General features: G+C 41.2%; 2 protein-coding genes across 4 annotated transcripts; one reads left to right on the top strand and one right to left on the bottom strand.

The window, feature by feature from the left end:
- Nucleotides 1-704: 704 nt before the first annotated feature.
- On the bottom strand, nucleotides 705-26,099 carry EEIG2 (EEIG family member 2). 3 transcript variants are annotated; one of them, XM_075287419.1, is made up of 13 exons: nucleotides 26,020-26,099; nucleotides 24,891-25,493; nucleotides 21,000-21,120; nucleotides 19,997-20,026; nucleotides 19,424-19,540; nucleotides 15,252-15,298; nucleotides 14,074-14,177; nucleotides 13,863-13,958; nucleotides 12,414-12,452; nucleotides 6,522-6,708; nucleotides 5,237-5,364; nucleotides 3,796-3,865; nucleotides 705-2,773 (listed from the first exon to the last, which is right to left on the bottom strand). In XM_075287419.1, exons 2-13 carry the CDS (start codon nucleotides 25,037-25,039, stop codon nucleotides 2,731-2,733), a joined length of 1,131 nt encoding a protein of 376 aa, XP_075143520.1. In that variant the 5' UTR covers nucleotides 25,040-25,493; nucleotides 26,020-26,099; the 3' UTR covers nucleotides 705-2,730. The 3 variants fall into 3 exon arrangements, with proteins under 3 accessions (XP_075143520.1, XP_075143521.1, XP_075143522.1); XM_075287420.1 differs by having other exon boundaries at nucleotides 25,983-26,083; XM_075287421.1 differs by lacking the exon at nucleotides 12,414-12,452 and having other exon boundaries at nucleotides 706-2,773.
- A 1,142-nt stretch (nucleotides 26,100-27,241) lies between these two features.
- Nucleotides 27,242-43,644, top strand: SLC25A24 (solute carrier family 25 member 24). The gene is made up of 10 exons (XM_075287412.1): nucleotides 27,242-27,531; nucleotides 34,166-34,292; nucleotides 35,157-35,244; nucleotides 35,800-35,911; nucleotides 36,321-36,479; nucleotides 36,642-36,791; nucleotides 40,742-40,849; nucleotides 41,520-41,687; nucleotides 42,196-42,346; nucleotides 42,679-43,644. The coding sequence occupies exons 1-10, from the start codon at nucleotides 27,349-27,351 to the stop codon at nucleotides 42,852-42,854; spliced, it is 1,422 nt and encodes a 473-aa protein (XP_075143513.1). The 5' UTR covers nucleotides 27,242-27,348; the 3' UTR covers nucleotides 42,855-43,644.
- The last annotated feature ends 17,304 nt before the right edge of the window (nucleotides 43,645-60,948 follow it).

Genomic DNA, 60,948 nt, shown 5'->3' with positions numbered 1-60,948 from the left:
TTCAGGCTGAATTGTGAGGCGACTCGGCCTGAAGAATCAGCATCTCTCTACTTTTTTCCAGAAGCCGGAAGAAACGGCTCCCGGAAAAAAGACCTGAGCGGCTCCCATTGATTTTGGCCTCAAAACCCTGACCAAAAAACCCTGTGTGAACTTACCCTTACCGATCTTGTTCCAATGCAGTCATTTCCTGTGTGTTGAAAAGGACTAGGCTGAGGACATGGGGAGCAAAAGGGGAATACTAATTCTTTTAATTTTTTGTAGCCTATTCTGAGCCTTTTGTCATTTTTTTCCCCTCTGAATGACTCCATTACTGTAATAGTTCTGTGCTAACCTGACTAATATAAAGGTGTTTATATAACAAATATTGCAGTTATTTTGTGACTTAACACAATTTAGATCACCACTGGCATTCCCCCTTTTATTTTACATAAGTCACTGACGTAATAAAAGCAATAATATTCTGTACAGTAACATCAACCCTTCTCTCAGGCAGATGGCATATAGGATATCTCCTCTTCATCTAATACAAAGTGGCAGGTGAAAATAATCTGGATAAGGAGAAATTTCTCACCCATCTTAAAGGGATTCTACCATTAAAATAAAATTTTTTGTCGATCCCGGTTTTTGTCGGTATGCAAATGAGTTCTCTCGCAGCACTGGAGGCGGGCCTCAATGCTGCCAGAGAACTCTCCAGCACCGCCTCCATCTTCTTCAGGAACGGCCTCTTCACGCGTCTGCTTCTGGCGCCGGGGGTCAAACTTGTAGGCCTCAGGCAGAGCCGACTGTGCATGCCCACAGGCCACAATAAAATGGCTGCTTACTTACTGTGTAAGTCGGCGCAGTCGGCTCGGCCCGAGGCCTAGAAGTTTTACCCCCGGCGCCGGAAGAAGACGCGTGAAGAGACTGTTCCTGAAGAAGATGGAGGCGGCGCTGGAGAGTTCTCTCACAGCATTGGGGACGCCCCCAGTGCTGCGAGAGAACTCATTAGCATACTGACGAAAACCAGGATTCCTACCGAACGGTGACGTGGAGAAGACATCTAAAGGTAGTAGAAGAGTAGCCTTTCCTAAGGCTATTCCCACGTGTCAACCAGAAAAAAATTTGATTTTAATGATAGAATCCCTTTAAAGAACATTCATTTTAGGCCATGCAGCCTTATTACAGCATGACAATGCTATGGAGCTGTTCAGAGCTCCCAGAGAGATGCATGGGGCTTCTACTGTACCTCTTTATCCATATGGAAGCATACAGAGCTTTTTGTCCATATGACTCGGAAATAAAAAAAAAAAGAAAAAGACCAAAATAAAAACAGTTAACTCTTTGGTAAGTTCCAGTTTTCTCACAAATCTTGCAAAAAGTGCCTTGAGGGGTTGGCCACTTGAAAACAACTTTAATCTAAATGCCTTTTAATGATAGCGTTACGTTACTTACTAGCCAGTGCTTCTGACACCTCCGCAGCTTTTTCATAAGCCACACATTCTGCTGGTCCCGTTTTGTCACTACAGAGTTCCTCTCCATAACAGGGTGCCATAAACATCACTGTCTGAACAGAGTCAGTACTGAGGAGTCTGAATGATGTGCATTGTTACATATTCTTCCACCAAGCATCATGTTATGGATGGGAACTCTGTGCTGATGAAACGGGGTCAGCTATACTGCGGGTGGGCGGTTTACAAAATCTTAGAACTGCTGCATAGGTGCCAGAAATACCTACTAGTAAGTAATAGAACTGTAACAGAAATGAATGGCCACCCTATGTAAAGGGGACTATCCTACCGTAACAAAAACATTTGCTTTCTTCAAGAAATAACGCCATACTTGTACCTGGTCTGTGTTTGGTACAGCAGCTCAGCCCCATTGACTTTCAATACAGCTGAACCGCAACACCAATGGACAGACATGGCACTTTTTCTGGGAGGAAGCAGATATGTATATCTTATCCTAGGACAACTCCTTTAAAGTAAGATTTTTGCTCAAAAAAAATACTTCAGTTCCATGTCCAATCTGTTGACTTCCAAGCTGTTGTGTGCATACTGAAGACTACAGATCAATGGACCACCTCTGCTGAAGAGGCCACATAGGTATCCCAGGGTTTGTAGGAATATCAATGTGTACCTAATATTACTGAGACCATCTGTGCATCTTATGGGTTATATTACTGTATATCCTGCTGCTAAGCTGATGATTTAGCCTATGAATTGCACTGTATTCTGCTCTATACCCATTAGCTGCTATTAGGATATAATATCTAACACCAATAACCCTGGCTGGTCTGATGTCTACCATAAATCATTCCCCATAGAATACAATGTCACTGAACTGATACTAGCTCTTATAGATAGACTAAGCCTACTTGTGACTTCTGCAGCGATTGTCTGGAAGTAATGCAGCTAGTATATAAAGAGGATGTCAGTCACAGTCAAATATGTTCACATCAACCCAAGTGCAATTGCAATCCATGTTCAGGGGAGATTTTTATGTGATTGACCTGATCACTGGTGATTCAGATGCTACAGGATCTTGTGTAGAATTGAAGCCTGCCAAGATAACAACGAATGTTCATATTCACAGAGGGATGATCGGAAAACCATCCTTGACCCCTGGCAGCACAGCATGCATCTTCATTTGGAAAACTAAAAACCTGTTTATTTTTTTCCATAAAAAGTCTGCAAAGTATTAAACCATATAGGCTGGATAGTAATACTCCACCCAAAGACCAGTCTTGTCTTCTCAGCGTTTGATGACAACCTGTTCATATGCCCCTGCGCCAACCCTAAAAGAAATGCAAAGGAGGTCGTCAGAACAAGGGCAATTTAAGATCTATTTTAAGAGGATCTTCAGTATTAAGAATAGTGCTAAGACTATAGCCATACAAGACTAAAGTTGTCTTAAACAATGCAGTGTTACCCTGCCTGCATTGCATTCAATAAAAGTATGATATCACACTGACTCATGTGGTCACAAAAAAATTCTTCAATGTCATTTACTTTCATAGATGTGATGATGCAGTGACTTTGTAATTAGGGTTGAGCCGATCCTGACTTTTCAGGATCGATTTTAAAATCCGATTTCCGATCATTTTTCATTCGAACCCGATCTCGATCCCAATTCCGATCCCAATGCAAGTCAATGGGATTTTTTTATTAATCGGAGATCAGATTTTAAAAGCAATCCTATTCACTATACAGCATGGAATATAACAATTGTTAGAATCCACGCTGTGTAGTGAATCACTAAGTAGCCAGAGGATTTATTTTAATCCTCTGGCTACTTAGTCCCCCCCTGGTGTCCACTTACCTGCAGAGATGGCTGGTCCGATGCCCGGTGTTCTTCGCCTCGCTGAATGGAAGCAGCCGACACACAGCCTTAACCCCCTGCGCGCCGGCTGCCTCCATTCATTCTAATGGGAGACTAAACTAACATGTCTCGTAGCTACTTACCTCCAGAGATGGCTGCTCTGCTGCTCTTCGCCTCGCTGCCGCTCCAGCTGCAGTCTTCTTCTCCCTTCGCTGCCCCCTCCCTGCCAGGTGGGAAATACTACCGATCCCACCTAAAAAGATCGTGTTCAGAATTCCGATCGCAAAATTTTCTTGATCGCCGATCGGAATCCGATTTTTTCCGAACACGATCGCTCAACCCTATTTGTAATCTTTGGCCAAAGTTGTGTTTTTTTTTAAATCCACCAATAAGAAAAATGTTCTTACAGTATCAGTATACATATACTGGGACACGTGAGTCCACATAAGGAGGGGTGGGGGCTGGAGGTCTTCTGTGAGGTAGTCATGTAGCATTTACCTGTTTGGCAAGTGATGACTCCCAAGAGCAGTGCTCCCTCCAGGTCCTACAAACAGCCTTAGACCTTCCTCTAAAAGAAACAAAGACAACAATATTAATACTTCAAATAGCTGTATTATTTAAGGGAGCAGATAAGTGGCAGCAGATTCAGGGTTAAAAACAAAAAAAAGAACCAATGCCAAAAGTTCTCCATTTCCCACGTAAATCTGCCTTAAAAAGGACCTTTCATGCCCTCCTGCACGCACGGTTTTATATACCGCTAGAAAGCCGACAGTGCACTGGATTCAAGGAGGGGCGTTCCTCACAGCACAGCTGGACTGTAAGGAGAGCCCTTCTGATGGTGGGCAGAGAGCGGTGCCAAAACTAACGGCATCGGTATCTCCAGCCGCTGGGCACAGAATGGGAAAGCCGACCATGTTCTGAATTCAGCGCACGGTCGGTTTTTTAGCGGTATATAAAACCGCATATGTAGGAGGACATGAAAGGTCCTCTTTAAAGGGACACTAATCTCAGAACTGATAAAAGTAAACCGGAAATAAATCATCTGATACTTCTGTTAATCTGCAGGATTTTCTGGATACTCCCAGTTTAAAAAAAATATATAAAAATTCTTCAGAAAACACAGGGGGAATTTGAGGTACACGTTTGGCACAAGGCCCTTTTTTGGCAAAAGGCCTCAAGCTCCGATCCGCGCCTTGTCTGCCACATTCGCCTTGGCCTGGCTGATTTAATAGACCTCATGCCTTGTATAGATTTCCATTCCAGTGCTGGGACCTCCAACAAATTTATGAAGAGGCCATAAATCTCTCCGTCCCTGCACCCATTGGGCTGTTTATTAAGACTGGTGTATGATATGCCAGGGTTAAAAAATGTGTCCTGCAGGGTTTCATTTCCTGCCAATATGTTAAATTTTCAGCTACTGAACAGCTGAGAGGTTAGGCCTTGGCAATACTGGAATCCTTAGGGGGGAGTTTAATGGTGGATCTTCTAAGACAGAGAGAAGATTTTTCCTTGCATATTTAAATGAATTTCCTATTACTTAGAGAAAAAGGTGTAACCCCCTCTTAGGGCTCGTTCACATCAGCGTTGTGAACTCCGTTATGCAGGTTTCCGTTTCCTGCCTAAAACAGAGCAGGAGACGGAAACCTGCAGGAGTCTTTCTCACCCATTCATTTGAATGGGTGAGAGAGATGTCTGGCCGTGAGCGGCGGTGAGCGTTTTATGCTCTCCGCCGCGAAACCGGGTTTTATATTCCAGACACAGAGTCGGACTTGCAGTACTCTGTGTCCGGATAAAAAAATCCGGTTTCGCGGCGGAGAGCATAAAACACTCACCGCCGCTCACGGCCGGACCCGGTCTGTGCTTTCCGTCTTCTGGCATGCAGAACGGAAAGAAGAACGCAGGTGTGAACCTAGCGTCAGTCGGAGTTACTGATTTTTACCTTCTGCACTTGAGTCTAGGGTAAAGTCCTGGCTTTGGAGAATGGTTTCTATAACATCATCTGCATCCACCCGGGTGGCATCCACTCTTTTTAATTGTGACTCAACTGAGTCCTGTTTCACTGGAAGCCTATAGGCAAGAAAGGTAGTGTAATAATAAGCACAGAGGTTTATATTGTATTTATCATATGACAATATGAAATTAGACAGCCCTATAAAACATAAAAGAACAATTCAGTGGAGGCCAGACATCTGGGCCATTCACCAGAATGGAAGAACCTCAGTCCCCCACTTCAATGTTGTGGCTATATCGTGGTCATACATGTGCACAGTACTCAGCTGCTTCAAACAGTACAAGAGACTTTAGACAGAGCGTTAAGAATCAGACTCGACTGTCATTGCTTTCCAACTCATCCTAACCACATTCATGGCGTAGGGCAGAATAGGGGACTGACATACTCCTATTTTGTTGATGGATGAAGTCATAGCAGTTTGACCTCCACTGATCTAAAGTGATAAAAGGGTATTCCAGTATAAAGCATTTAGGCTGAGGCCCCATACTGCAAAACGCAGCTTGTATATTTTGCTGCAGTCTTTTTTAAGCCAAAACCAGGAGTGGCTATAAAAGGAATGGGAAATACATAGGAAACGTTTATATTTCTATCTACTGCTCAATCTATTCCTGGCTCTGTCTCAGGACAGAGCAAAATCAGCACCAAACAAATGGTGCATGTCCGCAACGTGAGGGCCATAGCCTTAAATAGGTTTTTTAGACCCCAATGCTTGTTTAATATTAATGACCTCTCCAAAGGATCTGACACCCGGACCCACACAAACCAGCTATCCCTGTAGTGTACAGAGAGTAATAGGAGCAGAGCAGCAGCTCCATCCACTCTATAGCAGTAGTACCATGGAATGGCAACTCCGCATCTATTACTTGAACAGGAGCAGAGCTCTTTCAGCTACCTGCACGATTTTGTAGTTTCCTGCAAACGCACACATCCAGAATTGCTGATCTGTCGAGGTCTGGGTTTTGGACCCCCATAGATCAGATACTAATGACCTAACCTATGAATAGACCATCACTATTAAGTATGCATTAGGGGTGGGAAACTTCCTTAAAGCAATGGGAGAAGGAAGGGGTGGAGATCATATAAAATAAAATATTCTATATTATTGTAATATATTGAAATATAAAATAGAGAATATGGGGGGGAAAAAACAGATCACAGAAGTGTTTGCAGTACTCATGATATTGATGTCTCTGTATAATGTCTCATGCTGTACCTGCTGAGCTTTTCTGATGAAGACCCCTCTTCTTTAATATCCTGGTTGAATGCCATAGCTTTGTTGCCATCATCTTCCATTGGTTCGGGAATGCTTCCAATACCAGTGGAGGCGCTACCTACCGATGTGTTCCTCCGATGGCTTAACTCCGACAAACTGGAAGACCGTGAGTGGCCTGTGCTGTATCCTGAATTAAGGGAACATTGTATATAAAATTATATACGGTCTGTTAAAATTCCAAAAATGAAAAGCTCAAACAGATATACATGTTACAATTATAGACCTTCTGCTGGAGTTCACAAATTCACTCAAAATGGTTTACTTAACTGGACACTTTCAGCTCATGTCTATTCATGCAGACTGGGACAAATGCAAAATAGCATTATAAATAATACAAATGACTTTCTACATGGATGATTCCAGTTGCATATGATTATACAGTACACTTATTATAGCAGAGCTATTCTATTCTAACAAGTTATTCTCAAATGTTCCTTTACCATACACTTATCATATAGGCTCCCAATACCATATACGTGCATTATTATATTATTATAGGAGTGCATTAAAGGCAGTAACACCACTACAGCCATCTAGTGTCAGGTGTATCATCCAAATTGTATGTTCCAACTTTTACACAATTACACAAGTCAAGCCACACTTTGCCAGGACTGTCTCGGGACTGTGTGTTTTAGTAAATACTTGTATTCCCCATGAAAAAAATTATTCCAGTGCATCTCTAAATACTCTGTTTTGTCCTGTTCCTCTGTTATTCCTCCTGAATATTTAGGAATAAGTTGACAACTGGGGTGCTGGAGATGTGGGCAGGTAGAGGGGGATATGCTCCATGTTTTCTGGTCCTGCCCTGCATTGTCCTCGTTTTGGGACGGTGTTAAATGGATCATTTTGCACTAAGACCTGGTTCTATTGGTTTGAATTTCAATGCTCTGGGGAATATCAGACGCTCCTGGGCTCTGGACCTATCTCCTAGACCTGTGTAGTGTATTCTGTTCGCGGTTGCCACGGGCGGACAAGTCTTTACTCCCACAGTTTTGTTGAATTCCTTCCCTGGTAACGGATGTACGGTTCACTAGACACAGACCTCCTAGTTGGACCTCCTTTCGCTCGCCCCCGTGTTCGCACCCCCTTGATTACCCTCCCTATCCTTCCACTTCTGGTCGTTCCCATCCACCCCTTTTTTTTTCCTCTCTCTTATTCTCTCCCCCCCCCCTCTTCTTCTCCTGCCTCCACCTACTTCTTTCTCCATTCTTCTTCTGCCCTTTAGTATCTTACATGGCTGGACGATTCTGGGGGCCTCCCTGATGGATCTGTCGGATACTCATTATTTTTAACTGAAATCGCTGGCCGAAAAAGTCCGCCTTGCAGAACTTTTTCGTCTGAAGAATTCTGTTGGATCTGCACAGACACCCAGTAAAGATGTGAACCCATTGTAAGAATGTTGATAAACCTTACAATATCTGTACAACAGAAAAACACCCAATCAGATCACTTCTTACATTTTCAAACCTTTGCTGTAAAACTTAAAGCTGCAATGTGATTGGTTACGATGAAGAATAGTTTTTTTTTTTCTTCTAAATATAACATACAGATTCTAGTAGCTACTGGGTTTTTCTGATGTACAAAATAAATCGGTAAAGAGATCGCCAAGATGCAGATTTGTTTTTCAGGCCAGGTAGTCAAAGTCATATGTAAAGCAGGGATCAATTCACTGGTAAACAAGTCTAACTGGCTCACAATCCTCAATTTACATTCAACCAGCTACAGGTCTGCAGTAGTATGGCATAAGTGTTATCTGCCGGGCTCTTACTGCAAGTATGTGACAAACTTTTATCTGACATGTCCTTTACTCAATCACTGGTATTCTGCAAAGTGTTCTCCATGGCTGTCATCAGCCGCAGATACTGGATGTAATAGCAAAGTCCATATATAATCTCACTTACCTAAAAAAGGTTTAAGGCTGAGACCCCACAGGGCATCCCCTGGCAAAAAATGCTGCAGGAAAACCCGTGGCGGCAATGCATCACGGTTCTTCCTGCAGCACTTTAGACAGAAAGTTTGCAGACCCATTGTTAGGATATTTTTCAGCAATTTGTGCTACAGCAGCTCTTTTGTTGGATCGGACCAGACAGGCTAGTTCTTGTAAACCGTGGGCTCCCATTACCCTGATGCCGTTTCACTAGTCTTTTGCAACTACTAACCACTGCATACGGGGAAACACCTTACAATAACTGCATGCATTTTTCAGAAAGGTTGTATGTTTGTTGACTTTTAATGTAATATTGGCTAAAAAGGCAAAAAAAAAAACAAAAAAAAAAAAAAAAAACAGTGTACATTTTTACAGGCATTTTTCTACAATGCATTTTAAAGCATTTAAAAATGCAACTTGTTAACCCAGCCTTATATAGCCTTACCCATATAATGTAGGCTAACATATAGTTAAAACTTTTGCATATTAGGGCATTTCCTACTTTTTCTCCTGCTTCTTTTGAATGAACGCTGAGCAGTGTACAGAGCCATCTGCTTTTGGTTCCATACACTGTATGAAGAACTGCTGATCGGTGTGGGGGCCAGGTGTCATACTTGCACCGATCTCAAATTAGTGACCTCTCTTATGGATAGGTTATTATTTTTTGGCCTTGAATATCTCTTTTAAGGTCATGTGCACATGGTAAAGTCAGGCAATACTGTTTAATTCAAGATATAAAGCTAAACAACCGTTAGGAGATGAGGTATGCTGCAATCCTCATTGGTCACCTATACAGTCAATGATACAGTGATCCCATTTTCTCATGAAGAACAACAACAGCAATCAACAACAACAGCAAACAACAACAACAACAGCAAACAACAACAGACATCAGCAGCACAGCCTTCAGATCATTCAATATATAGGATGGGTGTGTCACAGTCACAGGTCGGCTGGCAAGTCAACACAGACTGAAGGGGATATTTTGTCTATAGCTTTAATGGCTAGGGTGCGGTCTTACCCTCCCCTATAACAAAGCCTAAACCTGCCCTGAAGCAAAGCCTATCTGTTTATTACCCGTCTTGGTGTCTGTTTTTTAGGACATTGACACAGGAATTAAACTATCTTCCTGGCATGTACAAAGTGAAAGGCAAATATTTGCTTTCCGCCCTATACAAATAGTAAAAGAAAAGAGGAACTGTTACAATGAAACAAAGACCTTGGGAAAAATAAAGTGTACACTGAAAAACATTCTTGAAATTCACTGAAACCGGCCCACTACTTAGGATGACAGGATTGTACTCATTCCTGACTGTATCTACACAACAAGTATTCGCTTTTGGAGCGCGGCCATCTACATCTGCAGGGGGGGGGGGGGGGTGTTCTCAGGTGGGAAAAAAGTAACAGGTGAGCTTAGTGTCAGACTAGGGATAAGGTGCCTGGGCGAGCTGGTTTTCAACCCCTTTGCAGAAAGTAAAAGTCTGACTTGCTTCACACTGGAGTCAAGGATTTGTAGACATTGATATTAAAGTCAGACGCACCATTTGACCAGAAAGAAAACATAGGTTGGCATGTACCCCATTGATTTATATCAGGTCTATCACAGGAATAATCCACTTCAGGTTACATTTTGCAGAAGCAGAATACAAAATGGAAGCTGTGCAATGATTGGTTGCTATGGGCAACTAAGATAGTTTTAATAAATAATTAGTTAATAATAAATAAATAAATGCCCCACTCTGTGTTGCCAGTATGAACAGATTTAGCAGTTGTCAAAGGAGATGGGGTTACATCAAATAGCTGACACAAATGGACTTCTCCTGGGGCAACACGGTGGCTCAGTGGTTAGTACTGCAGCCTTGCAGCTCTGAAGTCCTGGGTTCGAATCCCACCAGGAACAAAAAGGAGTTTGTATGTTCTCCCTGTGTTTGTGTGGATTTCCTCCCATTCTACAAGGACATACTAATAGGGGGAAAAAAGTACATTATGATCTCTATATGGGGCTCACAATCTACATAAAAAAACAAAACAAAACAAATGGACTACCTCCTATAAAGCTCACATTGTTAACTTGCGATATTGCTGTATCAAGTCCTTAGTTTTATAGATCTCTGCTTGTTTTCATTCATTCCACTTACTCCCAGTGGATAAAGATCGCTCCATGGTCATGTGATGGGCGCTCCATGGTCATGTGATGGGCGCTCCATGGTCATGTGATGGGCGCTCCATGGTCATGTGATGGGCGCTCCATGGTCATGTGATGGGCGCTCCATGGTCATGTGATGTACACACAGTCACAGCACCATAATCAGACATCAGACAGGCAGAGGTCGGATTATGATGCTATGTACCTGTGTATCCATCACATGACCATGGACTGATCTTTATCCACTGGGAGTAAGCACAATGAATGACAAACAGATCTAGAAAACCATGAAACATGGATACAGAAAGTATATTGGAAAATTGTACAACTTTTTATTACACAAACAATCACATTTGTTATTCAATGTTGGTATGAAAGCGGATAACCCCTTTAAGACTTGCACTCTGTATGTCAGTTTTAATATATTTCCTGCTGGCACTAACTGTGCCTGAATTATTAAGGAGCTCCGGTCTCTCCATAATTCAGGTGCATTCGTGGAATACAATAGACTACAGATCCTGCTGCCACTATTATAAAGTATTAGGGCTAAGGGGACAGTGGTCCGGAGAGGAGTATTTTGCCAAGCTCATTTCATCATCGCTCACCCAATAGTTGAACAAGAGGTCAGGGATGGGGACGTTGGCACTACTGGACCTGACCTGACTTCTGAGTATGAGATATAGGGACATTTTAGCAAGGGCTTTCCTAGCTAAAATGTGTCTTATAGGGCTTTCCTAGCTAAAAAGTGTGTCTTATAGGTCGGATAGGCAGGCTGATGTCCTTGTCCACCTTGATCTCTGTCCCACTAATTTTCATAAAATATGGTGGATGGGGCACAGAAAGTGGGAAGTTGTGCATTTTTGGTACACAAACTCCTGTGTGTCAAAAAAGCGCCTCAACAATTCATATCTACACCAGAGGGAATAATAAATATCCCTCAGCAGTGTGTATGGGATGGACGCTCTCTGGTAACACGCAGTTACAGTATTGCTAGGGAGAACTTGTTTAGTATAAGGAAGTAAAATAGGTTAATAAATTATATTACAAAAAAGCTCACCAAACCCTCCCCTACACAATAGTGAAATAAAACTGTTAAAGTTACACTTTAATAGAGCAAAGAATACAGTATACTGGGCTTTAGTGCACCCTACTGACTTTGAAATGTAAATCATATTTTGTACCCACACTACATCCCTGTAATGCTGTCCTGTATAACACCCCTAAACAAAACCAGCTCTGCAGGCGGGGAGAGATATGAAGTGTGATTCATATAGACTAAAGTTCAGGTTTCAGGTAAAACCAGTGTAATTTGGGTTGGCCTCAGGGTACACGTCTGTGGTATGAGGTCTGTAAAACCTGAAAAACCTATAAACAACTGGCATTCTCCTGTAAGGTTACGTTGCAGAACCGTCACAAAGTCCAGCATATTTGCAGATATTAGAACCAGCTTGTAAAGTATTAATATACAGACGGATTTAAGACCTCGGCAGAAAAATATTGCAAACAGATTGGTCCTTTCATGGGCATTTTAAAAAAGCTACAGGCAATAGGGCACAATGGTAGTTGTCAGTCGCCATCAGCCTTGAACTGTCTAAACGTGTTATATATCATCTGTAATAAGTATAAGCTTCAGGCAATTGTGTTAAAGCACATTACAGAACAAAGGCACCGGTCCTCAAGCAAGTATGGCACCAGAGCAATGCCTTGGAGCACTGACATTTTGGAAGCACAAATACCGTAATACACTAAAAAGGCAAACCTTCTAGGTTGGAGTCTTTGGCTCTCTGCTCAGGTCTGTCTATGGAATATAGATATAGGATTACTGGTCATTAGCAACCTAAGGAAATATTTATTTGAGTAACAGCAATGTTAGGCAGTGAGTCATCCGAATGCCGAATTTTATTGCTTAAGAAATGTGCGGCAATAACCTTTGATACAGTTTACTCTTTATGTCACAAATCAAATTTCTGTAGGATAAGAGATAGTCAGCAAGATCTGGTCAAGAATGGGTCATGGGGTTGGAATGTTGCGAAATTGCTTTTTTCGCCTCCTCCAAGAATAATCAACAGTTTCCACTGCTTTACGGGGCACGTTACAGTGGTAACACCATGTCTCTGTTATGTATGTCTTTTGTGGATTTGGAGGAAAAAAAAAAACTACAATGAAGTCTTATGCAGATGAACTAGTTAGACACTGGGGCAAGGCCTTTAGCCCTGGAATTATTGATTTTGCTGCTCAAGTAGGATAGATGATGTTATAACAGTGGGAGGATCAGCCAGTACTGCACAGGGGGGTGCAGGCAGAAGATGGCAGGGGTCTGAGAGGCAAGGAAGCCGAAGGTCCGCCTCCAGTCTACAAACTGTCTCATTTGCATAACACTTCAAATTAGTTTTTTCTTCAAAAGTGTGACATACATAACAAAGGTTGTTTGCTTCTGTAATGTGCTCAGTTCGTGGTGGTACGCCTGGGTAACAAGATAGACTCCATTCAAAGCCTGTTTGCAATATGGTGCCACCCCCTAAGCCTTCTATATAGCATTCTTAAGATTCCCAGAGCCAAAAAAATAAGAACCTAAACAGTGTGTTATAGCTTAGAGAGGTTGCTGAAAGAAAAACTAATCTCCAAGGATCCCTGCTCCCTCTTTCCTTCCATTATACAACAGCTCTTACATCTGATGAAAGGCTTCTGCCCTGAAACATTACACCATATCAAAAAGCGAAGGCTGATACATAGATATATTGGCAATCTTAAACTCCTGGAATGCTGTCAGACTTCTTCTGGATTACAATGTTATGTAAAGATTCATGTGACGTCCCTGGAGCATTACACAGCTTCTTAACCAGGTTTAGCTTTTGCATAGGGGTCCAGGAACTTTAGACTGGCCATATAGTCATCATATAGAGGACTGTAGTCTTCTCGTCCAGTATTCCTCCTGGCATCCTCATAGACATGTATACACCAGTCAACTCAGTAGGGAGAGTGGAGTAAACTACTGTCAAACACTTCTGGCAGTGGCTCATCCCCAAAAAGTAAAATAATCTGGCATATTGTAATGTTAGATGTCATTCGTATCACATCTACCTGACTGTATAATAATAAGAAGTAGAAGACTCCACCACAGAACCAACAGGTTGAGCAAGATTAAACCTTAAATGTGAAGACAAACCCTCTATTGTCTCTTTTCCTTATGAATATATAGTGGTTGTACCTGATGCTTTGGATTGCTGACTGGCATAACTTGACGTCCTGGAATGTCCACAAGCTCCAAGTTCGTCGGGGACGGAGGCACTCTTTGATGAAAGGTCTCAAAATTAGAGAGAGATATGTTACATTAAAATTGAGAATATACTATGTACATGACAGTTGTGCAACCTGTGAGAATATTAATGAATGTATATTAGGAAAACAAATGTACATACCGGCAACTCCTAAGTGCAGTTTCATAGTCTCTCGTCCTTTCCTATCTTCGTGCAAAGAGTCAGAATCTCCAGGGGTTGCAATTGAGGTGGCGGTGGAAGGTGCCCTGGAGAAAAAAAATAGGGGATGGTAAATATGTATTAAAGTCATTTTTAGATAGGCTATTCCACACCTACCTTTAGTATGTAAATTGCCCCAGTAGATTTTGAATAAGTCCGTTTTTATTCATATGCTAATCAGCTGCCACCGTGCACCGGAAGTATCTGTGTGCACTGTCTGCTCTATGTGTATACACATAGAGCAGACAGTGCACACAGACCCTTCCGCTGCACGGTGCAAGCTCATTAGCATATGAATAAAAACGGACTTATTCAAAATCTACTGGGGCAATTTACATACAAAAGGTAGGTGTGGAATAGCCTTTCTAAAAATGACTTTTCCCAATGATAGAGCCCCTGTAATGGTTTCCTATCTAAAGTAATCTCTATATTAGTGATTACGAATTGCAAACCTATTCCTATATCAGAGGGGGAAAATATATTCCAATCACTTTCAATAAACAATCTAAAAAATAAAGTGATGGTAGTCCAGGAGGGAAAAGAGGATTATTCATAAGTACAAAATGTATCTTTTGCTATGGAGAACCCAACAAATCCTATTACAGGTCCCATGTACTGACTGGTGCTATGGCAGCAGAGGTGGGTGGCTCTCCACTAAAATCATTATAGGATTACACTTCTTATGGCAGTTCACAAAAAGAAAGTTGAGCTTAGAACTCCAACAGATGTAAATGGATGCACCAATGGCCATAACATCAAGTCAGATTTCAGGGATTTGTGGGACCCGGGTTCTGAATGTAGGTGCGGGCCCCAGAGAGGGGAGCAGCATCTATCAGATATTGATGGCATTATATATATATATATATATATATATATATATATATATATATATATATATATGTCTGCAACAGAAAATACCCCTTTTAATGTTTCATTTTCTCCTACGGCATTGTAGGAGAATAGAACATACCATACTCTTCATCATATCACAGGTGATTGTTGCGGGCCACAGAAAAAAAAGACAACCCATAATCAATTTACTGTCAAGCTGCCCCTTTTCATCACAATTTTATTGATTCATCACAATATAATGCATTACGCTTTTTACATACGCAACTCACGTTTTAAAGCAGGGGTCTCCGGACATGAGCTGCATGCTGATTCCAACCTACAGACAAATACATGTACGAGTAAGTGTATGTAAGCAAACCTCACTATTAGGAAAATGGCAAATTCCATCTTTGCATACAATCATGCACTGGGCATCATCTGTGTAAGAATCCCTGCCAAGTAGCATGTCTGGTCTATTGTGTCTCCAGTCAGATTTATGTACTTCCTTATAAAATCAAATAAGTTTTTGTCTCTCTGATTTGATTGTAGTAGACATAAAGAGATAAATGACTTTTGCCATACTTCCCTAGTCGCAGATGATCATCGTCACATGTCACAATTAAGATAATCAAGACATAGCATCTCTGCATTCTGGCTAATAGAGGGGGATACTGAGCAGGAGACCCCCTAGAACTCAAAATGTCCTAACATGACATTTAAAAGAAGTATCCACATTTGCAACCTAATTTTTTTGTTTTAATGCATCTACCATCAAATGAAAAATGAAGTAATTGCAAATAGTCTAACATTTCCAAATGCTTTTGTGCCTACAGCTCCTATGTACAGGACTAAGTATCTCTATAGTAAATATGTTCGTATGAAGGGGCAGGTACGCAGGGCATCACTACAGTGTTGTGACTGAGGATCTTCTATTTAAAACAAGCTATAAAATGAACGGGTTTATGATTTAAAGGGATATTCCCAGCTCGCCTGTTCACCACCTTGCAGGCTGTCGCTCTGCTCACTTCCTGGTTTTCTCAGTGAACTAGTGGGCGGGGTTTCACTTGCTGTCTCACAAACAAAGCCAGCTCTGCTATCTTTCTTCATAGCAGTACATGTTTCCAGTCAGTAATGAGGGATGGTTGTAAATAAATTAGCATACTATCAATGGAAGATGCACAATATGAAGCTGATGTAGCAGAGCTGGATTTTAAGTGATGAGAATCCCAAACTTACATGCTACAGGACTGCAAGTCAGCTTGAAATATACCCACTTTTAGGTCTGTGTTTAATGGACTCCCTGTCTCAGCCCTTATCAACAAAATTCAATTAGCCGACTGATAACTGGAAGAGGCAGAGATAAACAGCTCAGAAATACAAGCTCCAAGCACTCAGCTCCCCCTTCCTTCCTGAGAGCAGGGAGCTATGTCACTTGTCCTGGGCAGAGAGATAAAGTGCTCAGAAATACAAGCTGCTCCAAACAATCAGCTCCCCTCCCTCCTGAGAGCAGTGAATTACGTCACTTGTCCCGGGCAGAGAGATAAGACCATCCCCAGGTTTGTGGTTATGGAAACACAGTGTAAACAATGAAATGGAGAAACTCAGATAGTAGTCAAACAAAGCAGTTTTGGTTAAGCAATGTATTTAGGAAAAGTTTTAAATTCACATAAGCTAGCAGTATAGATAGGATCCTTGAGATGGGACAACCCCTTTAAAATGTGAACTATTAATTCCCTTATATATTTACATAGGATCACTAACCGGACTGTAAGCTCCAGTAAAACTTTGCGCATGCACATTTTGTTCACAGAGTATACACAGCATTTGCTGTGGAGCGCAATGGAGTTTACTGTGATGTTGCCAAAGGCTGTGCTAACTATCAAAGCCAAGGATGAGGTGTTTGGCATTGTTCACCAGTGCAACCCCGGGCAAAAGACAGCATGAAAGCGCCCTCATGGAACACAATTTTCCATATTGCAATAAACTTCTATAATCAAAAGCTATGAACAGAAAAAAAGTTATAGGCCCCGATATTTCACCTTATAGACGCCCCTTAAGGCTCAATTTTCTCTATAAATCACAGTATTATCTGCAAATCTGGAATCTCCTATAAAAAAAAAAAAGCTAAACTAAACTTGCTCCAATTATCACAAAAAGCCTGGGCTCACATCCTGTTATTTTCCTCATAAACCTAATGAAAACAAGCTGATGAAACAATGGAAAACCACGGCAATATCTGCCCAGAGCTTTTAGGAATAATACATTTTGATCCAATCCCTCCGGCAGGGCTTGTATTCTGTACTGGTAATGGGAACAAGACACGAGAAGCGACTGCAAAAGTGTTTATATCCCAGAGCTGTAAGTGCATTAGCCAGGAAGAAGCAGATTTAATAATTCACAATGATCTCCTCCGATAGACTGGGACTACATCCTTGTAATGATGGAATAGCTTCTAGTGGCAGCTCAGCGTAGGCTTTTATAGAAAGTCAGGCTTTGCCAATATCGTATTCATTAGCTAAGACGAAAGGATTGCTGAAGGGCATCGGCCATCATAATGCTACAGGTCTGTTTCTGCACAGATCACTAAAGAATGTAAGATTATATATATATATATATATATATATATATATATATATATATATATATATGTATATATACTGTTATCACCCTGTTCCAATGCATGCACTAAGTGTAGGTATTACAAGTGTCACCCCCATCCCAGCCCTTTAAGAATATATAATTTAGTATCTACCACTACAAGCTCCAAGCTGACCGGCTTTTCAGAATGACCTCACATATACTACTAAAGATCCATGAATGGGATTGGTTAAAGCTTTTCATAAAAGACTCAGCAAACTAAAGCTCATATAAACCAGAAAAAAAATAGATTTTGTTTCATCCGGACAAACCACGTCTATATGCCCTATTACGACATATGGATATCAATGTTTTACACCACACATCCCCTATGAGGGAACAGGTGATAAAAACTTAAAGGGGTACTCCGATGTACATAATCACATCTATATTTGTAGATAATTAAAAGTTAAACATTTTTGCAAATATGAGTAATTAAAAATTCTGCAAAGTTTTAAAGATTTCCTCTAACCATCTTAGTAGTGACAGTCTGTTGTCTTGATCGATTGCCAATGGCTACGACTAGAGATGAGCGAATACTGTTCGGATCAGCCGTTCCGAACAGCACGCTCCCATAGAAAAGAATGGAAGCACCTGGCACGGCGACCGGCCGCCGGCAAAGTGTACGTGCCAGGTGCTTCCATTCATTTCTATTGGAGCGTGCGGTTCGGAACGGCTGATCTGAACAGTGTTCGCTCATCTCTAGTTATAACCACTAATGCTGAAACTTTCTATGGTCTGGGACTTGTCAGGAACCCAGCTATGATTTTCTTATTGTAGCCGGGTTATCCTGCAGGGACACTACATGTATCAGAAGATATCCCGGCCACAATAAAGAAATCATGGCTGATTTTCTGACCTTAGAAAGTTCCTGCATTCATGGTCGCATCCACTGGCAACCGATCAAGACAACAAACTGTGACCACAAGATATTTAGAGAAAATCTTTAAAACTCTGCAAAAATGTTTAACTTTTAATTATCTACAAATTTTAAAATAAATTAGGTACACGGGAATACCCCTTTAAGTGCTGGATGGTATGACACTAACTTTTATCCATCAATTTAAAGGGAATTTCCAGGGAAGGTTCCTATACTTACTTCCCTTGGGTTCCTTTGTGGATGAACCATGTGTTTCCTTGATCAGAATCAGCACTCAGCCCCCCCGAGTCGCCACAACGCCTCCCTCCTCTCCAATGTTTACTTCTAATTAACTGTGCTATGGGGGCTCGGCCGAATACATTATCATAGTAAGACCAGCCCGTAATACAGGTAAGTGCCAGTGAACAGGCAGAGCAACTTGAGGGGCAGTTGTTGGTTCCAGTATTAAGAGCGCTAACAACTCCTTTCTCTTTTCTGTCAGCTGTGTTTTTGGAGTTTTTGGAGGTGTGGGGACACTAGACTCACAAACTGTATGTCCCCTGTACTCTTCAGGCAGATTATTTTTTGTTTGCAGTGGTGGATACTACTATTACTGACCTGTAGCTTTAATATGCTGATGGTACACGGGGCTGCCAGAGCTGCTTTAAAAGGAAAAAGTTAAAAATGCTAAACTGGGGCTCTTATAAAAACCGTATGGAAGGAATAATACTATAATATAATTGAAAAACATGACTGTATCTGTGCTGATCTGTAATCTAACAATCCATATCAGCAAATTTTGTGGATTGTAAAAGATCTCACAGATATCTCATTACAGGGATGAAAGAATTTCCGTAGAAAAGTTAGACGCTACCAGCAAATTTCAGGGTGCAATGGCCGTCTCCTGAAGTTCGTCCAGCTTTTCATTGCGACCACCACAAAACATGATATAGTAAATGTACTAACCTTTAATATAGAGTTATCTTGCCTCGTGTTTTTGGTGTCATATCCTTCTAAGAGGCACCTCCGAATGGTGTTGCCAGATCCTGCAAATTCGGCAAGATTCAAGTCTGCAAAGCCAAGCTGAAATAACCAGAAATGACACTTCAGTATGAAACATATGCAAAGAACATACTTAGTTTAAAATGCAGAAGCCACCAATAATCAGTAGTAGTCACCAATATAGAGAGACATGCCACAAAATGAGGGGTGAGCAGCAAAATTCTTGACACTGGCTATCTTCATTCTATACAGGAACGAAACTTGAAACTTGCCCAAGGCAAATCCTGTTCATGCCTTCCCATCTGTCAGTGATGAATTATGCAATCGGATGTCTCACTGGGCAGAGGGACTTTTTGGACCACATTGAGCTACAGATCCCAGGTATTACCATAGCCTATGCCCCTACCATAGTTACATTACTGCACTGACAGATATATAGGTATACATAGATAGACAGACGTCACTCTATCATTATATATATATACTTTTCTACCCATACAATTACATAAGCACTAATGGTAATAACTAAAAGTTTACCTTTGCGTATGCTTTTCCGCCTTTCAGCTCCTAAAACAGGTAAGAGCTCAACATCAGTCATTTAAGCTTTTTACATGAGAAACTTTAAGATAAGGCAACAGACACTCAAAGGGGGACATATAACTTAGATGGCAGTCAGCCGACAACTTCCAAAAAGATGGTCAGATAGTCCAGTCGATGCTCATCTAGTGTATGGTCACCTTAAAGGGGTTGTCCTTTTTATTATTTAATACTGCTGCTAGTGGGGCCATAAACAAACCACTAGAGATGAGCGAACACTGTTCGGATCAGCCGATCAGAACAGCACGCTCCCATAGAAATGAATGGAAGCACCTGTGACGCTGATTTTGCTGGCGGCCGGCCGGCGTCACAGGTGCTTCCATTCATTTCTATGGGAGCGTGCTGTTCGGATCGGCTGATCCGAACAGTGTTTGCTCATCTCTACAAACCACCATTCACCGCCCCCAGCTCTACATCTCCAGCAGCGGCAGCTCCATTTTATCCATCCCATGCCAACTGACCGTCACAGGCCTCAGAGGGCACTTCTTCACATACGACACGACACAGCAGTCATGTGCTGTTTGTGAGGAGGTCACCGCTGAGGCCTGGAATTGGTACAGCAGTCCTCTCACAAATGGGATATCACAGGTGATGGTGGCCGAGGGACCTGTATACGGACAAACAGAACTGCCGGCACTGGAAACAGAGGCTTGTGGAGAGCTAAACACTTTTGTGTGAAGTTTCTGGCCCCACTCGCAGCAATATTAAATAATAAAAACATGACAAGGACAAACCCTTTAAGACTTTGTAGACGCTGATGCCGGAACATTCTGCCACAGTAGCCGTCACGTTTGAAAGTAGGATAGCATGTAGCAAGTATATATTAGATTGCACAACACCAAGACAGAACCATATATGTCAATATGATCCACGACCAGTCATGTTGCCAGTGTGAACAGAGTCTAACACCTTCCTTCCTGGAGATAAGTGACGGCAGTCTTACCTTACGTACAGACACTCTGCAGACGCACGGATCCAGGATACCAGAGGCCGCACTCGCACTCATCTTACACATGAAAGAAAATCGTTTCTTCCAATGAACACTGTTGGCTTGAACAACCTCTCTAAAAAAATAAAAAATAAAACATGAAGTAAAAACTGACACATAAAACATATAGTAATTACGCGCATTGGGTGAGATTTATGAAGATAGGCGTTTTCAGTGCTAGTTATCATATCTCCTGCGCTGGCGGAGGGTGGGCCCGATTCATAAGGAACTGCCTCCTCATATATCAGTCACTCCCTTTGTTGGGGCCAGACTGAAAATTAAGTAAAAAAAATCTGCAAGGACCTGTGACCCCCGCCCATTCTACACCATGGACTGTTCCCTTTCAGGACATTGTCGAGAGCAACATAAAATAGAAAAAAGTTGCAATTTTTTGTGACTTTATTATCCCTTGTACATCAGAAAACTGGCATACAAGGCATGATAAATCTGCCTCATTGAATGACACTGAGCTGCAATACCAGGCCATGCCATACAAAAAGCATGGCGCTGTTTCTAGGCATAAACAGACTCTTTTTTTCCAATCTCAAGCAATGTGAAGCTCTAGGCCCAAGTAGGTTTCTCTCAATGGCCAAGTTGGGAAGTGACAAGTATAGTAGAACTTTTCTGAAGCTTCCTGCTGACACGTACAATAAATGTATTTTATTCATGACCCGAATGATTCTAGACTGATGAAACCTGCAGGTCACTTCTTTGTCGCTTGCAGATGTGGTTTTGGCCGCTATGGTCGCCCATGGAAACAAAACACAAATGCTCACCACATGGCCGAGGTAGGACATTGCTTCCTGAGAATCTGACTCATCGCTTCCTCAAGTGAGTCACATGTGAGCGTGGATTTCTTCCTTTTTCCACAGATCAATTCGATTACAAGTGCTGGGCTTGGGACACCCAAGCTTACTAAGCACCCTAAAAATACACGCAGGGCTCTCGTATCCGTACAGTCACAATACAGGAAGCAGTCACAGGCATCACATGGCGCTGATCCATTACCAGTCACATGGACAAGGACATTGGGTGACTCTTAGCCTATATGCCAGACCACCATTGCAATGTTACCCTAAATTAGATCTTCTTGTCCCCCCCTTACTAAGGCTAGCGGCATCTAGCTCACCCTTCTCACCATCCTTGGTAGTTTAGTTCCATATAATTCATGATTTTGCCTTTCCAGAAATCTTTGCAGAACCACAAAATGAGACTTGGGATTGTTTTGTTAAGGGTAACAGCTGCAGTTAAAAGCATGGCGGAAAGAAAGGCAGGCCGAGCCACTGATGAGATAGGTAAATCTATGAGAAATGAATGATGATGATGATGATGATGATGGCTGGACACCTTCCAATGCTCCATTCAGAGGGCCACACGTTTTGGGCTCACTACACACTAAAGGCAGAGGAAAACTCTGCAGCAAAAATGTTAAGCATTTCCACTATGTTTTTTTTTTTTTAATGCACTTCACTATGTGGGACCTTAACCTAAAATATAAACATCCTTTGGGCCTGTTAGATGCTCCAAAGTACTCACATGGTAGCAACTCCACAATCCATAGAAACGTGCAAGGCGTTTGTGTACTAATCTAAGGTACCAGCATTATACCCGGATTTCTATTTTTTATATCACGCTTAGGTCAAGGACTTGTTAAAACGGCAGCAGTCAAGCCCAGTTATTTTCTAGTTTTCCTCTCCTCTGGGTTATCCATCGTGTCAATGAGTCTATGGATATACGGACTAACAACAAAGTTATAAATGGGTTGTTAGGCAGAGAGTCCCCAGCGTCCACTACTCCACCATGAAGACTAGGGATACATAGTGACATAAAGAACTTATAACAAGGAATCCAATGATTGTCTATACGATAGCACCTTATGTGAATGCAACAGGATAGTTGCAGAAAATCCCAAACCGTTGCATTTTAGGTCAAAGGTTGCACGTGATTTTGCAATAAACGATCACAAAGGAAGTCGCAGGTCTGCGATTTGGCGGTTTCTTACAGCCAAACTGTAGCTCTAACAAAGCAAGTGTCAAACTTTTTTGGTGCCACGACTTTTCTGAGACTTGTCATGTCTGCCTTGAAGGTAAAGACAAGGAAATTCTAAAAAATGATCTTAATACACGACTCACTGCCATAAACATCATATATAAATTTAGGTTCCCTACTTTCCCCTTTAAACGGAGTCTGTCACCAGTGTTAAGGATATTAAGCCAGCAACACAGTTAGAGAGGTCAGACAATTTCTGCGGCTTTCAGAAATTCAACAGTGCATTCACCCCTTGTGACCTCAGCCTTACGATGAATTTCCACATGTATTTGGTTTTTATGCAGTTTCTGAAGCCAAAACTAGGTGTGGATCCTAACGGAAGAGAAAGTATGATGGACATATGGTATTTCTCTTCTTTCTTTCCAATACTGGTTTTGGCTTCAAAAACTGCAACAGAAACCTGAACATGGATTAGGCCAGGGCCCCATGGGACGGACATGCCCGCGGTGGAAACGCCATGAACAAAATTGCGGCATTTCCAGTACAGGCAAAGTGGATGGGATTCTTGCAAATCTCACGCCCACTTTGCGGTAAGAACCGTCGTGCAGACACACCAGGATTTCCAAAACCGGCGTGGTTTTGGAAATCACAGCATGTCAATTATACCTACAGAAACGCCGGTGGTTTCCCCATAGGTATAATTGTAACAAAGTCTGCGGAGGAAAACTCAGCAAACTTTCTGTTTAAAGCGCTGCGAGAAGAACCGCGATGTGTTGCTGCCGCGTTTTTTTCCGCAGCGCTTTATTGGTGCGGGATGTCCCGTAGGGCCTTAGTCTTAATGGGCAATAATGTTTAAAGCAAGTGCATGTTAAAGTCACACATCTTCTGTCTCACCCAAAAAAGAAAAAAGGGGTTTCCTGAACAACATAGTAACTTGTTAACCCCTAGAGGTCCGCTCCAAAAATACTCAATAACGAACCATAGAACCAACCATGCAGGAATCATCCGATATACAGACAACTACAGGATAGTCATTCCACCAGTAAGAAGATCATAGACACCATAAGGCCGTGTCCACAGGTGATGTATACACTCTGGATTTTCTGATGCAGAATTGCAGGTGTTAGAGGAGCAACGTAAAAGTGGATGAGATTTCAATAAATGTCATCTACACGCTGCAAAAAAACCCAAAAACAAACCTGCAGCAAATATTAACCTGAGATCCATATATTAAAGGAAATCCCCAGAACAATAGCATATCAAATGGTATTTTCCTCTTGTGGAATCACTGGTTTTTGAGATCTTTGGAACAATGAGGGTCTTGCTACTTACAAAATTGCAAAAAATGTGAAGTAAGAGAAAGCTCACCACTTAGCTCCCGACCTGCTTCCCAAGGTGCACGATCCGTGCTTGCTACTTACCTCTTTGAAGCATTGGCAACGGCCTTGTTGCTCCAAAGACTTTATTTGCATATTGACAAAATGATAATATCTTGGAAAAATATTATTTGATTCAGGTGGCTCTAACCTATCTATCTGCAGGGCTAGGTTGATACTTTGGGCTCAGGTGGTCCTAACCTATCTATCTGCAGGGCTGGGTTGATATGATGGGTTCTGGTGACAGACTCCCTTTAAATTCATAGCATGTCAATGTGTGTTGTTTGGACTTTACCCATTGCAATACATAGGGTGACATCTGTAGCAATTTCACACATAAAAAAATGTGTGAATTGGGGCAGGTTTAGCTGCTTCACTTTTTAGGCAGATATGCTGCAGAATTTCCACAGGATGGACACCAGATATTCTACTACCATACATGCTGGTTCTTCTCCCCACTAATCCATATGCTAGGTCTTACCTGGTGGACTCTACACTGAAGCTGCCACCATCCAACAAGCGGATCTTACAGAACAATATCCCATTTACAAAAGGAACTGACGAAAGTTCATCCAACTCAAAGTCTACCCGGAACTTGAATTTCTTCTTTTTCATCATCATGAAAGCCATAAACTGGACTCTGGAGGCCACAGGGTGATGAAATGAGTGCCGAATACAAGATGAGAGAGTTCATAAAAAGAGTCTCAATATTTCTGCTGTTGACTGATCTTCAGTGACTGTAAACCAAGCATACGATATAATAATAATCCGCCCTGTAATGAATATTATGATCCAGAGACTGCAGCACAGTCCATCCGTGTAAAAAGGGAAAAGCAAGTCCAAATAGTTACGGAAATTCCAATTATTTCCCAGGAATATACCAGTATCAGCAGTTCACAAGAGCCATCCTGAGCCCATCCCGCAGTGTGGGGCGATGACTGCTGCCTGCTCTGTCCACTTTCCTTTATCCGCCCTTGTCTCGCCGGAGGATCCAGAAGCTGATGTCATTCTGATCTTCTCTAGATTTTTCCTGATACATTTAAAGGCATAATCCCTCCCGTGTCTCATAGGTCTGTATCCAGTCCTGCAAGAGGTGAACAGAGAAAGTTAGAATTTAGGAACGGTTATGAAACTGCATAGCATCTGACCAGGGGTGCACCTTCTTCCTAAAAAGTGAATGCCACTATGGTTAACCCATTCTGGCCTGGAATAATCAATTCTACCAATACAATGGTTAGGTGACTATGCAAAATGCCCAAATGCAAATGTATAGGATATATATATCCAAATATTTTGCAATGGGTATATATATATATATACACAAAACACATGTATGTATGTATATACAGTATATATAAATATATATATATATACTGTTCTGACGGCTATATTTGCCTGTGTGCACGAGTACCTATATGCATGAGCTATGTCATGTATTTTTAGCTATAGAGCCCAGTGATCGGTACAAGCTCCAGCTGTGGAGGTGTGTTTATATGGTGACTTGTCCTGCAGACATCTATGTAGAGCTGCCTGACCTCAGTAATCTATCCTCTCTGCACGTGTAATCCCATACCTCAATCATCCCCCCGGGATTTTATTCCTTGCCTTACCCCTGTGGTTGCACAAGTCGTTCTCTCCGTGTCCCACCCGGCTCGCCCTCTTCTCTAAACTGACTTTTCTCGGCTTCCGTAGCTGTCTGTGTGTCATCTACAAGGTGTTGTCTCATTAGTGACCTCCAATGGATAAATGTGGGATTGCAAGTTACAAGTCTATTTTTTTTTCTCACTTCGAAGCGGCGCATTCACGTCGCACAGTGACATCTAGCGACACACTTGGGTAATGCAGAATGCTATTACCGAGCCAGATTAGTTCTTGGGCAATGTGAGCACAGCGACATCCAATGGACAACAGTAATTCATATAGGAAATGGTGAAGTGCCACGCTTATAGGATCTAGTAGCTGCAGAACCTCAGTTTAGTATTTTATCACTCTGGGTGTGGCAAGGCATGGAGCATTAGCTCACATAGGTATTCATAGATTGTAAGCTCTTGCGAGCAGGGCCCTCAGTCCCATTGTGTGAAATGACTTTCTTTGTAATGCATCTTTCTGTCTGTATTTGAACCCTACAAATTGTACAGCACTGCGGAATATGTTGGCGCTATATAAATAAAATTTATTATTATTATTACATAGGTACATTTGCTAAGAAGGCCACCAAAAACAGCCCAAATCTTCTATATGGGCTGTAAGATTATAGTCAGCAGCGATGCTCCCTGTTCACATTACAGAATCTGCTTCAAATTGTGGTCAGAAAAGTCTTTCAAGAACAAGGAGAAAACAATGGATACCCCACAGCCCTGGGATCTCTTAGTATCTGTTGTTGATCATAGAGCGGATCCATCTTTATTATTTAATCCATTCTCCTGTCTGTATAATAAAACAGGATTAAACATTGTAGGCAATCTGTGTTTTTTTTTTAGAATTTGCTACTTTTTTCTAAACAGCCAAAGCCTGGAGTGAATTCAGCAGAAATATAACAGATACCTAAATGTTTCCCAAATTTAGATCACCGTAGGGTTCTGATGAAGAAGGGGTTAACTGAGAGACAGTATATAGCCTAATGATAAGGGGTGGAGAGGTATGTAAGGAGGCAGGCAGATCTAGGGAGGAGGCAAGCAGATCTAGGGAGGAGGTAAGCAAAAAGTGGCATCCCCCTCCCCTCCCTCAGTACAGGGAATTCCCTTCATGGCCCTCCCTTTGGCAGCTGGGTCCTCCCTTTGTCTGGGCGTTTTCCTGTCACAGCTCTCTTACTTGCTTTTCTACATTTTTTGTTTTGGCCTCTAGCAGTCGGATCCCTCTGCCCTGTCCCTGTCCATCACTCTACCCTTAACATCTTTACTCTCTTCTCTTCCAAGTCCAGCACGTCTCCAACAGTCACCATGTACGAACACATCAAGAAACTGGTGCTGAGCAGGGCTACCTGCGAGGGGTCAGACACGAAAGCAAAGTATGAAGAGCTCTTCAATAAGCTGGATGTCAATAAGGATGGAAAGGTGGACATCTTGGAGCTACAGCAGGGCCTCAAGGCTATGGGCATGGCTGTGGCGGCAGGCGCTGAAGAGGTAAAATCTAAAAACATTAGGACGTATGTGATCTACGTTATCGTATGTTTTGCAGTTGTGGGAAGTAGTTACGGCTTCATGTGTTTCATATAGGACATGCCAGTTATACATGACGTCATGCATTCATTATTATGATTATAGACCATCCATAACTCTGCACTGCAGTCATGGTATGAGCAATGCCAAGGCTGGGACTAGGCTGTGTAGTCACACACTAGAAGTCCATGTCTGACCTGGGCGAAACCTCAACTTTCTATAACCCTGATACTGTATCTAGATAGTGAGCCCTACTTGGGATAGTAAGTGCTGGCAATGTATCTAAATCACTGCAGAATATTTGGTGCTATATAGTAAAATACTGTCCTGTAGTGATCACAGTATGGGACAGTATTAGCGCAGAGGTAGGGACTCCTAGCAGCATAGATAACTATAATGCTCGGAGTCCATCTCCTGACATTATATACAGGCCAGTAAATCCGACTTACAAGTGAATAAAGTCTTTCATCTGATATTCAGTTGTCATGAAAAGAGTCTAAAGGCAAGGCCCCGCACTGAAATGTAGCAAAAATACATTTTTTCCGCAGCATTGTTCTTCCCCTGTTATATCTATAGAGCTAATACTTGTGATTTCACAGCACTTTCGTCCAAAATATATGAATGAGATGAAACAAAGTCTAATTCACTTTGCTGGTGCTGTAACATGCAGCATTTTTTCCTCCTGCATTTCTGCATCCAAAAATGCTGCATTTCCACATTGTGAGGCCTTAACCTTAGACTTCATGCACACAACGGTGTGCAGTGTATAGGTTAGTGAAAAACCTGGCACATGAATAATGTCCATGTACTGCCTTGATTTTCACTGACCTATACACTGGAGTGAATGGACAGGTCAGAAAGGACTAGGACCTGCTTCATATATTGCAGATATTTTGCAGGCCACCTCCATAAAAACTATAGTTGCTTGTAAAGGACGATAGGAATGAATGAGTCCATATATTGTGGATAATAAATAGTAGCAATCTATGGTCGTGTGCATGGGACCTAAGGCCTTGTTCACATGCTCAAAATCTGCAGACATGTGATGTCCATGATAATCATGGACAGCACCTTACCCTGCCCTGTGGCTGGTGTGCCGGCTGTGGTTGACCTGTTTTCATGTATGTGAGTAACAGATCAACTGTTTTTTTAAATAATTTCTTATATTTATGAATGTCTGTGGGTCCGTGAAAGTGCACCGCACAGATTTTCAGGGACCCTTCAACTTTAATGGGGCTCCGTGGTCTGCAAAAAGGACCAAAACAGAGCATACCCTGTTTCCCCGAAAATAAGTCATCCCCCGAAAGTAAGACATAGCAGAGGTTTTGTTGAATTGTCTAATATAAGGCACCCCCTCGAAAGTATTACCTATTAGTATGTCTTTGGGATGGAAATCCCTGCAAACATGGGGAGAACTTACAAACTCCTTGCAGATGGTTTTTTGCCCTTGGTGGGATTTGAACACCAGGACCCCAGCGCTGCAAGGCTGCAGTGCTAACCACTGAGCCACCGTGTGGCCCCTTGCACAGAGGCTTCTTGACCGCCAAGATGTGCAGGGGAAATGCAGCACAGTGTTGCAGTTCACAGACCAGCAGCAGCTCACTACATAGCCAGGTGTAACACTGAAAAGCAAACCGTGAGAGAACTAGTTGAGAATACTGTCCAAGAAACAATGTTTCATCCAGTGAACCAGACTACGCTGTGTATTATTTAAATGTTTTTACATTTTTTTTTTTTAATTCATGAAGAAACTCTGCATATATGACCTCCACTGGAATGCATGGCAGATGTGTGTGGGATTCAATGCCAAATGTGCCTGTATGTATGATGACTTAAAGGGGTATTCCCATGACGCTTGTTCACTAACCTGCAGGCTGTTGTGCTCTCTTCACTTCCTGCTCTTCTCGGCACATAGGTGGGCGGGGTTTCACTTGCACGGGATTGGTTGTAAATGAATTACCACAGTGTGAAGCTGATGTAGCAGAGCTGGATTTGAGTCAGCTTGCATTACATACAGAAGTAATGGACTCCCTATCTCAGCTCTTATCAGCCAAATTCAATTAAACCAACTGATAAGAGCTCAGAAATCCTGGAGCTCTCACCTCCCCTATCTGTGTCATTTAAGTAGCGGAGCTTCTCAAACAGCTCAGAGCTGCTCCCAGCACCTCCCTCCCCCTGAGAGCAGGCAGCTACATCACTTGACAAATGAGCAGTTAATCCCAAGGGCCATAGAAATGGAGTGTAAACAATGAAGTGAATAAATTAAAATAGCAGCCAAACAAAGCAGTTTTGATAAAGCAATGCATTTAGGAAAAGTCTTAAATCCACATAAACTAGCAGTATAGATGGGATCCTTGTGATGGGACAACCCCTTTAAGTCTATTATCTACTGCAGTATATGTGGAACAGTGATATCCAAATTTTAGAGCAAGCTCATGTACAATAGGGAACAGATCTGCATTACCATCTTTTTGTTGGTCTGTGCACTGAAGACTGCAAAACCTGCACGACATTGCAGAGAGCTGTGACGCTCCCATCTGCAATGTTCATGACAAGTTTGGCTTGTATATAAACAAAGGTAACATTGGTAGTGGTCCCATGCATAAGTCGAGGGTCCTGGGCCGTTATTTTTTATGTGTTATTGGAAATAGTAGTCACTAGTTAAAGGGTGAGAGGAGTCTTTTGGCCTCAGTTGTCTTCGTTGGGACCTTTTTTTTTTTTTTTCTATAGAGGAACTTTTCTTCTGCTCTTTTTCTCATTAGGAGTTTGTCCACAAAGACAACTTAACCCTGTTCACAAAATAGAAGTCCCATGTACCCCATCTGAAGGGAGCAACATCTCTTTATCTTGGGCGCGCACAGCACAGTCTCATACAGGTGAATAGAATGGGACTCCCCAATATCTGTTCTTGCTCTGCAGATCTTAGTCTTTCCTAGCACAAAGCTTCAACCCTGGACAAGTTTGTCAAATATGGTGAGGCCTGGATTCTGTAACTACACAGAAAGTGAGGCTGGATATGCGCAATAGGATCAGTCAGACTGACATCCAGATACAGTAAAATTCCATTAGGGTTTATACACATGGCCATATTATGGATTGTAGTAGGGCTTATGTACCTTCTGCCTAAGGGAGATGCAAACCCCCCCTATTGTATCTGCATATGTCTCCAAATTTATATAGAGGCTTTTTCTCATATTCTATACAATTCTGACAAAAAAAGTAAATGTGCAGCAGTGTATATTTTATGCCCATTGGCATTGTATCGTAGTCTTGCCAGACAAGTAATAAGTACACACAGAATAAGGCACACTTTATCCTTCAGTCACTCAGGACTCGCTCACTTCTGTCCTCACATGCGACACTCTGTTGTACTTACGGATCAGGCCTCCATGGGGGTCATACCATGGTATACGCAATGCAACTCCTGTGACGGATACCAGTAGATTTGTTTTTAAACAAAAAAAACTTAACAGATCTGATAAACAGCGTACTCTAGGTTTACACCTGCGTTGGGGTTTTTTGTTTCTCAGAAACGGAAACCCAATCCGCTTAAAAGGCAGTTACCCGCAAAAACGTGTGAACCCCATAGACTATATTGGGGTCCGCTGGGTTTCTGCTCCAAAAATGCAAAGAGAAAAGTCCTGCTTGCAGGACAGAATCCCTGAACACAGATGCGACCTTACCCTTAGATAAATGGACTTGAAAACCATGATGTGGATGGATCCTAGTTCAGTTTTAGGAGTAGAAAATTCTAATTCTTTCAATTGGAGGAATATTACTAGTAAGTTTTCTCAGCTCGCTCTCCTTCATGTTGTCATCTGGTAATAAATGAATGAAGGTATTGAATGTTATAATTGTACGTATCCATTTTTGTTGTTGTGAGTTTGTGATAAGTAATGTGTCAGGAGAGAAGCCATTTGTACCTGCAAGCAGTGACCTGCCCCACACACCTTTAAATAAACACATTCTCTACATTCATTGTGTCAGTGTGTCAGTAAACTGCAGCTTATCTACGCTCTCATTGACTTGATATAACTTTATACAGTCTTATCTAATACCATGACCATTGACCTAGCCATCCCAACAGAGAGGAAGCAGCACACTACTGGAATATTTAAAGGGACAGAGTGAACCAAGCTTTAAAGAGGTTTTCTATTTCCCAAATGATTTTTCATACCAATGACCTAATTACAGGATAGGTCATCACATCAGTATTTGGTCTGAACCCCAGACCCCACACAGATCAGCTGCTCCAGCAGCCCCCGGGCACTAAAAGTTACAGCAGTGGATGAGAAGTTGTTCAGTTGTTCCTATTAAAATACATGTGCTCATGGGTCCTTGGCTTCATTTAAAGGGCCATACTGTACCATACCTACCAACTCCTAGCACGCCACAGCGAATTTGGCTGTACCCACTTCTACATTCACTCTGCCCAGTCTCATTCATATTTTTTTGTGCCCCCACACAGTATAATGCTCCTACAGTTACCCTAACATTATATGACCCCACATTGTAATGTTCCCCTCCAATTGCACCACAGCATGAAGTCTCTCTCCTTGTGCCGCAGTTGAAACTGGGGGAAAATAGAGGGGGACGTCTGCAGCTTCTGCTTTGTCTGACCACTTGCACATTGAGAACAGATAATCTTTGAAGCCTCACATTTTGCAGTACAGGCTATTCTTGTATTAGGTGTGGCCCTGTAAGCTGTATAGTTGTACTTCAGCCAGTGTCTACCTGCCACACACTAGCCTGTGACGTGTGACAGTCATTCAGCTGCAATTGTGATGACTAAAGTGCAGGAGGCTTCAGTAATATCTGCCTTCATGTTCTGAATGAATTCCTATGGACTAAGACTTGCTGAAAACTGTGATGGCACAGAGGTGTGTGCAGTTCTAGTGTTCGGTCGTGTGCAGTGTCGGTCTTGTGCATTATTACACTTAAAATTCTGGGAACGTTCTTCCCTTCGTGTGGGTATGGTATAGCAGAGCCGTTCCTGCATACCTTCCCAAATGTACCTAACTTCATTCTTGGTAATGGTTTGAGGTGTACAGGTAGTAAAATGCAGTTTTGCACATTTTTCCTTATACTTATTTCATCAACTTTTCATTCACTTGATTTTTTTTTTTCTAGAAGTTTAAAGGGGTTGTGCAGGACTAGAAAATATGACTGAATTCTTTCTCAAGAAGTGGCATTATGTCCGAAGGTCACATGGCCATGCTACAGCACAGTCCCATTCATTTTAATGGGATGGAGATGTGGCATTGCCATGTGACCAATAGACATGATGTCACTTCCTGGGAAGAAAGCGGCTATGTTTTTGAGCCCTGTTTAACGTCTTTAAAGGCGGCAGGGATTCATGAAATCCCCTGCGCCAGAAAAGTAGAGTAAAATAGTAGGCAATCTGCCAATTGTGACTAAAATAGTTACAAGTGGAGATTTTGTGCTGCTCTCACCACCTTTCAAAAAGTAGGCAAGTGGGACATGGGCAGGTCCATATTCATTTGAACATTTGCACCACAAAAGTGGCGTATATGCCAGCAAAATCTACATGAACAGCGGGATTGCCGTAGATTTGTAGATTCCTAGGCGCAAGGACAATGGAAAGAAGTGCTCCGTTATGTCCCCTATTCTGATCAGTGGGGGTCTGAGTATTCGGATAGGAGATAACTTGTGTTTGTGGGAAAATCCCTTTAATTAGCACTTCTTGACATATATGTACGTGATTATTGCACAGACTGAGAAGCAGTGACCGTGCAGTCACTAAAGAAGCCTGGCTGTAACTACCAGCCAAGATACTACTACATCATGCAGGACAAAATCAGTGATCCTGGTTGTTTAAAGGGGCTATCCCCTTTCTAATATTGTGGGTCCGGCACAATATTAGAATCTGTGGATGTCCCAAGTGTCGGCCTCTCACAGATCTAATATTTATAACCTATCCTAGGTGCTAACTAGTTATGCCATAAGAAGTGTCAATGTCTTGCATCTAGCACTCAAAGGCAAGATTGTTTTCACTAATATTCTGATTGTCATGTGGTGGTGTTTCTGTCCTGTGGTCCCGATATGGCCACTGTGACCGACTCTTCCATCAGTGGCCCCATTTAATATTATTTGTGTGACTTCAAGGAAAACTTTCATGTGCCACAAAAGCATAATTCAATGGAGTCTGTTAATGGAAGGGCCATTCAGTCTAAGGAAAAAAAAAAAATAAATCTGTGAACTGTATTAGTCAGGAGATGAGTGAAGAGTCCTCACCATTGATATAGTACACTTTTATGGCTAACTAAATAAAGATGATAACAGTAGTAAGCGTTCAAGACCACTTGGGTCTCTTCATCAGTCATGGTGAATCTTTCGATATTGTCTTATATTATGCGTGACGAAGAGAATGACTGTAAGTAGTCTTGAGTTGTCAGCAAGCTGTTCAAAGGTATTAAGAGCTAAGGACTCTCAATAATAGATCTATTCTGAGAATAAGTATAGAAAGTATGTATCTCACCACTTTAAAGTTTAATTTTTTTTTTTTTTTTTCGGCCTGTTACTGAAGGTGACAAAATGTGTACAGCTTTTCACTGATCGCTCTTGCTTTTCTCCATAGAAAATTGTTGCAGCTGGTGATACCAACAAGGATGGTACCCTGGATTTTGGGGAATTTATGAAGTATTTGGAAGAACATGAGAAAAAAATGAAAATTGCTTTTACCAGCCTAGACAAAAATAAAGATGGTGAGACCTTCATAATAACTTCCAAATCAACAGTATGTGCTAAATTCTATGCTACGGGGCTGTACCAACACATTATACACAGAACTAGAGATGAGCGAATAGTATTCGAATACTCGTATCGGTCGAATACCACACAGGAAAATTCCATTGAATGCAATTCAAAAACCTCCTTGTGCTCCTCGTCCTGCTACTTCCTGAACTTGGAGGATCCAATGTGTCGAACTTTGTTTTCCATGGAAACCAGAACAACATTCCCGTTTTTTCCCATAGACTATAATGGTATTCGGTATTCGATCGAATACTACTCGCTCATCTCTACACAGAATCCATCCATAACCACAAGACCAACCAATAATCTCTTGTCTATGGGAGCCTCCTGGTGTTTCCATGAGAGTTGCTAGAGATGTCTAGTCAGTCTCCCGATATCGACCCACAATAAATATTTTCAGTCATGTACAAACTTCTCAAATTGCAGAAGCAAACATAAGGAAATGGGGAAACTATGAACCCATGTGTCAGTGAGCCTCAGCCATCTTATAGTAATCTGTGCAGTGGATGGGTTACAGAGGTTGCCTGTGGGACGCTCTAGGTCAGGGGTAGGGAACGTACAGCTCTCCAGATGTTGCAAAACTGCAACTCCCAGCATGCATACTTGCTCTTCTGTTCTTGGAACTCCCATGGATGTGAATGGAGCATGTTGGGAGTTGTAGTTTCACAGCAGCTGGAGAGCCGAAGGTTCCCTATCCCTGCTCTAGGTATATAGCAGCTAAAGAATAAAATCTGTAACTTATCGTTTGCTCATAAGCTATTTTTGCTTGTATACTTGATGTAAAACTATTTTTTTTTTTTCTCCTTGCATTATAGGGAAGATCGAGTCATCTGAAATCATGAATTCACTTAAAACTTTGGGCATAAAGATTTCATTGGACCATGCTGAGAAAATCCTGAAAAGGTCAGCAAAACTAGGTTTTAATGTGGACTTGCGCGCCTGCGTTACTTAGCAGTTCATTGCATTAAGTTTGGTTTCTTTTTGTTGGATTTCAGTGTATTTGAGTATATATTATTTAAGCAGTGCTTTGTAGTCCTATATTTTCAGTTATATTTATGTGAGTTTCCATCTCTCCTGTTGCATGTAACTTATGGGATGTACTGCAAGTCGGCCAAAGCTGCTGATCTAGATTCTCGGTTCTTTGTGTTAGTGGCTAGTCTGCCACCTTGACCAAGCATACTCCACTGCCACTCATACACATGGGTGGACATGTTAGTCATCACTGTAATGTGGTCGTTTTAGGTAAATCTGCTTGACTCTCTTTGAGCTTCTATTTTGCAAGTCAAGATGAGTGCTAATCCATGATAAATGCATTTTTATACAGGTTAATGTAAAGTGAATGCAATTATTCCATCAATACTTCTGACAAATCGCTATCATAACTGCCCTTTAATAGATCCCATTCTGTCATATTAATACAAAATGCATATGGGTGATCTTTTGTTCCTCTTCTGACAGCATGGACGCAGATGGAACCCTGACTGTCGACTGGAATGAATGGAGGGACCACTTTCTATTTAACCCAGCTGATAATATTCAAGAAATTATCCGATACTGGAAACATTCAACAGTAAGATTGAATACAGATAAACATTCTCCAACTGTTTAGTTTAGATCTCTTCTCATTTACACGTGTAATCCATAGAGGGGTTATGGGTTGTCTGGGACTATGATCTTGCTTTGGTCTCTTCACTACTTGTTAAACACAGTGCCGTTCATTGTACAGTGGATGTGCTTGGTACTGCAGCTCAATCTCTCTTCATTTGACTGGGATTGAACCGTAGCATAAGCATTTGACCAATGGATGTAATGTCATTTGCCTGAGAAGAGGGAGTAAAGCACAATCATATCATATTATTGGATAACCCCTTTAATGTTGCTGCTTTATATGGTCAGTCCTAGTATTCAGCTGTTCTGCTACAAATTCCTGTAGAATAGATAATGCACAAGATTAACTGTTTCTATTTAACTCATGTCAGGTTCTGGACATCGGCGACAGCCTCACTATCCCCGATGAGTTCACCGAAGAAGAGAAGAAGACTGGCCAATGGTGGAAACATTTGTTGGCGGGTGGGATGGCTGGAGCTGTGTCCCGTACAGGAACTGCTCCCCTTGATCGTCTCAAAGTCATGATGCAGGTACCATATAGTACTTTGTCTCCATCAGTCTGCATTACCTATGCTAGATTTGCTCTTTGCAGATATTTCCTGTTTGCTGTGGTTTTTACACGGTGCATTTAGAGTAAGAGACTAACATTGTATTGGATTTTGCCCTGATGATTAAATCTCTCAATCTTCCAGGTTCATGGGACCAAAGCAAACACAAATATTCTAAGTGGTCTGAAGCAAATGGTGAAGGAAGGAGGGGTCCGGTCCCTGTGGAGAGGAAATGGAGTCAATGTCATCAAAATCGCCCCTGAGACAGCCATGAAATTCTGGGCTTACGAGCAGGTAATGGCTTTTATCTTTACAAAATACTGATGGTCATTTCACTTGCGTATCACTTGAGATACTTACCAAGGTCCCAAGCAGATACATAACTAGTCGTCTCCTCCAACTAGCATGTGCCCTTTTTACAACAGGTATTGTTACATGGCTGTGGGGCTATTGGTTGCAATTGCAACCCCTGCACCTTTTTTTGCTATATATTTGGTCTAAGCCTATGTTCTAAAATTTTACCATCACAGGTAAATGTGTCCAAAGGGTTTCACCCGCTACCTTTTGGTTTAAATAGACAAATCGCAGAGATACTAAAGACTAACCCTGTTTGGGTTAATAGATATTGGAGGAGGGGTCACTGAATCCAGTCATACTTGTCCCACCATTATGACATTCCTTCTACATTTTCTTCAATTTGGTGTGAATCGTTATCTTAAAAAACTGGTTTGTTGTCCCTGGAGACAATTCTAGGGGAAATCTATTTTGATGATATAGCATGTCTGCTGTAGTCTACCTGTCACTGATGTTTACATGGCATATTTATAGAAGCTCTTTGTTTTCTTAGCTTAGCAAATATACTTTCACCTCTGCCTCGTGGCCTTATCCTACCAAAAAGTTTCCAAGTCCATAAACACAAATTTTTTACTCTGTTTTCCAGGACTATAATGATGGGGCAATTGATATGGCTGCTCGTCTTTTTCCGCATCAGCATGGCTGCATGTAATAACTAGAGATGAGCGAACAGTGTTCTATCGAACACATGTTCGATCGGATATCAGGGTGTTCGCTATGTTCGAATCGAACACCGCGTGGTAAAGTGCGCCAAAATTCGATTCCCCTCCCACCTTCCCTGGCGCCTTTTTTGCACCAATAACAGTGCAGGGGAGGTGGGACAGGAACTACGACACCGGGGGCATTGAAAAAAATTGGAAAAAGTCATTGGCTGCCGAAATCAGGTGACCTCCATTTTAGACGAATAGTGGATTTCAAATCCGGGTCATATGAGAATGTGAACTTTGTGACTATGAGACAGGGATAGCTGTACAGGCAGGGATAGCTAGGGATAACCTTTATTTAGGGGGGAATGTTATTAAAAATAACTTTTTGGGGCTCTATCGGGTGTGTAATTGTGATTTTTGTGAGATAAACTTTTTCCCATAGGGATGCATTGGCCAGCGCTGATTGGCCGAATTCCGTACTCTGGCCAATCAGTGCTGGCCAATGCATTCTATTAGCTTGATGAAGCAGAGTGTGCACAAGGGTTCAAGCGCACCCTCGGCTCTGATGTAGCAGAGCTGAGGCTGCACAAGGGTTCAAGCGCACCCTCGGCTCTGATGTAGGAGAGCCGAGGGTGCTCTTGAACCCTTGTGTACACTCTGCTTCATCAAGCTAATAGAATGCATTGGCCAGCGCTGATTGGCCAATGCATTCTATTAGCCCGATGAAGTAGAGCTGAATGTGCGTGCTAAGCACACACATTCAGCTCTACTTCATCGGGCTAATAGAATGCATTGGCCAGCGCTGATTGGCCAGAGTACGGAATTCGGCCAATCAGCGCTGGCTCTGCTGGAGGAGGCGGAGTCTAAGATCGCTCCACACCAGTCTCCATTCAGGTCCGACCTTAGACTCCGCCTCCTCCAGCAGAGCCAGCGCTGATTGGCCGAATTCCGTACTCTGGCCAATCAGCACTGGCTAATGCATTGTATTGGCATGATGAAGCAGTGCTGAATGTGTGTGCTTAGCACACACATTCAACTCTACTTCATCGGGCTAATAGAATGCATTGGCCAGCGCTGATTGGCCAGAGTACGGAATTCGGCCAATCAGCGCTGGCTCTGCTGGAGGAGGCGGAGTCTAAGATCGCTCCACACCAGTCTCCATTCAGGTCCGACCTTAGACTCCGCCTCCTCCAGCAGAGCCAGCGCTGATTGGCCGAATTCCGTACTCTGGCCAATCAGCACTGGCTAATGCATTGTATTGGCGTGATGAAGCAGTGCTGAATGTGTGTGCTTAACACACACAATTCAGCTCTACTTCATCGGGCTAATAGAATGCATTGGCCAATCAGCGCTGGCCAATGCATTCTATTAGCGTGAACTGAGTTTGCACAGGGGTTCTAGTGCACCCTCGGCTCTGCTACATCAGATTGCTACATCTGATGTAGCAGTGCCGAGTGTGCATCAGATGTGTAGTTGAGCAAAACTGACTCAGCACTGCTAAGTCTCTGCATTCGCATAGGAATGCATTGGCCAGCCTTCGGCCAATCAGCGCTGGCTCTGCCGGAGGAGGCGGAGTCTAAGGTCGGACCTGAATGGAGACTGGTGTGGAGCGATCTTAGACTCCGCCTCCTCCAGCAGAGCCAGCGCTGATTGGTCGAGTTCCGTACTCTGGCCAATCAGCACTGGCCAATGCATTTCTATGGGGAAAAGTTAGCTTGCGAAAATCGCAAACTGACAGGGATTTCCATGAAATAAAGTGACTTTTATGCCCCCAGACATGCTTCCCCTGCTGTCCCAGTGTCATTCCAGGGTGTTGGTATCATTTCCTGGGGTGTCATAGTGGACTTGGTGACCCTCCAGACACGAATTTGGGTTTCCCCCTTAACGAGTATATGTTCCCCATAGACTATAATGGGGTTTGAAACCCATTCGAACACTCGAACAGTGAGCGGCTGTTCGAATCGAATTTCGAACCTCGAACATTTTAGTGTTCGCTCATCTCTAGTAATAACCAACACATTGCAAGGGACATACTCTACCATGTCAGTCTATAATAGTCTGACTCTGCATGTAGACAATGTTCTATATTCTTTTTTCCATCTTTAATTGATAACAACCCAGCCCATTTTACTAAAATCCTCCATGTTTTTTACTTAAAAAATAAAATAAATAAAAATTAAACATTAGAATTACAGATGAGCGAACACTATTTGAAACAGCCGTTTCGAATAGCACTCTCCCATAGAAATGAATGGACGTAGCCGGCACGTGGACTTTGCCGGCCGCTTAACCCCCCGCATGCCAGCTACGTCCATTCATTTCTATGGGAGCGTGCTATTTGAAACGGCTGTTTCGAATAGTGTTCGCTCATCTCTAATTAGAATACAACAGAATAAACATCTCGCCAAAACTGTAGAGATGGGCAGAGACCAATTTGCAGTCAGATATATTTTGGATCACTGTATCAAAGATCTGTTATTGATTATTTTCCAGTGTTATACAAAACTGCAGGCGTTCCACAATAAATGGCGAACCAAAGGTAAAAGACCCCTGTGCTATAGGTTGGATTGGCCTGATATGTAGATGACCAACTTGACAGCCCCCCATACAAATAAGAGAAAAGGTGGTTTCAACCTGTGGGAGTTGCCAACTATTCTATAGGGTTGTCCAAACTCTACCCTGATCTTTTGTTTTTGTGAGAGATAAGCCACTGTCAGAAATGTCTAAAAATGGTTTGCTCTCCTTTTCTCATTGAAAATACCTGCATGCCTGGTGAACTGAGCATGCATCTGCTTGGGGAGTCATCAAGCTTAGCTGTTGGCTAGTTAAGCGCGCTCTCCTTAATATTTTGCCTTTATCACAAACTTTAAGAAGGTGATCACGTTCACAATGACTTGCTGTATACTGTCCTTTTGCATGCATATAAAAGCAGAGGAGAATATTGGCTTTTGTTATGAATCTGGCTATCTGCAGCTTTCAATTGTTTCCTTACTGTCTGTATGTTTGTGTCGCTGTCTGAAATATTTGACAACCCTGCACCTATCTGGTCTTTAGGATGTTGGATGAAGGAAATTGTAGGCCGTGTATATTTGCAGTTTTTCATTCTGGGGTATGCTGCAGCTAGATTAACAGCTGGTAATCCATGTACTTGCTGTCTCTGGGTCCTATCATTTCTGTTTATAATGACTTTTCTACCATGTACCTGTACAGAGAACTGTAATGTCAATTTTCTTTTTCCTTCAGTACAAGAAGATGTTCACCTCAGAGAGTGGCAAATTGGGCACAGCAGAACGATTTATTGCTGGATCTCTGGCTGGAGCCACAGCACAGACTTCAATATATCCTATGGAGGTACTAGAATCTCTTGTTATACTGATGTATGGTAGATTTACTGTGTTGGAACTCCACTTCATAGTGGATAGCAGTCTCGAATTTGCTGGCTTTGTCCAATTTTTCAGTAATGGTCCAGGCAATTTCTGTCTGTTACAACATGTTTGACAGGGCACAACTTGAGAAAAATAGAAGATTTACAGTGGGTGACCGGTAATAAGATAAGAAAGTAGTCATTTAAAGAGGACTATATAACTATACATACATTTTCCCCTCCTAGCTCATAGGTCTAGCTAGTGACTAGGAATTATTCTTTTTATTTTTTGTAAATTTTCGGAAGAAAAAGCATCGCTATAGGCATAAAAATAAATTATTTTGTGACCGATTCTTCTATATTTCGTTGTGACCCGCTGTAAGCAGTGGGTTTCTAGGACCACAAACAAGGAAGGTCACTGGCTTTTCCCAAAACTGTGTTACCGCATTTACTAACATTGATTTTCTCTAATTTCTGTTGACTACAATTGTTACTGAAGATAATTTTTAAAGCATGTCAATACAGTAAAGTATTATATTAAAATGTAACCTAGACTTATTAGCTATTGTTATTACCACCAGTGATTTGCAGCATAGTGTTATTTGTCTTTATATACATATGTTTTTTCATCCTGTACCTTCTTGTGGTGTTCTCTAGGTTATGAAGACACGTTTGGCTGTCGGAAAGACTGGACAATATACTGGGATGTTTGACTGTGCAAAACAGATTCTGAAAAAAGAAGGTGTGCGGGCATTTTATAAAGGATATGTACCCAACATACTGGGTATCATTCCTTACGCTGGCATTGACCTCGCCATCTATGAGGTATTGTGTTATTGATTTATTCTGCTGCATTATATTACTGTATGTATAGATGTTCCCATGTCTTGGTTTCTTCTTATAACCAAGCAGCAACTAATTCCACGCACTGCAGAAGTCTGGAGAACATGCAGCATATCCTTAGTATGGCGTTCTATCCCATAGGATAATTATTTATGACATTTTCCCATAGGTTCTTTTTATAGGGTTTGAAAAAAGTTGCAAGTGATATGAAATATAAAAAAAGCCACCAAAAGTACTTGCAAAGAAACAGTATGAAAAATACTTGAAATTCAATGCAGTTTCTATAAGCATAAGGTGATCCAGTTCTGTCCTTGGAAATAAATATACGGCTTCTGCACTGAGCTGTAATACCGCCATGAGCACAAAGTGTAAAAATGAGCATTATGGGTTTTCATTATTTGGATGACAGTGATGTCCATGATACTTTTTGGGTTTTGCTATACAGTAATAATTTAGATTTTTTTTTTTTTTTCCCCCTCTTCTCCACTAGACACTTAAGAATGCCTGGCTCCAGAAATATGCAACAGATTCTGCCAACCCAGGGGTGTTAGTCCTTCTAGGCTGTGGCACCGTGTCCAGTACCTGTGGCCAGCTGGCTAGTTACCCATTAGCCCTTATCAGGACTAGAATGCAAGCTCAAGGTAAGTAACATCTGAACAGATTCTTATTCTAATTCATTGTGCAGAAAACGGTACTAGTAGATGCAGTCTCAAGTCATAGGGTCACTTCTGCTCTTGTATGTGATGGAATTATATATACTTCACGTAGATGACATTAAATTTCACAATGCTGCGCTGCCCCTGCTCATAAAGATCAATAGGATCCCTGTGCTTGGTTGGCAAACACAAACTGGTGGTCTATAAAAATCTGCCATTACATAAGCAAACTGCAAACTTCTGTAAATGTTATGTTCATTTTACTGAAAATAATTCATACTGGTTCTTAACTTTGTCATATTTTCATTCTCTTTCAGCATCTATAGAGGGCGCTCCTCAACTAAGCATGGGCGGCCTTTTCCGCAAGATTATAGCTAAGGAAGGTTTCCTAGGTCTGTACAGAGGAATTGCTCCTAATTTCTTGAAAGTGCTTCCTGCTGTCAGTATCAGCTATGTAGTGTATGAGAAGATGAAGGAACAGCTTGGGATCTAGAAATATCGAACTGCCAAGATTTCCACTCAGGAACTCCAGTGTGTGTGTATGCGTATGTCTGTGTTATTTCCTTGGTGAAGACCAAAATATGACTTTGGGCGCTGCCACATTTCTACATAAGAGCATCTGGAACTACTGAGCCATTAACAGTCTATACTATGATTATGGCAGCTTGTGTGTTGTTTTTTTTTTTTTTTGACCATTGTTTTTGTGTCAGCCAATTTTTTTCAAGAATATGCAAACTTTTGAACCCAGAGGTTTCTTTTTTTGCTTTAAAGTTTTTATATAACTCTTTTTTTTGTATCTTTTTCGTTGTAACTCATATCTGCATTGTATGACTTTTGGGGAAAATTGCAATATTCATTAGCTTATCCCAAAAAAGACACTTTGTTCTAGCCAAGGTAACTATTTTTTCAAGATATGTGAAATCAAAAACATCTGCTATCAAAATTGTGGTTTGTCCACATTCTACACTCCATGTATCTCTTTATACACGCACATGGTAATGTCACATTTGTGTAGTCTGTGTCGCTTATCTCACAAAGGCCTAATGAGAAATTTTTCTCAATGCACAAAACTCACAAGTGAATTATAATGTCACAATTACTCTTTACATGTGAATCTGTCACATTGAACGTGCTGCTCTGTATGTGGAGATCATGTAATAGAGCAAGAAAAACAGATCACAGTGAAATGTAGTTTGGAAGGAAAAAATATTCAGTAAAGCTTGCAATTTATAGATTTGGATCCTTGCTTATTCTTGATTCTCTTTTGGCATCTTCTGTCCTCCTGGGTGACAGAGTGAGCGCTTCAAAACTAAATCCCATTGACTTCAATGGGTTCTGTATTACGCGTGCTACACATTGAAATCAATGGGAGGTTTTTTTTAACCCATTGATTTCAATGTGTAACGCGCGCGCGTAAGACGGCACCCATTGAATACAATGGGATTCAGTTTTGAAGCGCTCACTGTGTTTATGACACGTGTTTACGTGTCAGAATGAGCGGTATGTTACTCCGTGGGAACAGGGCCTAAGTTATGAAAACCTAATCTAATTTACTTTTTTTTTTTTTTTTGTAATGTAGATTGTGAGCCTCAAATAGAGCTCACAATGTACATTTTTTTTTTTTTTTTTTTTCCCTATCAGTATGTCTTTTTGGAATATGGGATGGAAATCCATGCAAACACGGGGAGAACATACAAACTCCTTGCAGATGGTTTAATTTACTGTGATTCTATATTGTGTTATTGGTATCCAGCCTGTTGGTCTACCGTCCATGCTCAACAGACCATCAGGATAGGAGCATCAATGAACTGAACAATGTGGTATTTCCCTCCCCATGAAATCAAGATATTGCTCTTTAAAACTGTGGTTGGTTAGACACCGATATCATGAATCCTTTATGGATAAAGTAAGTATTCAAACAAAACATAAGGCATTGCCACAATCCACAACATGGAGATTACTTTATGGACTGTGACATTATATTTACATCATACAGGACCTGTTTGGTTTACTATTGTATTGCTGAAAATACACTATATGGTTGATATGTAAGTTATTATATTATAACTTGCATAGTAACTAATTATGACATATAAAAATGATTGCTATTGCATTAAGACATTCTTCAGTCTTCCACATTTTTGCTTCTTCCTTAGTTTACGGTATAGTGTTGTTAGACACATGTATAGACTGGAATTACTGTGACTATTAAATATAGTGTGAGGGCTCGTTCACATCTGTGCCCGGTCTCCGTTCTGCAGGTTTCCGTTTCCTGCACAAAACAGAGGCAGGAGACGGAAACCTGCAGGACTCTTTCATGCCCATTCATTTGAATGGGTTTGAAAGATGTCCGGCCGTGAGCGGCGGTGAGCGTTTTATGCTCTCCGCTGTGAAACCGTTGTATTTAAATCGGACATGCAGTACTGTGTCCGATTTAAAAAAAAAAAAAAAAAAAAAAAAAACGGTTTCGCGGCGGAGAGCATAAAACGCTCACCACCGCTCACGGCCGGACCTGCTCTGATAGGTTTCCGTCTTCTGCATGCAGAAGACGGAAACCACAGAACGGAGACCCGAACGCTAGTGTGAACCTAGCTTAAGTCTCCTGGTTAGAAATTAGGTAGTTGTGGTGAAGGTCAAAAATATGAAAACGAAAAGAAATCTAATATACAGGTTTAGGATCAGAAACTGATACATTTGTGCACCATGTACAATATTGCCAGTAACAAAATGACAGGTGACAGTCAGTGGCTGAGAAAGTAAAAAAAAAAAAAAAAAAGAAAAGATAATATAAATGGTGTCCTTCTTGTCATTTTGTAAGAATGTACTGTATAAAGTAACAAAAAAAATAATACAAACGTATTGTTATCTAATTGTTTGCAGGGCACATATGTTGGGTTAGGTAAGAAATCAAATTGAACTTATACAATATCATGGTTTTTTTTCTTTTCTATTTTTGGTTGGCTCTTTGTAATTTGACAAAAATAATAGCCATAAATGAATGTATTTTAAATGAAACCTTAAGACCATTGGTGCCTCTGTCTCGTATGTGTTGTAGGGCTTGTAATAAATTTAGTCAATTTCCCAAGAGCCCTTTTAAGTGAACTTTAGATATTGATGATCTTGTCTTAGGCCCTGATATTAGGAGCTGCCAGCGCACGTGCCAGTACTACACAGATTATGGTGCTCATATCAGCTGACCTATCCTATAGGCTGGAATACCCTTTTTAGTCTTAAAAAAATAGGATAAAAAAAATTGAATATTGCAACCCCTTAAAAACTTTTTTTTTTACCGATCACTCACTTGGGACTTTGTTGTAATGGTATGAAAAGTACGGTAGTTTTAATTTCTTACCATTCTAATGGGAGAAGTTATACAGTGCCTCAGTTTTTGGAGCTTGTAGGAATTTGTCTGGCCTACTTGTTCTAGTTTACAATAAAAATCAACGAAATGTATTATTTTATTATCCCTATGAAAAAAAATGAATTCAGAATATATGAATAAAATATTCCTATTGATGAGACTTCAGTGTAAATTCTTTATACATTTATATTTCCAGTTTGTAACAGTGACAGACTTTATACATGTTACTATATGGCATCCATTTGGTGTGAAATTAAAGGGATATTCCCATCTCATCCAAACATGGCCAAGACTGGAATACAACACTCCTTCTCCTGACCCCGTGGACGGGAGTCATGGCATCAGCTGAACTTGGCTGGTCTACGCTTTTCTTGTAGCCTCCATAGAGTTAAATGGGTGTTACAAAAAAAAAACAGCGTAGCACAAAAGTCCTGCACAGAGAAATTTTCTATGCCAATTTCAAGAGGATCTTTGATATCCTCTCGCCACCACGGATTTATATACTGCTGGAAAACTGACAGTGCATTAAATTCAGCATACTGTCAGCTTTGATGGTACACGCTCAGGTGCTGGAGATATCAGCACGATATCCCTTCACCGTCAGAAGGACAGTCCTTACTGCTCAGCGTCATCACAGGGCGGTAAGGAACATCCCCTCTTACGGTACAATGCTATGGAAGAGTACTGTCGGGGTGATATTCATTACCGTCCATCAAGGACGCTGAGAAGTAAGGCCACCCTTCTGACAGTGGAGAGATACAGATGCCCTGAATTCTGCCCACTGTCCGTTTTGTAGCGGTATATAATACTGTGGATGTCGGAGGATGTGAAAGGTTCTCTTTCAGTTTTGAAATGGCAGATGCCATTCTAGTCAATGGGGTCTGGCGGAGTCTGTGTGTAACCTCTAAAACGGCGCTCCGGCTCCACTCACGATCCCGAACGACGGAGAGGCCGGAGCAGATGTGAACCCAGCCTAAGAGTTTTCAATTAGTTTTAAAATTACAGTTTTTATTTGGCCTTCATCATTTACATATATAGCAAGAATCTGAGGAAATATAGTGCCGAACATCCTGATGAATATAATGCAAAACTGCAGTAAATACTGACAGCACAGCAAAGCAAATATATGGTTCAAGTTGTGGATACCGTAGCTAATCTTCATTCACACACGCACACACACACACACACGCACGCACACGTCAGGGATTGACTACTGTGGTCTGCAGCAGCACAATGTAATTGATCATCCCCTGCAGTGCAAAAGTTATGTATGCAAGCAATAAAATACTACTGAACACATATCCTGCAGAGTGGGGCCGTAAAATGTATTTTACTGGTGTGCCCCCAGGGACCCCACTCTGACATTGACTTTTGCTGTATTATTTTAAGCAACTTTTATTTTTATTGGGACCATTTGAAGTAGTGAAGTAATAATATTAATAATAATAATAATAATACATTTTTATTTACAAAATGTAGTATTCAATTGCAGACAAAAAGAGACATTACAGAGTAATAAGACAATTCACACAATGGGACTAAAGGCCTTGCTCGCAAGAGCTTACAATCTATGAGGGAGAGGGGCAATATAAGGTAGCAGGGGTGGCATAGGAGGTAGCATTGCTCATACAGGGGTCCAGGTGTTTTTGATATTATATATAAATAAAGCTGTATGAGCCGTCACCAGTCAGTGTCCTTAATGTGGATATGGTGCCTGGACATATAAAGTTACTGTCTGACATGGCATCATAATGGGGTAATGTGGGAACATGAAAAGAGGAGGGATCATTTTAGGGATTCTACGGTACAGAAGGTTTTACATTAGGAATTGTGATAGGCCTGCCTGAAGAGATGTGACTTTAGTTTGCTCTTGAAGCTGTAAAAATTGTATAATACAGTATACCTAAGTGTCCCTCTAACCAAACAAGTTAGGGACTTCAGAATTATGGCAGCTTTCTGCAGTATACCATAGTGTGCTAAGGTTGTATAAATGTCTCCTGCTGTCCTTAGTGGACCTTGTTGGACTTACGGTATATAAGGTAATAAAATGGCTAAAGTGTTACTTTCCATATAAAACCTTTTTGGTTGACCGCTTGGCTGCTTTTATAAATGCAAAGGATCTGAAATTTACAGACAGGAGGGGAGAGTCAATTATCTGACTCTTCTCGGCTCCTGAATCGTTGAATTACCCATGTCCAGAGCAGAGAACAAACTACTGGGATGGAAAAAGTTTCAGGTTCATAGAAAATCCTCAGCAACTGTCTATATCTTTAACATGGTAAATAGCGTAGCTTACTATATAGTGCGCCTAATAGAAAATTAACCCCTTGAGGAATAGGACAATTTTGGCTATAAGGAAGTGATATTAAAACAAAAAGAACTAAACATTTGTTTGTTTTCATTCTGCTGGTGACAATTTTTGTTACATTTTTGTAATTTGCAGCCAGGGGCTGTGCTAGCTAATTAAGTAATTAATTAGTTATTAATTGTATTATTTATTTTTACACAATTTGTCCCTCTGTAAACAGACCGTTTGAGTGGCATTTTAACTTTCTTTTTTTTTCTGCTGTAACTGGGGCTGATACATTGGGATACAGGGAGAATGTAGCCCATATCACTTACTGCAGAGCTGACTTGGGTCCTCTAGAACTCAACAGCTCATGTAGCTTCTTGCCCCTGGCAATCATGTGACTATGGGGTCAGAAGTGGAGTGTGCCACCCATGCTTTTAATTCATGGCCGACCGGTTGCAGCTTGGTCATCTGTAAACGGGCTTATTCTGTGAAGGATGTTCTCCTCATCCTCGATCCCCTTATTCTAAGGAAGACACTAACACTCATTGTTGGTTATGAAAGAGACTGCAGCAGCTATTTTTTTTTTAATGCAAAACCAATCTCAAACATAACCTTAAAGGGGTTGTCCAGGCAAAACTGGACAGTCCTTTTAACTTTTAAATCAGCCGAGGACAGTGAAAAAAAATGTAAAAAAAATGCATACTCACCTGTCCCTGATGCTCTGGTGTCCTCCTGGAGCATTCTGGTCCTCTTCCGGAGGTCTGTTGAAGCTGCCGATTGGCCTCTGAAATCACATTATCGTTGAGGCAAATCCACGAACGACACGAAATGTCACTATCTGTGACATCACGGGTCTCTCCTGAGGCCGCTGGCTTCATAGCCCTTGCCTCTAATTCTGCTACTGTCCTGGGCTCTTGTCAGTACCCTGGGGTCTGGCTCATGCCATGAACTAGAGCCCTCTAAGGGGGCGTTCACACTACCGTCGGTGTCCGACATGTAGTGTCCGCTCCTAGTGTCCGCTCAAAATCTGACACGGACATTAGGAGCGGACACTAGCTGTGTCCGTGACACCTGTCATTCACTTAAATGAGCATCGGGTGCGTTCTTTTGCACTCCGTGCCCTTCCTTCCCTGTCCGCAAGTGAAGATGTCCGACTTCTCAAGCGGACAGAAAAACCTACATGTCCCTGGGACTCACAAGGGGATTCTCCTGTTTTCCTGTGGGCTAGTCCGAGACTTCAGCTTACTGTCATTCATTTGATACCGAGTTTCATGCTGACAGTTTCCCTTTAAACAGTGCAGATGTGTTCCTTTAATCGGTACCAGATTTACACATCAGGAGTTTCTTCTTAGATTACTACTTCTACTCTTTTAGTGAAACAACGGCTAAAGAAATGTTGAAATACCTACATCTAGTTTACCTTATGTCCTGCAATGTTGATCCAGAGGAAGTGATAAACCCTATGATGTAGAATGAAATTTTCTTTATAATAAGGAAAACTTCTTCCCTGACTCCTAATCTGGTGATAAGAATAAAACCCTGGAATAGCCCCAGAAATCTAGTAAATGTAACCTGTTACTCACATCACTGTAAAAGATGGAGAGAAGTAAAAAAATAGCCTCATTCAGGGAAATTCACTGAACGTGATCGGATATGCAGCAAAACCCCAATATTATCTTTTTTTATGTAGATTGTGAGCCCCTCTAGGGATCACAATGTACATTTTTTTCCCCTAACAGTATGTCTTTGTTGAAGAAATCCATGCAAATACGGGGAGAACATACAAACTCCTTGTTCCTGGTGGGATTCGAACCCAGGACTCCAGTGCTGCATTGCTGCAGCTCTAACCACCGAGTCACCCTGTTGCCACCCCCCAATATTATCTTTTTGTCCTGCACATCAACACAATCTATTAAGGACTTTGCGTCAGTTTTAGGGTGCATTCACATGGAGTAACGTGCCCCGTGATGTTATTTTGCGACCGTGATTTTGCGTTTACGGCGCTGAAAGTCTCACACGCCGTATACGTGCCACATCACGCGGCACGTTACTCCGTGCACCCTTATGATGTAAAATAGTTGAAAATGGTAAGAATAATGGGAACATGTAAGGGTGCATGCACACTACGTAACGCCGGGCGTGTATGAGAGCCGTACACGCCGGCGTTACAGCAGGGCTGCCGAACACTTCCCATTCACTTCAATGGGAGCGCTCGTAAACGCCGCTGAATGGGAAGTGTTCGGCAGTCTGCTGTAATGCCGGCGTGTACGGCTCTCATACACGCCCGGCGTTACGTAGTGTGCATGCACCCTAACAGTGAGAGGCTAAAAGATGTAAAACATTTATCATTACTTATAGTTGCTGTAGATTTCAATTTCTATCTTTAGGACTGTACAAAATATGCCAGATTTAATAAGAGACTTGCTCCTTTTCTCACCAATGTACTTTGGTTAAAGACTGATTATTAAAATGTCACTGTTAATATAAATCTCCCCTAATGTGTGACCTGAAAAGCAGGAACATCTGGAATTGTAATTCCATATCTTAGCACTAGAGGGTAATGGGGTACAACATTGTGAGCACCCTGTTTTTTTTGTATGCATCGTAAGGGCAGACTGAGGATTTAATTATGAGAACAATATTCTCCTGATATTCATAAACAATATTGATTTATCCTTACAATCTTCCTCTTCTGGGTGTCTAAACACAGGGGGGCATATTGGTAGACTAGCTGTCTGGTATTAGATTCAGATCACAACCATATAACTAGCTTGTAAGTGCAATGCTAGGCTAAGGCCACATATAGTGAACCATGCTTGTATTTTCCTCTGCTTTTCTGATTTGTTTTCACATAAATTTATAGGGAATACCGCGCTTTTCTGCCAGTAAAATTAATAAACTGCCTTTTTAAAAAACATATGTGTTTTTGAACACGCTGTATTTTCTGCAGTATTTTTTGTTTACCAGTGTGTGGTGAGATTAAAATGGTTCTCCAATCTCAGTGCACGCAGCCTGCAGTGTTTGCTTCTCACTTCCTGTATTTCTCTGTATTTCTCTGCCCCTTCCTCTCTCCTGCTGAATGGGACACAGAACACTTATGCAGGTCAGATAATATGCAGATGCTTGTACAGAGTGTTATCTGTGTGTTTACATAGAGAGATAACAGACTAGGATTTATCAGCAAATTGCAATAAGCTGAAAGATTGTCTGGCAAGAGCAGTGAGTGAGTGAGGTCACTTGTCCTTTAGGACTGTGGTTATAGACAATGGAAGGAATAAGGTCACTTAGCAGGAGAACAAAGCAGAATTTCTAAAGCAATATAAATCCGGAGATAACTGCAATTTAGAGCAATCATGGAGCGCTATGGAACTGAGGTGAAAAGCAGGAAATGCAGGGCAGAGGGGACAGGAGAGCAGGTAAAACCCTGAGCAGGGAGACCACTTTAACTTGAAGGTGGTCCAAAAACTATTTTTAAATAACAATCCTACAAATTTCACCCAAAGAAATACCCCAAAATCTTAATTCCAAAACTTAATTAATACATTATATAGACCACACAAGCCTATCAAAATGTAAAGATATATAAAAAAAGAAGGCGGTCTAAGTAAGGAGGAAGATACATTGCACATCTATAGGCCCTGATCAGATATCCTGCATGGCAAAATGGTAGTTTGGATGCAGCCAAGATTAACGTAATATTTTTTTTGATCACTAGATGTCGCCCCTTCCTTTTGCTACTTACCTTATTCTGTAGTATACCAGGATGTCATCAATTTTAATATTTGTCCTTACATATATATATATTTTACGTAACGTGTTAGTGTTATTATCATAATATTGCGCACTTTATTATAGATGTATGTGACCATAGATACAGTGGGTAGACTGCTTATGCCCTTTTTGTATATGGCTGCTTGTATGACAGTGGTCTAATGCACATGTACGGGAGGTCAGACAAGCAGTGGAACTGAATGTGAATGATGCATAGCGTCTGCAGGGACTTTCTTCTGCTATCCCACACATGGCATACATTTTTTGCTTAGGTATCAGTCTAATTCACTAACACATGTTAAGTTCTCTATATAGTGCCACATTGCCATGTCTATCCCGGGGGAAACTGCACGGAGTGAAATGTACACTGGGGTCTGAGGTTGGAACTACATTTATGGGTTGATGATTATTATTTAACTTGCTTGTAAAACTTGTCAGACATTGTCGGTCACTGTCCCATATATATTGCTCACAATCTAAATTCCGTATCAGTATGTCTTTGGAGTGTGAGAGGAAACTGAAGTACTGGGAGGAAACCCATACAAACTTCTTGCAGATGTTATCCTTGGTCAAGTTCAAGCCTAGGACTCCAGCGCTGCAAGGCAAAAAACGCTACACACTGAGCCACTGGGCCACCCATAATCATTGCCATTCTGTCTGTAGATTTTGCAGTCATTATTTGTGTATGGCTTTTGGCTGTATGTTTTTTTTCCCCAAATTCTGTATCATGTGCAATAAGTATGTATATTGTATTTTCTACCTTTGGAGTGGTAGTAGTTGCAAGCTACTCCTTTCTTTTAATGTATTTACATTTTAATAACTGTTTGGCTTATTTCATGTACTATTGGGTGAATTATTGGGTGATATGTATTCTATTGGGTGAAATTTGTAGAATTGTTTTCTCATTTTTTTTCCAATAGTCATAATTTTCTGGATAATAAAGGCTTAAAGAGGACCTTCCATGTCCTCAGGCACATGCGGCTTTATATACCGCTAGAAAGCCGACAGTGCGCTGAATTCAGCGCACTGTCGACTGTCCCGTTATGTGTCCTGGGGCTGGAGATATTGGTGCCTTTACTGATGTCTGCCCACTGTCATAGTTCCTGACAGTTTTAGCTGGGCTGTGAGGAACCCCCCTCCTGATAGTACTCGTCCATAGCCCTGTACTGTCAGAGGAGGCATTTCTTACTGCCCAGCCATGACGTTGAGCTCTCTTTCCCTCTGGCAGCTGACACTGTAGTCCATTATTACTTTCCAGCATTATTACCCTCTAATAGATAACAGAAACAATACTGTAAATGTATCTAGTGGGTGCTGGTAACCCTAACTGATAGGTGTATAACAAAGAAACTTACAATTCCTACTATATATTGTAAGTTTGTAATATTTTTTTTTTAAATTCTGAGGTCTACAATAGCAATTAGCTTGTGCTGTTTGTCACACGTAGAATAAAGGTTTGATAGGACATATGAATCCCTAATATAAAAATGAATATCCCGTTTATTCAATGCAAGCTGGATGCAATTCTTGGTTATCAAGAACTGCATCCAGCTTGTAATGTGTAAACAGAATATTAGTTTTTATTTCAGGACCATGTTGTCTTTAAAGGGTATCCTGATTTCATCTAATAAAGGTGATACTTTGCATATTTTTGCATATTCTTTGCATCATTGATTTTGACTTTTCCAGTTTCCCCTGTGTAGTTTCTTTTCTTCTTACTTGTGCTATCATCTGGTTTTCAGCGGGTTATGTGTTGGCGTAGAGTCCATCGAGATCAATTCCTGCAGTGTGATGTCTTATCAAAGAAGACTACAAAAGTTGATGATGAAAAATCTTTATAAATGTTTTTCTAATGACTTTTCATAGGCTTTTATTGTCATTTATGATAAGCTATCACACCACAGCAATTTATCCTGCTGCAGAAAGTTGGGTTAAGTCTCTAGCATGGCGAGAAAATATACGGCCAGAAGACTTGAAAGATTGGAGAGTCACATAGTACCTGACAAAGTGCCCAGATGTCTCTATGAGGGAGGCAATGGAGAACACACTCACTGGAGTCCTATGAGTTATATGGATAGGTTCCTTGGGATGGCACTTCAGAGTGTCTTAGCATCCTGAAGAAGTACATTTTTAACGGTGCACCCTAGAGCATATTTCTCTCAGAAGTGAAAAGATTAATGAAAATATTCCCAAATGACCGTAGTGGACTGTTATCCAAAGTCTAGTATGCTTTTGACCTTTTCTATTACAGTCAAATTCATTAACATTTAAATTAGATTTGTAACTACACTTAAGGGCAATAATAAAATATCTGGTAAGGTGATGAAGTCCACCCTAAATGTCAAGTTGCCTCAACCTCTTCATCTTTTAAGAAACACACATAGATAGCTGTAGCTACAGTAGCAAGATACGGTATATCGTACAGCATATTAGTCATTACAGGTTACATACCAGTTTCAATACAGTTTTTTCATGTGGAGTAAAAACATTACAGAAAACATGTAAAGATTTAAGGACTTTACCAATTATTTCCAAAGTTCTGCAATTATTAGAGACTAGCTTTTACCCGCGACTTCGTCTGCGGTGATTTGAGAATTGGGCAGACACAGACGTGTGAAACTGTAAAAGTGCTTTCAAAAGTTTGGTGGGATAGCAAATGTGATATGTTATATTGTGTATGTAGTAATACAGACAATGTGATCTGTTATATTGTGTATGTAGTAATACAGACAATGTGATGTGTTATATTGTGTATGTAGTAATACAGACAATGTGATGTGTTATATTGTGTATGTAGTAATACAGACAATGTGATGTGTTATATTGTGTATGTAGTAATACAGACAATGTGATGTGTTATATTATGTATGTAGTAATACAGACAATGTGATCTGTTATATTGTGTATGTAGTAATACAGACAATGTGATCTGTTATATTGTGTATGTAGTAATACAGACAATGTGATCTGTTATATTGTGTATGTAGTAATACAGACAATGTGATGTGTTATATTGTGTATGTAGTAATACAGACAATGTGATGTGTTATATTGTGTATGTAGTAATACAGACAATGTGATGTGTTATATTGTGTATGTAGTAATACAGACAATGTGATGTGTTATATTGTGTATGTAGTAATACAGACAATGTGATGTGTTATATTGTGTATGTAGTAATACAGTCAATGTGATGTGTTATATTGTGTATGTAGTAATACAGACAATGTGATGTGTTATATTGTGTATGTAGTAATACAGACAATGTGATGTGTTATATTGTGTATGTAGTAATACAGACAATGTGATGTGTTATATTATGTATGTAGTAATACAGACAATGTGATCTGTTATATTGTGTAAGTAGTAATACAGACAATGTGATCTGTTATATTGTGTAAGTAGTAATACAGACAATGTGATCTGTTATATTGTGTATGTAGTAATACAGACAATGTGATCTGTTATATAGTGGAAATCTATATGTAAATGTGAGTGAGTAGAGTGAGGGCTACTCCTGAGGTGACAGTAAGGAGTGTGCAGGCAGGTTGAGGCAGGAAATGCCAGGTAGTGTGTGTGAGTCTATAGCTGGGGCTAGGAGTCCTGCTTTTGTGAGTCTTCTGCTAGGAAGCCATGTTGTTTAGTGGTACCAAAAGTAGCCTATGAATCAATCCCAAGGGAAAACTATGTTTGTGGAAAATTGCACGCAAATCCGTCCAGGCTTTTTAGCGTGATTGAGGAACAAACATCCAAACTCACAAACATCCAAACATCCAAACATCCAAACACACAATTAGTAGGATATATGTAGGATGTTATGTAGAGGAATCTATTCAGTATTTACAGAGAGGTGATATAAGGTCTGGAAATTCTCTGTACATACAAATAGATGCACTCTCATTGGAAAAACATGATCAGCACGTCATTCACATGGACGTATGAAAAATCTTCCGTCTTGCACCTGGAACAAACAGCCAATTTTATTCAAATGTGTTTAGCCCATGTATGGAGGGAGATGGATCTGGAGACTATCGGAGACAATTGTCTGCAACTCCGTATCTTCTGAAACATGGAAAGGATTAGTGCAATATTGCAAATTTTTCCAAATGTTTGTGTGAAATGCGGCATGCAGTACTAGGACCATATCTGCTGCTGTCCCTGTGCACTCTGATGTATACATAAATGGCACAAGCTGGCTCTGTTAATAAGGCATAAAAATAATAGTCAATGATAGGGGGCCACATGCTGGCTCAGTGGTTAGCACTGCAGCCTTGCAGCGCTGGAGTCCTGGTGTTCAAATCCTGCCAAGGGCAAAAAACCATCAGCAAGGAGTTTGTATGTTCTCCCCGTGTTTGCATGGATTTCCATCCCATATTCCAAAGACATACTGATAGGGAAAAATGTACATTGTGATCTCTATGTGGGGCTCACAATCTACATTTAAATAATAATAATAAAAAAATAATAATAGTCAATGCCACCATGAACCACCCAAAAACAGATTGATATAATAATGGCCAGAGTGTCCTCAAATAACCACCAACTCACTATCATTGACAAAACAGTGATTGGGGGTTTTAACCTTAAAACTCTCCTTTTGTACACCCCTACAAAACACCACATACATTTTACTTAAAGGGGTTGACCAATTTCTGCTTACACAAATATGGCTTTTTAATATGGACGGCAAGTTTGTAAATGTGGTTTCCATAGAGAAGGTAATAGTGTTAGGCACAATTCACTTGTCACCATCAACGGGGATAAAAATTGCTGACCTCTCTAAGATAGGCCATTAGTATTACCTTGTCATCGGTCTGATTCTTGGGACTACTGAAGATCAGCTGTTTCACAAAGTGTGTAGCTCCGTGAGGGGGCATTCACACGGAGGAAGTTGGCGCTGGTTCTGGCATGATAACTCGCGGCAGAATCAGCGCTGAAAAAAAGACTCCCATTGACATCAATGGCTTCCATTTTCCGTGTGGAACCCATTGAAATCAATGGGAGGCTTTTTGTCCCATTGATTTCAATGGGTTCCACGCGGAAAACGGAACCCATTGAAGTCAATGGGAGTCTTTTTTTTCAGCACTGATTCTGCCGCGAGTTATCATGCCAGAACCAGCGCCAACTTCCTCCGTGTGAATGTCACCGGACAGGGACATCGTAAAGCTTATTTGGCCTACTTTTCATAGGGGTGGTTAGAGTATTGTAGCAGTGCCTCGCAGACTTGTCCTTAGTATTAAAAAAAAACTAGTAGTATCAAAAGCTTACAAGACATTATTATGGGTGATATCAAAGTCAGCCTTAGCTCTTTTATGATAATTAGGAAAACACTAATAGGCTGGATTCACACGGCCATAATATGTCCATATTGTATGGATCATATAACAATTTCATGTCCCATCTTGCCCTTAGGTCTAATGATCAAAACTAGCAGCATCATATGGATCTGTTTTGCATTCAGCTTACATCTTTAGACCTGCAGTCGAGCAGAATATGAAGTTTTTATTTAGTTCTTAGTATTTTAGCAATGTGAATCCAGCCATAAGAGCGATAGAAGCTCTGCTTTTTATGGACAGAAAGGTTTTTCTATCTCCACATGAAGATGATAAATTGATCACATTAAATATGAATCTTACGTCAAGTTACAAGGTATTTGCTGAGACACAGGCACGAGAACAGTTGGTTCAGTAGCTTAGAGACCTTTTCAACACTGGAAGCTTCTACTGCAAAGCTTGTATTAATGACTGTGATAATGAAGGCAATATTTATTCCTGGAGCTGAAATTTCCTAAATTTCCTAATACACTGGAAATAGTTACATTTTAAAAAATTCCAGCATTCCATTGGTGGCAGTCCTTGCTTTTAGGGTATGTTCACACAGCGGAAACCAAATTCTGCGTGGCTAGCCGCGACGGGATGCCAATGCAGTGCCTATTGAATGGGCCTAATCAGGAAGAAGTCTTGCGCCGCGGAATCCGTGGGAAGATGGGTCATCTAGCTTCTTTTTCTTGCTAGCAGAAAAAAAATCGCTAGCAGAAAAAAAAGCGAGCGCCTTTTTTTAAGGCGGATTTTAAGGCGGAATCCGCCTCAAAATCCGCCTACAAAAAAATCAGTGTGAACTAGCCCTTACTGGTCCTTTAAATCTCCCAATGACCTTTCATTTGTGTTTATTCACCAATGTAGCCAATTACTCGTCTTGACAGTGACCTGCACACAAATGGTACAAGACACCACGGAGATCAGTGATTGGCTGTAGTAGTGATCAAGAGGATCATCAAGGGCCAGTAACAATGAAGATAAGGCAGCCACTGCAGGAAAAGGAAACCTGTATAAAAGGTGAGATAAACTTTTATATTTTAATTTAAAACTAAAGTATTATATCATTTTTAATTTTTTTTTAAAAGGACAACCAATTTAGCTGGTAGCTCTTGAGAGCATCGCCATAGCTTTCAGTACTATTAATACCAGTAAAGCACCATATAGACGAGACAAATATTGAACTGCATAATCATATGCTCATTATGTATCTTCTCATTAGCTTTGAATTAAGCCTATTAGTTAGTAAGAATAATGCCATGGCTGTAGCAGTTGCAGTCCTAGAGGATGAGCCCTGGATATTATTTTGACTCTGTCTTTGGAAGAGTTAAATATTACCCAGGAGACAAATCATTATCTCGTTTTAGTGAACGATGTTGTGTTAATTTACTGAAGCAAGAAGTTGCATTAATAAATTTGTTTGCGAGGAGCGTGATGAAACATCTCATTTATTAATTGATTTGGTAGCATTTGTACAGCTGATGGAAAATGATAGTGGAACCACATGAAATCTTGTAGACTTAAGATACAAATAAATTCTAGCTACACGGTTATACAAATGATATGAGTTAATAGATTTTTGCTGAATGCATTTCTCATGCAGGCAGAATTCCTGGACTGAACCAAGAAAAATATATACTGTATCATATACATTACAGGAATAAAGACCTGGGACAAGCACCCAACCCAGCTGATATGGCTACAGAGATATTCTTTATGCTGTGAATATCAGGGCAATGAACATATGAAAAAGGCTCCGAGAATATAAAATAAAAGAAAGACAAGTACAGAACACGAGCTAAATGATTGGAAGACTGACTGAGACTTCTCTAAGGAGCAGGACACAGTAGCACACCACTGGAAATCACAGTTTAAACGCAAGGGGAAAAGTATTAAAGGGCTTATTGGCCACAGTCGAGTGACAAGATATCATCATGGATTACAACAGGGGTCAGGAACCTTTTTAACCGGACACAAAGTCTTGCATGTCCGATTTTGTGTCCGGTTAAAAATAAAACGGTTTCGCCGCAGGGAGCACAAGACACTCACCGGCGCTCACAGCCGGACACTTTTCAAACCCATTCAAATGAATGGGTTTGAAAACTGACTGCAGGTTTCCGTCTCCTGTCCAGGAAATGGAAACCTGCAAAACGGAGATGTGAACCCGCCCTAATGCTGTAACCATGCTTATTATACATGTATATTTGGACCATACTTACTCTCTCTTCTACTGTGCTAATCCAATTACTGGTTTGTGGCCTGTTTATTATACATATACAGTATATTTGGACCAACTTTACTCGCTCTTCTACTCTGCTGTGCCTATTACTTGTTTGTGGTCAATTTATTATACATATATTTTGGACCAGCCTTACTCACTCTTCTACTGTGCTGCTCCAGTTACCTGTTTATTATACATATCACCAGTCCCTCTATATACTGTTGCTTTCCAATTCACCACTAAATGATAACATGAGCCACTAACAGTAGGCACTTATACACTATATGACATTATGAGTACCTGATGATGGTAGTAGTCTGCCTTAATAGTCTTCAGCCCTTCTAAGCGAGATGGATGATAGAGTACCTATGATAGAGGAATAGGGCAGGACGGCGCTCACAGGTCCAATAGATTTTATTAATAAGAAGAATTGCACATAGAAATGCCTATGATGGCATTTTCAGGTAAAGGACTCAGGAGACACACACATGCAAGTCAAAAAATTCCCCTCTCTACTGGATAACTGAGGGAAACAGCAACCAAGAGCTTCCACAACGATGAGGTGCAGATCTTACATGAGGGTCCACTATGAATGGTGGGTGAGCTTGGTGATGGTAAGTCCAGCAACTTGCACTTTGATCTGACTCTCTCTCTAAATAAGTATGTTCCAGTCTTTCTACTCTCTCTTCCTCTCTATCCTGAACTGCCTTGTGAGTCTTCCGGCGCAGCCGGGTCCATACTCCTGTAAGAGTCTGTGAGGTAATGGTCCTTAGATTCAAAAAAACTGTTGCCAAAACTATAAAAGTGTCTTCCAGTAGGTAACAGATTACTTTCTCCCAGTCTCCCATATGTTTTTATCCACTTCCCACACTCACTGGGGCACTCACTGGTTGGACTGAACCATTGCTTTATATTCCTCCATCCTACAGTGGAATATCCCATTAAATAGGTAATGTCACTGTTATTTACTTAAACTATATACAGGTTGCAGAAAACAAGGTAAATTCATAATTCAAAGTGCACGTCATGTTTAGTAGTATCTACTAGGATTCTGCACATCCATGAACGCTTATGGTAGCTTTTTTTGTTCTCTGGGCTCAGGAATCTGGCAAAAGATCATTGCTTTCCCTCTCGCTTTTTTTTTTTTTTTTTACAAATGGACACATTATGCTCAATGTAACCCCATTCCCCATACGTCCAACACAGCAGCACAACAGATGGGGTATTCCTGCCCCTGCGTGCAATCAGGACAGGTGGAACTTTTACTCAATCAAAGAACCTCCCCTATAAGAGGTCACCAGACCTCCCCCTCCTCGTGTTTTTTTCTGTCCTGCGGACAGGGACAGGTGGTGAGGAGGCCTGTGGCCTCCTCCGGGATCGGAAGAAGGTGGCTGTTAGCTCCTTCTTCTTTCCCTTTCTTTCCTTCTCTTTCTTTCCTTCTGAGAGAAAGATTTAGGTTTTGTCTTACCTGCTTTGCAGGGTGTCTGATGTTCAGCTGTGCACAGCTCATTCACTGCCCAGTAAGGTAAGCTGAGTCCTAGCTTTCCTCTGTGTTTACTGAAAACTAAAAGCACTGATACTTTTTGCTATGGGCACTCTATTATGTCTATGGTATGTCTATTGCAG

The sequence above is a fragment of the Leptodactylus fuscus genome, chromosome 9 (genome assembly GCF_031893055.1).
Source record: "Leptodactylus fuscus isolate aLepFus1 chromosome 9, aLepFus1.hap2, whole genome shotgun sequence".
Lineage (NCBI taxonomy): Eukaryota > Metazoa > Chordata > Amphibia > Anura > Leptodactylidae > Leptodactylus > Leptodactylus fuscus.
Note: the sequence above shows the minus strand (reverse complement) of the source record. Positions and strands in the feature narration are given on the sequence as shown.

Coding starts and splice junctions, on each gene's coding strand:
- SLC25A24 (XM_075287412.1), top strand. CDS start 27,349: ATGTACGAACACATCAAGAAACTGGTGCTGAGCAGGGCTACCTGCGAG. Junction 35,912..36,320: donor GATACTGGAAACATTCAACA/GTAAGATTGAAT, acceptor AACTCATGTCAG/GTTCTGGACATCGGCGACAG. Junction 40,850..41,519: donor CTTCAATATATCCTATGGAG/GTACTAGAATCT, acceptor GGTGTTCTCTAG/GTTATGAAGACACGTTTGGC.
- EEIG2 (XM_075287419.1), bottom strand. CDS start 25,039: ATGGCTTTCATGATGATGAAAAAGAAGAAATTCAAGTTCCGGGTAGAC. Junction 15,299..19,423: donor AAGATAACTCTATATTAAAG/GTTAGTACATTT, acceptor ATTTGTCTGTAG/GTTGGAATCAGCATGCAGCT. Junction 3,866..5,236: donor CCTAGACTCAAGTGCAGAAG/GTAAAAATCAGT, acceptor TGTTTCTTTTAG/AGGAAGGTCTAAGGCTGTTT.